This window comes from Cervus elaphus, chromosome 28 (genome assembly GCF_910594005.1).
Source record: "Cervus elaphus chromosome 28, mCerEla1.1, whole genome shotgun sequence".
In the NCBI taxonomy this organism is placed as follows: domain Eukaryota; kingdom Metazoa; phylum Chordata; class Mammalia; order Artiodactyla; family Cervidae; genus Cervus; species Cervus elaphus.
Window position 1 is genome coordinate 5,203,904 of NC_057842.1, and position 72,089 is coordinate 5,275,992.

The window sequence follows — 72,089 nt, forward strand, 5'->3', positions numbered from 1 at the left end:
TTAAGATCTTGAAGAAGGAGGACGGAGCTAGGAAGAACCTTATATATAGATTAAGGTCAGGGCAGAATTAAATGTCAATTCTAATGGGAAAAAAATAAAAGAAAGTCGATATTTTCAAGTACACGCATTTTCTTCTTTTTTTAATAAATGGGTACTAGGATCTCTTTTTTGTGACATGTACACACTGCTTTGTTTATTTGAGTGGCACTGTACCTTTGTTGCTGCACATGGGCTTTCTCTAGTTGCAGAGAGTGGGAGCTACTCTCTAGTTGTGGTGCATGAGCTTCTCATTGTGTGGCTTCTCTTGTGGAGCACAGGCTCTAGGGCACAGGCTTCAGTAGTTGAGGCACAAGGACTCTCTGGTTGTGGCTTGGGGACTTTTGTGCACAGGTTCAGTAGTTGTGGTGCATGGGCTCAGTTGCTCCGTGGCTTGTAGAATCTTTCCGTATCAGGGATAGAACCCTTGTCCCCTGTATTGACAGGTCAATTCTTACCCAGTGAGCCACAAGGAGGGTCCTCAAATACATTTTCAAGCAAAATTTTGTTTGAACAGTGGAAGCTTTTGGCAGACCTAGAGCTTGCTGGTTTAGGGCTATGAAGGAAAAACAAACAAATGCTTGAGTCACCAAATAAGAGGAAAGAAAGAATGTGACCCAGAAGAGAAAATACTACATGTACTGTGTGAGAGATGATAGGTTTTAGTTATTTATTTTACTTTCTATTCAGTAGACAACCAGAAGACATTGTGGAACTATTCACTGTTATTAAAAAACAACAACAACAACAAAAACAACAAAAAAAATCTCCCTCTTTTCATCCCTAACACCTATTCAATGTTCTGATTGCAAGATTCCAGAACAAATCCATTGACTATTTCATAGTTTCTGATAATTATTTTACCTAGTTCTTCCATTGATTATTGAATAGTTATGAGCCCCCCAACTACTAACTACCAAATGTAATACATTGTATATTACATTAAGGAGGCTATTAATAAGCTATTCCAAAATAAAAGACCTCAAGCTGACTGAACTTTCACTATGAACCCAAAGGCAAATATATATTAATTTATTGGGTCTAACTGTTACTGGGAAGCCAACTATTGCCAAAGTTTACTTCTCATTATTCTTCAGTCAATATTTATCTATATTCATACATTATAATGATATAAATACTGAGGATTGATATGTGAAGATAATAGCAAACTCAGGGAAAAGTTGAGAGAAAGTAGACAAAAGAAAAGTATATTCTGCTTTTAAAGAAGTGACAGCTATCTAAAAACTATTATCTTTAATCATAACACTTTCTTGTCATTGTTATTGTTGTAGTAGATATAGTTTAGCATAGTTACAGAAGTTCTCAAAGTGCTATGATTATAGTGCTTTGAATTTTCGAAATAAAAACATTAAGTACTTAATTCCTGGTACCTAGACTGCTTTGTGATATGAAAAGTTACCTTTCAGTTGACTCAAAGAAATGGAAAGTGCAGTCATTTCTGTGGCTTTGTGAAAGGCTGTATTACAATTCCATAATATTTTCTTTTTGAAAGGTATCCACTCTTAGAGGAACAAGATATGTTATACTCTTTTGTGTTGTTTCACAACTTGCTTGACATGATTTGTCAAATCTCAGAGGTCAACAGCCACCTACACTAATTTCCAAACACTTTCAGGAGATTTGAATATGCTATTTTTAAATAGATAGCATTTTATTTCTATTGAGTTTTTAAACTATTAATTAAATATATTTGCATTTAATAAACAGAGGTATCTAGCACAGTTACTATACTTACTAGAGCAATAGGCATATGTCAAAAACATGAACTCAAATCGAAGCTGCCCCTGAATCTGTTTCTAGGAAAAACTATCAGTGTGTTCTCAAATGATCAGTTCTGGAATGGACCAATGGTCAATTTAGAATAATGTAGAATTGAAGGTCTCCAAGGAACCCTACATATCAATTCAATCCTCAGCCACGTCACACAAATCATCCAGGGTTAACAGATGTTGGGAGGCTTGTAAGTGAGCTCTAGGCAAGGAGAGAATCATATTCCCAGTAGATGAAATTTCTCGCACATCAACTCTGCAACTCTTGTTACAATTTATATTGATTTATCTTTTTCCAATTAATATACTAGAAAATATAGATCAATGTAACATAGCTGAAATAATCATTCTCATGAGAAATTTCAGAACTTTTAACTCTTCTACCCCCTTACTCCCATCTCATACTCAAATAGTACAAATAAAAAGTAATGCAAAGATGAGATTTTTCTAGACACTGAACCACTGAGGAAAATAATTTACCATTTGTGAATGAACTGATCTATGGAGATTCACTAACAATTAAGAGAGGTATAGTTACAAATTATTTTTCATGTTAAGCAGACAAAGTTTTTGAAGAAAACTCAGAGAAAATTCTATTACAAACACCACTTTATATAACAGTTTATTACCTCAGAGTGTATTACCATAAGCAGCTTGTCTTTAACCTGAAATAATGTAGAATCAGGCTTCCCAAATGACACTAGTAGTAAAGAATCCACCTACCAATGCAGGAGACATAAGAGATGCAGTGGCTTTGATGTCTGGGTTGGAAATAACCCCTGTAGAAAGAAATGGCAATCTCTCCAGTATTCTTGCCTGAAAAATTCTATGAACAGAGGAGCCTGTTGGGCTCTAGTCCATGAGGTTGTAAAGAGTCCACATGACTGAGTGCATGCACACTTGTGTGTGTGTCCACACACACACACACACACACACACACACACACACACACACGCACACACGTAGAATTAGAGAAAACAAACCAAAAAAAAAGAACAAAAGAAAATCCAATCATGAAATAAAAACACCTGAAGTTTTGGGAAATGTAATGCCTTAAAAAACTGCAACCATTTTAAAGTCTAATTGAATGATTTATTTAATACCACAGCAGTCAAATCATAATTTTAGAATTAATATCACTTTGAAAATGGATACTAAGATATCACTTGTATTTTCTAACAATCATCAGTGAAATTTCAATATAAATGTACTAGAAATAAAGGAAGAGAGTGAATATTATTAATCTTTATTTTATTCATTTCTTACTTAAAAATATAGATACTTTAAATATGAGCTACTATAAATAATTCCATGCTTTTATTATTTTTCTTCTAGAAAATATGTGTATAGTCATAAGTACATTATTTTCAAAAACTGTACATGTCTGTATAAGATTGTAAAGTTCTGCCTCTATAATAAGTTTTAATACTTTTGAATATCTATTAAGTCAGTGCAAATGCTGGGAAATAAAACAGACAGACATAGTTCTAGTCCTTACAAGATTCAGTAATGTCTCTAGTTTTCCTAGAATAAGTCATTCAGAAGCAAAACATTGTTTTTTATGCACCCAGCTCTCAATTGAATGAAATGCCTCAGATTACCAGACAGACATATGGGGTGTACAGTGCTTAACTACCCATGAAATCTGTGTTCAACCCAATGTTTTGTACAAAAAGCAATTGCTTATGATGGTTAGGAAAAAATAAAATTAAGTTTGTAATATTCAATGCAATTTGGTTTTAAATAAAACTAAAAAGTTGTTTTGACCTATTTCTAAAAGAGAATATTATCGTAGAATGGGGAAATTCCATTATTGTAGAATTTTTAGGTGACACATTTTTTTCTAATAATCTCTTCTGTTAGTCCATAATATTAATATATCCCCTAGAGGAATTTTAAAACACCATGATTTGACAATGTTCAATTCCTAGCTATGAAGTCAAGAAATAGCAACGGTCATTGCTTGGCCTGGCCAAATACGAGCTTCAGAATCCAGGCAGCTATGATCCACACTCAGATATCTATGACTCCATGCAGACAGATGGGTTTCCCACGTTAACCTGAAGAATATGCATAAAGCCCCAAAGAGAAGAGGATGTTTACAGGAACATTGTGTGCATGCTCAGTCATGTCTGACTCTGTGAAACACTATGGACTGTAGCTCACTAGGCTCTTCTGTCCATGGGATTCTCCAGGCAAGAATACTGGAGTGGGTAGCCATTTTCTCCTCCTGAGGATCAAACTCACATCTCCTGTATCGGCAGGTAGATTCTTTACCACTGAGCCATCTGGGAAGCCCCTACAGATGTATTACTTTGTTGCTATAGAGTATTTCTGTAATTAAATAAATAGGTATTCACTATCTGTTATTTGTAAGACAAGACAATCTGCTATAGGCAATTGGAATAAATAATAGACCAATAAATGATCCCGAAATTAAGTGTGAGGAAATTCCTATATATAAATAAGGTGGACTGATAATATGCTAATCACAAAAGCAAAATAGAGTGCACATGAATTGATTCTAGAAACAATTGTATTGACCTAAGATGGCGGCCTCTTTTTACTGTATTTGTATTTGCTATGACTATATATAAACATAGACTTTTTTTTTAAGAACTGAACTGAATCACTTGCTATGTTTCTTGTTTCATTATGCCACAGTAATATGAAATCCTTTAGTCTTCTTAATTATAAGTCTAAAAAAATCAAAAGCAATCTTTAAGATAAACCAAATTGTCAGTTTAAACATTCTTTAACAAAATGTAGGCTTTGTAGAGGAAATACAGATAATTCAAATTTATGAAACCCTGGAATCTGATGTTCAGATAATTGAGTGTATCTGTTACATGCATATGTATGTGTTTGTGTGTGTGTTGGGGTAGGGCATGTTGACTATATATGGAAATGTGCACAATATTTCCAAAATTATATAGACCCGTTTATAATTTATCCAAAATACAAAAAAAAAAAGTTTTCCACCATATTACAAAGTATAAAAATCTTTGTAAATATTTTAAAAGTAAAAATCTTATAAGTATAAAAATCTATTATAAAAATTCTAAAATCTAAGGGTCAGTCCCAAGATGGCAAAGGAATAGGATGGGGAGACCACTTTCTCCCCCACAAATTCATCAAAAGATCATTTTAGTATTTGGCAACTTCCATAAAACAACTTCTGAACACTGGTGGAGGATATTAGGCACCCATAAAGGCAGCCCAATTTCTTCAAAAGGAGTCTTGAGACTACTGGAAAAGAAGGACCAAAAGTCAGAGGCAGATGGCTTAACTCGAGAACATTAAGATACCAGAGAACTCCTAACTCCAAGGAACATTAACAGACAAGAGCTCACCCAAAATTCTCCATTCCTACACTGAAATCAAGCTCCACCCAAGAGCCAACAAATTCCAGTGCATGTTCCAATGTAAGATGCATCATGCTACTTCCCCAGCCAGATTAAGAGACGGGATGCACAAAGCCATGCCAAACCCACAAACACCCCAAAACTCACTATTGGACACTTCGTTGCACTCCAGAGAGAAGAGATGCAGCTCTACCCACTGGAACACAGACACAATCTCCTCTAACCAGAAAACTACTCCACAATTGAAAGGAACCACGAAATTCTAGCCTACAGAATGGCCACAACAAACACAGCATCTAAACAAATGAAAAGGCAGAGAAATATTCAGGAGGTGAAGGGCCATGGTAAAAACACACCAAACAAAACCAAAGAGGAAGAGATAGGAAGTCTACTTGAAAAAGAATTCAGAGTAATGAGTAAAGATGATCCAAAATCTTGAAAACAAATTGGAGTTACAGATAAATAGATTAGAGGCAGGATTGAGAAGATACAAGAAATGTTTAACAAGGACCTAGAAGAAATAAAGAAGAGTCAATCAATAATGAACAATGCAATAACTGAGATTTAAAGCACTTTGGAGGGACACAAAAGTAGAATAACTGAGGCAGAAGAGAGGATAAGTGAGGTGGAAGATAGAATGGAGGAGATAAATGAATCAGAGAGGAAAAAAAAAGAAGAAGAATTAAGAAGAATTAAAATAAATGAGGACAACCTCAGAGACCTCTGGGACAATGTTAAATGCCCCAACATTAGACTCATAGGTGTCTCAGAAGAAGAATAAAAAAGAAAGGGTATAAGAAAACTCTAAAGGAGATAATAGTCAAAACTCCCCTAAAATGGGGAAGGAAAAAGCTTCCCAAGTCCAAGAAACCCAGAGAGTCCTAAACAGGATAAACCAAGGCAAACACCCCAAGATGCATGTTAATAGAAGGAACAAAAATTAAACACAAAGAGCAAATATTACAAGCAGCAAGGGAAAAGAAACAAATAACACACAAGGTAATTTCCAAAAGGATAGCAACTGATCATTCAGTAGAAACTCTTCAGGCCAGAAGGGAATGACAAGACATAATTAAAGTGATGAAGTGATGAAAGAGAAAAAAAATCAAATAAAAAACAAAACAAAAAACTACAACCAAGATTACTCAACACAGCAATTATCTCATTCAGATCTAAAGGAGAAATCAAAAGCTTTACCAACATGCATAAGCTAACAGAATTTAACATCACCAAACCAGTTCTTCAACAAATGCTGAAGAATTTTCTCTAGACAGGAAACACAGAAAACGTTTATGAAAATGAACCCAGAACAACAAAGTAAATGGTAATGGGATCATACTTCTCAATAATTACCTTAAATGTAAATGGGTTACATGCGCCAACCAAAAGACAAAAGACTGGTGGAATGGATACAAAAACAATACCTCTATATATGCTGTCTACAAGAGAGTGACCTCAAACCTAAGGACACATACAGACTGAAAGTGAGGGGCTGGAGAAAGATATTTCATGCAAATGGAGACCAAGAAACAGCAGGAGTAGTAGCAACGCTTATATCAGATAAAATAGACTTTGAAATAAAGACAGTGATAAGAGACAAAGACACTAAATAATGATCAAAGTGTCAATTCAAGAAGAAGATATAGCAATTATAACTACATATGCAACTAACATAGGAGCACATCAACACATGAGGCAAATGCCAACAAGATTGAAAGGGGAAATTAACAGTAACACAGTAATAGTGGGGGACTTTAATACCAGGATCATACCTATGGATAGATCAACCATACAGAAAATTAATAAGGAAACACAAGCTTTAAACGGTATAATGAATCAGTTAGACCTAAATGATATCTGTAGGGAATTCCACCCCAAAACAATGGATTTTTCTTTTTTTCTCAAGTGCACACAGAACATTCTCCAGGATAAATCATATCCTGGGCCATAAATCTAGCCTTAGTAAATTAAAAAAAAAAAAAAGTTAAATAATTTCAAACATCTATTCTGACCACAATGTGGTAAATTAGATGTCAACTACAGGAAAAACAAAAAACTATAAAAAACACAAACATATCTAAACTAAACAACACACTCCTGAATAGCCAACAGATCATAGAAGAAATCAAAAAGGAAATAAAATTAAAATATGAATAGGAACAAATGAAAATGAAAACATGACAACCCAAAATCTATGGGATTCAGTAAAAGTAGTGCTAAGAGGGAGGTTCATAGCAATGCAAGCATACCCTAAGACACAAGAGAAACATTAAAGAACCTAACTTTACACCTAAAGCAAGCAGACAAAGAAGAACAGAAGAACCTCAAAGTTAGTAGAAGGAACAAATCATAAAAGTCAGAGTAGAAATAAATGAAAAAGAAACAAAGGTGAATATAGCCAAGATCAACAAAGCTAAAAGCTGGTTCTTTGAGAAGATAAATAATTAGGCAGACCATTAGCATGCTTATCAAGGGTTAAAAAAAAGGAGAGGGATCAAATCAATAAAATTAGAAATAAAAGTGGAGAAATCACAACAGACAACACAAATACAAAACATCGTAAGAGACTATGAGCAATTTTATGCCAATAAATGGACAACTTGGAAGAAATGGACAAATTCCTAGAAAAGCATAACTTTCTAAAACTGAACCAAGAAGAAATATAAAATCTTAACAAACCCATCACAGGCACAGAAATAGAAATTGCAATAAAAAATCTAACAAAGAAAAGCCCAGGAGCAGATGGCTTCACAGGTGAATTCAACCAAAAATTTAAAGAAGAGCTAACACCTGTCCTACTCAAACCCTTCCAGAAAATTGCAGAGGAAGGCAAACTACCAAACTCATTCTATGAGGCCACAATCACCCTAATACCAAAACCAGACAAAGACACCACAAGAAAAGAAAGCTGCAGGCCAATATCACTGATGAACATAGATGCAAAAATCCTCAACAAAATTCTAGCAAACAGATTTCAACAACATATTAAAAAGATCATACATCGTGACCGAATAGGCTTTATTCCAGGGATCAAGGATTCTTCAATATTCACAAATCAATCATGCGGTACACTAAATTAACAAATTGAAAGATAAAAACCATATGATTATCTCAATAGATGCAGAGAAAGCCTTTGAAAAAATTCAACATCCGTTTCTGATAAAAACTCTCCAGAAAGCAGCCATGGAAGGAACATGCCTCTATATAATAAAAGCCATATACAAAACCCCACAGCAAACATTATCCTCAATGGTGTAAAATTGAAAACATTTCATCTAAAATCAGGAACAAGACAAGCGTGCCCACTCTCACCACTACTATTCAATGTAGTTTTGGAAGTGCTAGCCACAGCAATCAGAGAACAAAAAGAAATAAAAGGAATCCAGATTGGAAAATAAGAAGTAAAACTGTTACTTTTGGCAGATGACATGATCCTCTGCATAGAAAATCCTAAAGATACCACCAGAAAATTACTAGAGCTAATCAGTGAATATGAGTATTCAGGACTGATTTCCTTTAGGAAATTTACTCAGGAATATTCATTGGAAGGACTGATGCTGAGGCTGTAACTCCTATATTTTGGCCACCTGACACAAAGAACTGACTTATTGGAAAAGACCCTGATGCTGGGAAAGATTGAAGGCAGGAGGAGAAGGGGATGTCAGAGGATGAGATGGTTTCATGACATCACCAACTCGATGGACATAAGTTTGAGCAAGCTCTGGGAGTTGGTGATAGACAGGGAAACCAGAAGAGCTGCAGTCCATGGGGTCACAAAGAGTTGGACACGACTGAGTGACTGAACTGAACTGAACTGAACTGAATCAATGAATATAGTAAAGTTGCAGGATACAAAATTAGTATACAGAAATCCCTTTCATTCTTCTACAATAAGAGTGGGGAAAAACAAACAAACAAACAACAACAACAACAACAAAAACCAGAAAGACAAATTAAGGAAACAATCCCATATACTATTGCAAAAAAAAAAAAAAAAGGATAAGATACTTAGGAATAAGTTTATATACAGAAACATAAGACCTATATATAGCAAACTATAAAATCCTGATGAAAGAAATCAAAGATGACACAAATACATGGAGAAATGTACCACACTCATGAATTGGAAGAATCAAGATAGTGAAAATGAGTACACTATCCAAGTCAATCTATAGATTCAATGCAATCCCTATCAAGTTACAAATAGTATTTTTTCACAGAATTAGAACAAATAATTTCACAATTTGTATAGAAACACAAAAAACCTCGAATAGCTAAAGCAATCTTGAGAAAGAAGAATGGATCTGGAGGAATCAACCTTCCTGTCTTCAGACTATACTGCAAAGCTACAGTCATTAAGACAGTATGCTACTGGCACAAGGACAGAAATATAGATCAATGGAACAAAATGGAAAGCCCAAAGACTAATTCATACACCTCTGGATGCCTTATTTTTGACAAAGGAGGCAAAAATATGCAATGGAGAAAAGATAATCTCTTTAACAGTGGTGCTGGACAAACTGGTCAACCACATGTGAAAGAATGAAACTAGAACACTTTCTAACACCATACACAAAAATAAACTCAAAATGGATTAAAGATCTAAAAATAAGACCAGAAAATTTAAAACTCTTAGAGGCAGAACACTCTCTTACATAAATCACAGCAAAATCCTCTGTGACTCACCTCCCAGAGTAATGGAAATAAAAAACAAAAATAAACAAATGGGGCATTATTAAACTTAAAAGCTTTTGCATAAGGAAGGAGACTATAAGCAAGGTGAAAAGGCAGCCAAGAATGGGAGAAAACAATAACAAATGAAACAACTGACAAATAATTAATCTCCACAGTACACAAGCAGCACATGCAGCTCAATATCAGTAAAATGAATAACCCAATTAAAAAGCTGGTGAAAGAACTAAACAGACATTTCTCCAAATAAGACATACAGATGACTAATAAACACATGAAAAATGCTAAACATCAATAATTATGAGAGAAATGCAAATCAAAACCACAATGAGGTACCATCTGACATGGCTGCCATCAAAAAGTTTACAAAGAATAAATGCTGGATTTGGTGTGGAGAAAAGGGAACCTTCTTACACTGCTGGTGGGAATGCAAACTGGTACAGCCACTATGGAGAATAGTGAGGAGACTCCTTAAAAAACTGGAAATAGAACTGTCATACAACACAGTAATTCCACTGATGGGCACACATACCGAAGAATTCAGAATTGGAAGAGACACATGTACCCCAATGCTCATTGCAGCACTGTTTACAATAGCTATGACATGGAAGCAACCTAGATGTCCATTAGCAGATGAATGGATAAGGAAGTTGTGGTGCATATACACAATGCAATATTGCTCAGCTGTAAAAAAAAAAAAAAAAAAAAGAATACATTTGAATCAGTTCTAATGAGGTGGATGAAACTTGAGCCTATTATACAGACTGAAAGTGACAGTGAAAATCATTCATTTTTGTCTGACTCTTTGTAACCCAATGAACTATACAGTTCATAGAATTCTCTAGGACAGAATACTGGAATGGGTAGCCTTTTCCTTCTCCAGGGAATCTTCCCAACCCAGGGACTGAAGCCAGGTCTCCTGCATTACTGGTAGATTCTTTACCAGCTGAGCCACAAGGGATGCCCATGAATACTGGAACTAGTCCCTTCTCTAGTGGACCTTCCCAACCCAGGAATTGAACCAGGGTCTCCTGCATTACTGACAGATTCTTTATCAACTGAGCTATCAGGGAAGGCCTTATACAGAGTGAAGTAAGTCAGAAAGAGAAACACCAATAGACTATATTAATGCATATACATGGAATTTAGAAAGATGGTAATGACAACCTATATTCAGATAGCAAAAGAGACACAGAGGTAAAGAAAATACTTTTGGACTACATGGGAGAAGGTGAGGGTGGGATGTTTTGAGAGAATAGCTTTGAAACATGTATATTACCATATGTGAAACAGATGAACAGTACAAATTCAATGCGTGAAGCAGGACACTCAGAGTTGGTCCTCTGGGGATACCCAGAGGGATGGGTTGGGGTGGGCGGAGGGAGGGGGTTTCAGGATGGGAGGACACATGTGACCCTGGGGCTGATTCATGCCAATGTATGGCAACAATCACCACAATATTGTAAAGTCATTAGCCTCTAATTAAAATCAATCAATTAATTAAAAAATTCTAAAATCTATCAGCTTTAAAAAAAATTTAACACTTTATTAATGCAGTGTGTCTTATCATCTTAGATTAATAGAATATTAACAATTAATATTCCAGTGAGGTTTCTAAAATTCTACTAAGCACAAAAGCATGTATGAGTCATTTATTTCCTTACTAGCATTTTCAGGCTTTAACATCCAAGATTTCCATTTTATTGTACCATTACTGTGTATCACCTTAGAAAGTTTGTTTCCTTTTTGGGCTTGTGATTAATTTTTGCAGTACACATGCTTCACAAAGGAAACTCACTAACACTTAGCATAATGACAGTGTCACTAGCACATTTTGGCACAGTCAGGGAAGACAATCTTCCAGGAAAGTCATCAATGTCAGAACTAATATAGTTCTTAAAAAGTTTTTGTTAATTATTAGAATGTTTATTAATTTGAAACATCTCCGTGTCTCTCTAGCATGAGCTGAAATTATGAATTAAGGTGTGAATAATAATGACACTTCTTACCACAAAGGAATCTGGGGTCCAGCCTAAACTGCAATTTAGGGAGCCTGACCAAGATAAGTGGGGTGGAGTAGCCAGCACTAAGAAACCAAGGAAGCAAAGATAGTTTAACTAAAATGTTACATATTATATCTTAAAAAGAAATGCAAAGAAAAGAATCCAAATGTGAGGCATTAGAAACAGAATTTGAAGACATTTGATGCTGAGAGGTAAGCGGCTAGAGAGAGTCCTTCAGTTAATGTACTTGCTGCAAAACATGTAAGGCATTGAGTATGCACAAAAGTTGTATTTGACCATTTCGTATTTCTGAGGAATTACTTATTAGGAAAGGAAGCAGAAGGAAAGGAGAAATGAAAGAGAAGTGGGAGGAGCAGCTAGAGCAAATGGTGGAGACTACTGCCATACATGACAATACGAGCCACTGAAACTGAAGAGAAACTAAGTTAATCTACATAGAGTAGCTGGTATGAGTCAAGCAAAGTACCATGTTTTTTAAAACATTTTCCCCCAGTGAAATACATATCAGGTAATTTTTTTTTTTTAGACTAAATACCTGTGAAAAATGTCATGGTGATTTACCAATAGAATATCATATCTAGCTGCCTAATTTTACTACACAATCAATACTTTACAATGTACATTGAAAGCAATTAGGTAACAAAGGCACAATTCCATAACTCTGAACATTTACAATTTTAACTGCTCTGTGATTGGTGATGACAAAAATCTTTGCTGTATGGTATGTGTATCTTTCTAGCTTTCAAGCCAAGATGTGAATGCTTAAAGTCAAGAGATTACAAGGAATATTAAAACAAGGCCATTTTAATATAGTGTGATAAATTGTGCAGAAATGAAATCACTAGACAAAGGAAAGATTTATAAATATAGAAAAAGCAACAGTACTCCTTAGCCTTTTTCCAGAATGTTAATGACTAAAACATTGGGAACTGAGATTAACATCAATGGGCAATGCTTGTATAATTCAAGTGTTTTAAATCATTTTTATAAATATCATCACATTTTACATCATATATGTACACATTTTTGTTTCAGTTATGCACACCATATGGTTAAGCTATTTTTATAAAGGATACTTTTAAACTTTATTGATAAATTGAATTTTTTAAAAAATGGGCAATTTTAAAAAATGTTATTCAAAAAAATTTTTAAAAATGTTATTGGCTGTATAGTAACCCTGGGCTTCCCCAGTGGTTCAGTGGGTAAAGAATCCACCTGCAACACAGGAAACACAGGTGACATGGATTCCATCCCTGGGTCAGGAAGATCCTCTGGAGAAGGCAATTACAACCCACTCCAGTATTCTTGCCTGGAAAACCCCATGGAAAAAGGAACCTGGTGGATTACAGTCCAAGGGTTGCAAAGAGTTGGACACAACTAAGAATACATGCATGTTGATTTAATAGAAACCCAGTGGTTTTCCCTCCTCTTGAACTAGTTATTTATTAGACTGAAATGACCAAAATGAACCAGTATTTAGGGTGAGATGGTGAGGTGGTTAATAAAGTTGATGAGAACACCATCCAATGTGAAAATGATCTTCGTAGGATCTGCATTATCTTTTAGAAACAACTATATCTACAAACTCATAATGCAATTTCGGTATTTAATGTAGTTTCAGAAAGTGGATTATGCTTGCAAGTAGTTTTGTTTTCCTAAAATGAAATATAATAAAATAAAACACAACTATCTAAAATATATTTTACCTGATAGAGATTAGATTTGTTGCAATTATTATCCCCTTGAATATAAAACAAACTTCTATCCTGTTAGATATGTTTAATTTTTTCAGAACTATTATGAATGATCTCATATGAATATTACGAAAATAATATTATTTTTTATCATACTTACATGCAAATAATGGTTAGTAAAAAAAAATTATTGAGACACCTATGTGCTTAGTTTAGTTCAGTTGCTCAGTCGTGTCCGACTCACTGTGACCCCATGGGTTGCAGCACTCTAGGCCTCTCTGTCCATCACCAACTCCCAGAGTTTACTCAAACTCATGTTCATTGCAGAGAAGGCAATGGCACCCCACTCCAGTATTCTTGCCTGGAAAATCCCACGGATGGAGGAGCCTGGTAGGCTGCAGTTCATGGGGTTGCGAAGAGTCAGACATGACTGAGCAACTTCACTTTCACTTTTCACTTTCATGTATTGGAGAAGGAAATGGCAACCCACTCCAGTGTTCTTGCCTGGAGAATCCCAGGGACGGGGGAGCCTGGTAGGCTGCCATCTATGGGGTCGCACAGAGTCGGACACGACTGAAGTGACAGCAGCAGCAGCAGCAGCAGCATGTCCATTGAGTCGGTGATGCCATCTAACCATCTCATCCTCTGTCTTCCTCTTCCCCTCCCACCTTCAATCTTTCTCAGCATCAGGGTCTTTTCAAATGAGTCGGTTCTTGGCATCAGGTGGCCAAAGTATTGGAGCTTCAGCTTCAGCATCAGTCCTTCCAATCAATATTAAGGACTGATTTCCTTCACGATGGACTGGTTGGATCTTCTTGCAGTCCAAGGAACTCTCAAGAGTCTTCTCCAACACCACAGTTCAAAAGCATCAGTTCTGCAGTGCTCACTTTCTTTAAAGTCTAACTCTCACATCCATACATAACCACTGGAAAAACCATAGCCTTGCCTAGATGGACCTTTGTTGGCAAAGTAATGTCTCTTCTTTTTAATATGCTGTGTAAGTTGGTCATAACTTTTCTTCCAAGGAGCAAGCATCTTTTAATTTCATGGCTGCAGTCACCATCTGCAGTGATTTTGGAGCACCTCCCCCAAAATAAAGTCCACCACTGTTTCCACTGTTTCTCCATCTATTTGCCATGAAGTGATGGGACTGGATGCCATGATCTTTGTTTTCTGAATGTTGACATTTAAGCCTATGTGCTAGGGCTACTCTAAATACTTTTTTTTTTTTTTTTACAAAATTCACATGTATTATTTAATTTAATATTCATAAACTACCCCACTAGGTAAGTACCATAAACCTCTCCTCACAGATGAAAAAAGCAGAGACAGAGAAGGCTGAAATATTTCTCTTGAGATAACACATCTAGTGGTTCAAAGACAATATATAGCCAGAGCTTATATTCTTAAACTTTAATAAGTTGCATTGTGGTAACTGTTCTGAAGACTTGTAAACCAAAAGTTAAAAATTAATACTCAGTCATGAAATACACACTTTTATAGCAAATGCTGATTTCACTTCTAAGTATTTTACATATATTAGCCCATTTAATACCACCAAGTTAGAAGCACAGCATTTCAGATCCAGAACACACAACATCTCTGTTTTTTGTTTTGTTTTGTTTTTTGAAAAGAATACAGCAGACAGAAGAGAAGTAACACCAGTGAAATGCTAACATTTATATCCAAGGAATACTGATATTTTTGTATTATGTGTTTTACTGCACATATAACTTAGAGGGTTTTTAAATTATTATTAATATATAAATCAATATATTAGTTGCATGAAGGATGCAGTATACCTACATAAGAGATGTGAAAATGGAGGATGTGACTGATTAATTCATGAAACTTCATAAATACAATAACAGGAGAATCAGTACCTGAAATCCATGTGTTTAATCTCCAAATCCTAATGGTTTCTGATAGGAGAGTTGAGAAATACATGTGTGCATTCAACACTTTTTTCATAGCTATTTTTAAGGGTCTGTTGCATGTCTGAAACTCTGCCAGGCACTAAAATACAAAGATAAAAATACACTCCTCTGCTTGCAATTGGGGTAACCAATATGAACTCCAGGACATGCCTGCCCTGATGTTCCTTTCTGTTCAGTATTTGTCTTGAATAAAGCTGTCCTGGTTGGGGTGATGAATTGTATTGTCACTCTGCTTAAAGGTCCAGGAATTTAATCATGACAAAGATAAGAATTACTCTTAAATTTCTTAAATATTATCTGAAAGAATATGTAAGATGCCAAATGTGTGTGGAGTTTAACTCTGCGAAGGAGTTGCTTGATAGATGGCTGGAGGCTTGCAGGTGGGGTTGGGAGGAGTTGGGTGGTTACACTGTTTGACAGACACAGGGATGTGAGGCAGAAAGGCACATAGATCCTTAGATTTGGCATAGAGCAGAGACAGAGCTGAATGCAGGAAATGATGAAGGGCTCTGATTTCTGCATGGTTCTGGGAGTTGAGGTAAGGATGATAAAATGGAGACAGCCTTCTCTCCTGTCTAGTAAAATCAAAATACAAGTTGATTAAAGACACATTGGAAAGAAACTTAGAAAATATTTGTAGACTGTGATGGAGAGCCTTCCTAAGTTGTGATTACTGCTTAGAAAATATTTTGTCATGCTAATTCATCTGTGCTAAGAGGACCACTAGAAGCACTGAAAAACAAAAAGGAAGAGAGGTATTTCTTTCTTTTAATTTTGAATGTTTTTCTTCTGATACAGAGGTCTTATCACTTAATAATAAACAGGTAATAAAGAACCAAACTTCAGCAGGCGTGACTGTAAACAAGGAGGAATATAAAAAACAAACAGCAGAGCTGCAAATCAAAATAATTAAACATAAGAAATCATCCAGAGGGACTTTCCAAAGGCCCATCAAAAGGGAAAACCTGCTCACAGCTAGAAAAAGGAGGAAGGGTTATAAATAAGAATAAGTGAAAACGAAACTATCAACTAAATTGCAAGAAAATGAAAGACCAAAACTTGGCTAAAAGAATACTACTCCATTAAGAGGAAATTGTGTTAGGTATAAGATATATATATATATATACACACACACACACATATAAATGTGTGTGTGTGTGTGTGTGTGTGTGTGAGCAGCTTTGAGAACCTTTCTCCATCCTCCCTCTGTCTTCCCACAGCTGTCAGTCCTTTTCAGTGACCCCACATTTTCTTTAATTCCATCATCTTCTGTCTACAAAAGTGGATCTCAATGACACAACCACAATCAGAGTGCCATCAGAAGAAACACCTTTGTCACTACACTTAACATTTATCTCTCTTGCCCAGAGGCTTTGGAAGAAGAGATTTTTCCTTCTTTCTAGAACCTTCTTCTCCACAGCTCAAGGGGACCATAATCAGAGTCAGGATACTGGAAAGTCCACAGTTGTCAGAGGAACTGGCAGACACCAAAAGAAGGAACTATTTCAGCTTATTTGCGAGACACATGGATGAGAGAATCTTCACTGGAATATGCTAGTCTTTCTCCTGTTCACATAGTACTGGAAAGACTCACATGTAACAGAGATGATTTCCTGCATTCAACTTAATTTCTGAATTGACATATTTCTGTGTGTTCTATCCTGGTAGCTTCATTACTCATGAGGAAAGGAGACTGCCTGTCACTAGGTCTCTTGGGACTGAGTCCCTTGCCTGTTTCTCCTCAAGTGACTCTACACAAAGCAGCTAAATTTATCTCTTTTTTCCATGAAATCTGCTTGTGGCACTCATGATTAAAAGTCTCAAAAGTTAGCTAATTATTGTCTATATTATATAGTCCAGACTGTCACCACTTTGTCTTTCTGAGATATCTTTCCTGATTGCCAAGAAAAAAAAAAAAATTTCTATTGTCAGGATCCTATTCTTCTTTCCCATATATATTATCTCACATGCATGCTAAGTCACTTCGGTGGTTATCCGACTCTTTGCAACTATGGACTGTAACCCACCAGGCTTCTCTGTCGCTGGGATTCTCCAGGCAAGAATACTGGAATGGGTTGCCATGACCTCCTCCAGGGGATCTTCCCAACCCAGGTCTTATGCATTGCAGGTGGATTCTTTATCAGCTGAGCCACAAGGGAAGCCCATGAATACTGGAGTGGATAGACTATCCCTTCTCAACCCAGGAATCGAACTGGGGTCTCCTGCATTACAGGCAGATTCTTTACCAGCTGAGCTACCAGGAAAAAACATTTTTCTTTCATACTCAGCACTTAATGGGATCCAAGAGCTAAGTTATTAGTTATTATTTTAATGAGTACATGCATCAATGAGTAAACGAAAACATCTGGCCTTGACTGGGACTCAGGTCTGCATCCAGCCCTCAGTCTTTTCCTATCTCTGATTCCTCCTAGTGTAACTGTACTCAAAAGAGAATTGCCAAAGAAAGTTGTAATATGCTCCCTCAAACCCTGGCTCCATTCTTTATCTCATGAATATTATACTTGAATATTATATTATTTGTCTTTGCTGGGCCTGTTTTCCAACCTACAAAATAAATGATTTCCTTACAGAAGAGTTATAAGTATTAAATATGTTTAATATGGACTTAAACTCTTGATAACTTAAGTAAATATGCCAATTTCTAAGACACCAGTGTTGATTATTTTGTTATGACTCTAAAATGGTTGATTCTGATGTGAATTATGTGGCATGCTCATCAATCGCTGTCTCATGTAGAATGGAAGAAGTAGCAAGCTTACTTCTGTCACTAGGCTGAGCACATTTTCATATCATGTTAATTTTGAGAGAGTGAACAGCAGCCTTGACAGGAATCTTTTCTCTCTGGTGTGGTTAGGCATGGCCACTCATGATGATATATGCAGGTGGAGTATAATTTCCAGGCTGGTCAAGATTTCAGCAAATTCCCTAGACATTAGCTCTTTTCTAACTTCTTCTATATAAGTTTTGCAGTCACATATCCTAAAGTCATCTCCTAAGTGAGGTTCTCAATTGGGCTTGGAAGATGGCAATGACTTAGAACCACCTGTTTCAATAGGAGGAAAATGGAGTCTTGAATTAGTCATTAAAGAACACAGATGGTTTGGATAGATTGAATTTTAAGGTCAGAAAACCTCTGAAATGAATTGTCCCATTCTATTAGAAAACAACAACATCTGTGGGAAGTTAGGTAACACTCTATTCTGTGGCTTTAGCATTTCTTTTTTTACTTTGAAGAAATGCATGATGACCAATTGTAGTGAAGATAGACAGTACAAAGGGTCAAGTTGCACAAATTGAAATGAACAATGCAGACAAGTATAAACAGAGTCATGCATTAAACTTTTTCCTTTCTTTGAATATCTCTCTGTTGTTATTTATATTTTTTCTTTTTCTTTACACATGTGTCATTAGTTATTCCCTACTTTTAAAGAGTAAACATTTCTAAGGATGTCTGCCATTTCAGTAAATTTAAATTCCTGTTGTAAGATTTAATAACACATTTTCTGAGTCATAGTGATATCAGATTTTTATGTTTCCTTCAAATACTGTCTTGAAAATGTAGAAATATTAAAAATACATATACAAGTACCATACTTTTAAAACTTAACCTTCTTCTTAATATTTTGTTTTCTTCTAGAAGTGATGATATTTGCCTTTATTTTTAATATGAATTCATTTATTCAACATGCATTTTAATCAAGAAATCAGGAAATGCAAAGGTGAATAAAATATAGGCTCTGAGAATAAAGTGGCTGGCCACAGTTAAGAAAATATTTGTTTTTTAAAGTATACATTTCTTATTGATACTTTTCTTTCTTAACCTGGAATATTTATAAATACTGAAAATATAGTAAGAATTTTCTATCTTTTTTAATGCTTAAAAAGTGGGAGCAAGGGAATTATTTGTCTTGAATTTAAAATTAAAGCTATTTTGAATGACAAGTTATAGCTTTAGTGATAAAAATTCAAAAAGACTATCATGGTCTCTTGTCTTTTTTTCATATATCTTCAAGTTTTGGTGCTTATTGGTTATATTACAAACCTAGCAGTTAATTGCTAAGGCACAAAGGCTATGGCTTAATCTACTTTTCATCATTCCATTGATGACATGAAGAACGTCCCTGTATTAAAATGATTTTGTATCTTTTATGGTAGTTGTCTCAAATTGTTATATAAGCTGATATTAATTTTAAGTAGGTCTTTCTCAAATAAGTAGAAATCAGTTTTATTTCTCCCTATTTTGTTATCTCTTATATTCTTTTGTCATTATTCTTTATGAAATCATTAAAAAACAATTTTAATATCTATTGTTCCTTTTTGCCATTTTCAAAGAAATTATAATGCTCAATGCTATAATTATAAACTTTCATTAAACCTAACACATTTTAGGTGTTTGTGGCTGCTAATCATATCCTTTTAAATTCTGTCACATGACTATTAATTTCAAATTCTTAGTTGGTTCTCTATAGCAACAAGTCTATATTTTTTGGCTTGGATTGGGCTCTCTATTGTAGAAATTTAAGCTTGCCTATATAATTTAGAAATCATCTATTTAATATATATTCTAAAGCACTTATGCTGTAGAAAGGATGTTAAGTAGATTATTACAATCAATAATTGAAACTTTAAAATTTATGGTCACTTCCACTAAATTCTGAAAGTTGTCTCAAACCCTAGTTCAAACAAATGGCTATTAAAGTATTACCAGTATTGCCAAACACTATATCTGGGGTGGTAATAGACATGATGACAATCTCTGTCATCAGGTTGTATTACTTACTTAGATGACAACACTATACATTTTTATTACATTGCACATGGTATACAATGAACTGCAAAAGTTTATCACAAATACCTGTGATTGCTCTGTAATCTCTGAGAAAGCCTTGTTGTTTTTGTTGTTGTTGAGTAGCTTGTTGTTGAGTTGCTAAGTCATGTCTGACTCTTTTGCAACCCCATCGACTGTAGCCCTGCAGGCTCCTCTGTTCTTGAAATTTTCCAGGCAAGAATATTGGAGTGGTTTCCATTTCTTTCTCCAGGAGGTCTTCCTGACCCAGGGATCAAGCCTGCATCTCCTGTACTGACAGGCAGATTCTTTACTGCAGAGCCATCAGAGAAGCCCAAGAAAGTCTTATATAGTCAAAAAAATTCTGACTGTAATCTTTGTCCAAGCCAGTTTAAAAAGCGACATTCTTCATTTAAAATATGTAAGTATTCTGACACACTTCTAAATTGAGTTGTGATGTAAGTCTAGAACAGATAGAATGTGGAGGTTTTACATGGACAAGGAATTACAAAAAGCATTCCAGGCAAGCAGAGAAACAGGAGCTTAGAAGCAGGAGGGGCAAAATGTGATTACAGGGCAATAAGAACTGAAGCCAAGAGTGGAATGAAGGAAAAATAGAGGGATGAAGTCATTACAGTAGGAATGGATTATACTGAAACATTTAAGAAGAGGGGTGGCATTGTGAAAGGACCTGTGCATTGTCTCATAGTGGGCAGGTATGATGGGTAGGTAAGGCATTTCAGGTTATGTCCCAATAGCAATTTGGATTGAACTTGGGAAGCGCCATGTAAGAGTGACTGATGAGGGTGATTTGTCTGTTTTCAGAAACAATAAATCTTAGTAACTGCTTAAACAAAGGCAGGAGAAGAGAGATGCATCAAAGCAACTGTCAGGTTTCCAGCCTGCTTAAACAAGAGTTTAACAATGATACACAGACAGATACAACAAAGGTCCATCTAGTCAAAGCTTTGGTTTTTCCAGTAGTCATGTATGGATGTGAGAGTGTGAACTGTAAAGAAACCTGAGCACCGAAGAACGGATGCTTTTGAAATGAGGTGTTGGAGAAGACTCTTGAGAGTCCTTTGGACTCCAAAGAGATCAAACCAGTCAGTTCTAAAAGAAATCAGTCCTGAATATTCATTGGAAGGACTGATGCTGAAACTCTGATACTTTGGCCACCTGAAGTGAAGAACTGGAAAAGATTCTGATGCTGGAAAAGATTTAAGGTGGGAGGAGAGGGGGATGACAGAGGATGAAATGATTGGATGACATCACCAAATTGATGGACATGAGTATGAGCAAGTTCTGGGAGTAGGTGAAGAACAGGGAAGCCTGGAGTGTTACAGTCGATAGTGTCTCAAAGAGTCAGACGCAACTGAGTGTCTGAACTGAACTGAACACATAGATGAAGGTATTAGGAAATTATTTTATTTGGACTCTGGGAATAAATGGAGGTGAATTAAATACACACTTTTTAAAAAGATACTTGCATTCTCCAATTTTCATCTGTGGCAATTTTTCTGTCCCTCTGTCTTCCAATCAGGTAATATTAATTATCTTTCATAAAAATAGCTGCTGCTGATATGTATTGCTAAGTGATGTGTATGTATTGACTTGATTTGTCCCTGTAACATACTATATGATAGTTCCTAAATTACCCTAAATTATTGTTACAAAATTTTACAAATGAGGAAAATGAAGTATAAAGAAAAAAGTACTGTGACCAAGGTCACAAACTCATATGATCTGGTGGTGATGGTTTAGTTGCTAAGTTGTGCCCGACTCTTGCAACCCCATGAACAGTAGCCTGCTGGACTCTTTTGTCCATGGGATTCTCCAGGCAAGAATACTGGAGTGCGTTGCCATTTCCTTCTCCAGGGGATCTTCCTGATGCAGGAATTGAACCCGGGTCTCCTGAATTACAGGCAGCTTCTTCACCAACTGAGCAATGAGGGAAGCTGCACAAAATTTTATAAATGAGGAAAATGAAGTATAAAGAAAAAAGTACTGTGACCAAGGTCACAAACTCATGAGATCTAGGGAGAGTTTTTGAACACCAGTGGTTTCTGCTCTTATCTACTGGTATCTGTGTCTTCCTTTCTCCCAAAGAGCCAGTTCAGTGTAACCAATTTGCATGAACTTTACCTTTATTTGCATACACCTTTTTTTTTTTTTCAAAATTCACATCCTCTTCATTTTCTACTCATCCTGCTACAGCAGCAGTTTTACAACTGATCTCTTATCTACACTCTTATTAGTTTAGTAAATCTTCTATTTGGGAAAACTGACCATGCTCTACTGTCATGTTTAAAGACTTTCAGTGGTGTGTAACGTGCAGGTGAGTAGGTGAAGGGGATTAAAGGTACAGATCCTCAGCTATAGGGATGTAATATTAAAGAATATGGTCAATATGTCATAATAAATTTGCATGGGTACAAATGGTTACTAGACTTATTATGGTGATCATTTCAAATATTAAGTCATGATGTAGCATAGCTGAAGCTAGCATAACTATATATCAACTATATTTCAATTAAAACAAAGCTTTCAGTCATATCTAATAACCTTTGATATGAAGTCAGAATAAATATGGAAGGTAAGGTCATTTACAATCTGATGAATGAATTATATCTGACTTCATTTCTCCAAACTCCCATGAGTAAATCTGTTCTCCAATCAGAGTCTCACCACAACCCTGAGCTCTGCCTTATTTTTCATGCCTCTTGGCTTTTGTATATACTATTTCAGCTGAACAGGAAATTTCCATAGTCAACAGAAAACCCCTTTCATGCTTGTAGATCACGTGTTTCAGCCAACAGCTGCATGGGTCTGATTTTGTTTTTGTTTATAACGTACACTTGGATTCCTTGTTACCATGCTATGCATGTGCAATTGAATGTCCTGCACCATTTCAGCAGTGAGATCTTACACAGCTTTAAGATCTTACACAACTCACGCAATGTGTCCCGACTTTACATTTTTTCAGTCAAGCCAGAATAATCTGCTCACATCCCCGAACTCTTTTCCACCTTTGTGGTTTCCATCTTTGTAAGTAAAATATGACTCTTGAGTCAGAGAGTTTTATAATTCTCCGGTCCCTCCTTCCTGATTAAAATATCTAAACCTCTAATCTTCAGACCTTTTTGCTTGCTGTGTAGCAATAAGTAATGATGTGCTTAATAAGATGAATAAATCCAAAATATTGTGTGTTAGAAGTATGCTGTTTCCTCCAGTTTGGATGTCTGCTTAATTCATCTAAAATGTGGAGCTCCTATCCAAGGCCATTGAGGAGGTAAGGTGTGCTTAGTCATTCTGCTCTGTTGCAGTGGGTGTTGTGCAGGGCAACTTTGAATGTAGTTTAATGACAGGAAGTCAGCAGGTAATAATCTGCTTTTAGATAAAGCAAGCTCAAGAGTTAATGAAAGAGAAAACACACATTGAATGAAATATTTTTTTTTTTATTACTTGGAGGCTAATTACTTCACAACATTTCAGTGGGTTTTGTCATACATTGATATGAATCAGCCATAGAGTTACACGTATTCCCCATCCCGATCCCCCCTCCCACCTCCCACCTCCCACCTCCCACTCCCCGAATGAAATATTTGTTAACATAAGAATAAATTGAATAAAAGGATAAACACAAATAAATTTAATTTGCTAGTTAAATTCATCAGTTTTTCTTTTTTGTCCCAGAACATTCCGTATGATTTTTAAAAAATTTTACCTAGTTAGAAGTGGCAAGCAGCCTGATTCATGAGATGTAAAGCTGCTCAGCCATGTGTGACTCTTTGCCATCCCCTGGGCTGTAGCTTCTAGGCAAGAGTCCCGGAGTGGGTTGCCATTTCCTCCTCCAGCAGATTTTCCCGACCCAGGGATTGAACTCAGGTCTCCCACATTGCAGGAGGACACTTTACCTTCTGAGCCACCAGGGAATTAGAACAAATTGACAAAAAAAATAACTATTTAAAATTTTTCAAATGTTTACAAGACAGAGCTTCCCTGGTGGTTTAGATTGTGTGTTTACAATAGATGAAGATAAATGTGAAATAGCTGCATCCAACAATTTTCTTTTACATGTAGTGTGAGAAGATTATTGTTGGTTAGTCGCCAAGTCGTGTCTGACTTTTGTGACGCCCTGGACAGTAGTCCACTAGGTCCCTCTGTCCATAGGATTTTCCAGGCAAGAATATTGGAGTCAGTTGCCATTTCCTTCTCCAGGGGATCTTCCTGACCCAGGGATTGGCCCATGTCTCCTATATTGGCAGGCAAATTATTTACCACTGAGCCACTGAGGAAGACCCAAGAAGAAACATTGGCCAGAATGGAAAAAAAAAAAAAAAAAGAGCTGCATTCAAATTTGAATCTCTGGAGAGCTAAGGAGAGAATGTTAAAATTTATCAGATTCTTTGAGCCTATATAATTTACAAAATTTGGAACAGCAGGGGATTGAATTTTTTTTTTTTTTTTAAGATCATGACTTTAATGGAAATAGACAAAAATGAGCAATTACAATAAAAACGAGGGGAAAGACATGAAGGTAATTAACATGGAAGTAAAACCTACTTAACAGATATATCCAGACAACAATTTTTAAAAACATTCCTATGTATGCTTAACAGAAGAAAAAAATTTTATTTAACACGAATGAACGATCATTTTCCAGTGAGAGAAAGGAATAAGAACCCTGTTTCAGGATCCCGAGTAGCCCTCTGGAGCAGCTGCACGTGATGGATGAAGTCAGCAGCTCAGAAGCTGTGATCTGTTTCCTGATACCTCTGAACCATAGCTGCTTTTTGTTCTTTTCTTTCTCACTGATTATCTCAAAGATCACTTTTACCACCTTTTCTAATGCATGTGCTGTGTCCCTCTTGTATTTTTGTACTAACTCTAGTTTTTTGTCCTCTGTCACGTATTCAGAATTCAGCAATTCCCAGACTGATGGCCTGTGGCCTTTAAACCGCCCCACTATCACTTCTACCCGCTCATCCTCAAGCCCTCGTCTAGTGGTCTCATCGATGAACTGGGATTCCTCTTCATCCTTGAGCACTGGGAACAGAGCCCAGCCGGTCTTCTCATCTCGACCGCTCCTCTCCTGCAGTTCCTGGTAAAAAATATGGAACGCTTCACGAATTTGCGTGTCATCCTTGCGCAGGGGCCATGCTAATCTTCTCTGTATCGTTCCAATTTTAGTATATGTGCTGCCGAAGCGAGCACAGGGGATTGAATTTTATGTCACTTTACGAGAATAATTGTTATGGCATAATTAAATTATCATTCACATTCATAGCATCATTATAAGTAAATTTTGTTTTGTAATTTATCGTTTTCACACAATGGTTAGTCACCAAGAAGAGAAGCCTAATCAAATTAATAGTTTACTAAAGATCATTGACACCCTGGAAAGAGGGACAGTCAGGTATAAGGTAATAGGAAGTAAAGTTGGCCCAGGGACCTCTGCATCCATTGGAAGAGGATCATAGCCCTCCAGGCTCCTCTGTCCATGGGGATTCTTCAGGCAAGAATACTAGAGTGGGTTGCCATTTCCTCTTCCAGGGGATCTGCTAGACCCAGGGATCAAACCCAGGTTTCCCACATTGCAGGTGGATTCTTTACTGTCTGAGCCACCAGTGAAGCATATGTCACCTATATGCACTTTAAAAATTGATTTGTAAGATTATGGGCCACTAAGGAGATTTTTATTTTTAATGTCTGTCAAGAAATGTTAAAAATAAGATAGAGAACACACACACTACACATACACACACCAAAATCAATCTATTTTGGTCAGAAGACGATTGTAGCCTATCTTTCCGTTTACAACTATCAGAATTCTATTGATTGCAACCAACGCATGAAAAATAAACTGATGCCTTGTCAGAATTGAAAAGAATGGCTTGGTCATATCCCAGAGGCAGGTCTGACCATGGAAGAGAGATAGAGCCACCACTAGTGTGAAATGAAAGAAATATTATTGATATCTACTGTTTTTCTTTTTATCATATTACTATTCCAAACATAGTACTCTTCTTTGAACTATTCCTATATTATTTTACGTGCTATATTTTAATGAAAATTTCCTTTTTTTCCCCTGACATCTCAGGTGTACTTCCTCAGTATACAGAACAACATTGAAAAGTGTTTGCCCTGTCTTCCATTATATAAATGTGCACACTTAAATTACATACATACATGTTCTTATAACCAATAATATTAATAATTTTAGCCCAAGGTTGCTATGCATAAATATGTATTAGGTAGCTACAATATTGTAAAAGGGCCTTATGACTTTTTTTTATGGCCTTTATATCTTGTAGGTTCCGTTTGCCTGGGAAGCAGGCTCTGATAAGGAGATGCTTGTGCTGGAGGTTTATTAGGGACTGATTGTGTTATCAACCTCTTCAGAAGGGAAGCAGGATGAAACAAAAGGAAAAAGTTGAACCATTATGTGATCTCAGTTGAAGCCCCTGCAAAAATATGGGAAATTATGAAGCTGGGGTAAGCCATCAGAATCATACACACTTGGGCTAGAAGACTGGGTCAGTACATCTATGATAACTCTGTACAGCCTTGGAAAGGAAGTAGTGTTGACAAAATAAACCCTTCAGTGAATGAGAGACTGAGGCAGCCCTGCCAGCCCCATGGGGAGCTAATAGCTGAGACCTTTTTGTAGCAGTGATCACAGCCACAGTAGAAGTCTGATTTTTATTCCAGAAAGAGGATCTGGGAAACATAGTGAACACCATACCAATTCTTCCAAAATTATTTATGGCAAATGCTAAGGTGATAAAAATCAACTTCTAAGTTATATATGTATTTATATATATCATATATATATATAATGAAATAAGTAAAAATTTATGTATTCATATATATTATATAAATATATATACTATAATATAAAATTAAATTGAAATATTTTAAAATATTGAAAATAAAAAATAAATAAGTACAATATTTTAAATAAAAAATATATATATTATAAAAAGTTTCACCTTATTTGCAATCTTCAGTGAACATACCTGTTACCCATATTATATAATTCTAGTAGTTCAATAATTTTGAATTTATATACCAGATTGTTTATATTAATAAAATACTTAAAATAAATGCTCTAAGTCTCTTTTGTTTAATAGGACCCTTGCAAAATATTGCTAATTTTTAGAAATCACAATTCTCTTCCTTTGTAGTAATCAGCTAGTTGATCTTTAATAAGCTCCTAGTAAGAACAAATTTACATGTATTCCAGGTACAACAATATCTCCAGGTTATAAATATGGATTTGTGTTTGAGCCAATATCCACACATCTGTTAATTCTTGCAGCCTTAAAGATAGACTTAGAATTTGTATTGGAATGATTTTAGTTTTCCTTGCCAATCAAATGTCCTGAATTTAAAAGGTTTAATCCCACATTCAAATAATCACACTTTCTTAGAAAAGGAATTGCCTACACATGCAAACTTGTACTGTCAATAAATTATGAATGATTGCTAAAATATCCTCACCAGGTATATCATAAGTGGGATGATATCATAAGTGGGATGTGATGTTAAGTTTATTATATTGATTAGTCCCAGATTATTCTTTTTGGAAGTCAGTTTCTTCCAGGAGTAAGTTACTGGAAGATGCATAAACAATATTAAGTCAAAGTCTGAGTGAGCCTTAAATGGATTGTTTTACATTCTCAGAGCATCCATCAGAAAGAAAACAGTTTTAGAAAACCAGCATGATTGTGTCAGGAAGATGGGACTAAATTGGCCAAGGCAAGGTTTATACAGTGTTTTTAGCTGTTTTCATTATTGATTGTATAACATTGATTACATTAACTGTGCAGAACCCAAATTTGCTTATTAAGGTTGCTAAAATAACAGACTGACACTGGCAGAATTTATTTTTATTTTGCTCTCTTAGGTAGGTTTTATTTCTCATTATTTTGGGACAATCTTAAAAAATCAAAACTTAATTTTCTCCCATATTAAAGTCCAGATTAAGTTCTATATTTTAACTTTTTATGTATTCATTTTGTTGCTCAGTAATTTAGAAAAACCCAGACACTAATATCTTATAATCGAGTATATTATTTTCCAAGAAAATAATGAGTAGCATAGTGGCATGTTTGTTTCTAAACAATATCCAACAGTACAGATATTAACAATTCAATAATTTTTGAAATACTCCTCTTTTATTTATATATTTCTTTTTTTTTTTCTAAAAAGACAGTACATGTTTAAATATTACATTAGGAGTAAAGCAATTTCAGACAAAACTGTCCATGCTATTGACATCTGTCTTTCATCCTGTGCAGAATTCCAGCCAGAAAATTGTAACATTAATTGATCCATCAACAGTTTTTGAAATGATGAGAAAAAAATATAATTTGGTTAAAAGTAAATAAACCTGTGTTAGCTTCAGCAGCTCATAAATGGCAACCCAGTCCAATAGTCTTGCCTGGAAACTTCCATGGACAGAGGAACGTGATGGGCTAGAGTTCATGGGGTCTCAGAGTCAGACATGACTGAGCACACAAATATACAAATAAAGTAGATCTGTGATATTTCTGCACCATAGGAATCTTAAATTATTTCAGGAAAGCAGGCAGGTAGGCAGGGCTATTCTTAGAGTAGACCATAACCTAATTTTTCATGGCATAAATCTAAGCTGCATTGTTAAGTTCTCGATGATCTGCTACTATACTATTAGTTGAACTTAAGCTCCTTCCTCTTTCCAAAATAGGTCATAACATAAATATGTCCTTTAAATTGTGGATATTTTATTGCCATAAGCTTAAAATTCAGTTAAGATATTTCATTCGCACAAAATAAAACACATAGTTCTGTCAATTTTTCCTTTGTTAGATATTTTAATTAATTCATTAGTCAATATAAAATAATTTCACAAAGGTAGCCCATTTTTTCAGGTACTGGTGGAAATATTTGGCAGTTAAATTTCCCTAGCAGGCACACTAAGCAGTTATAAGACAGATAACCCTTGAGATGTGTTTTCTAAGGCTGAGGAAACTGGCTTGATTTAAAGGAAAAAAAAAAAAGTTCCAGGTCAAATGATCTTTTCAAAGCTTTAGGTTGTAAAACTCTAGGGGGTCTGAATCAAGGATTACTAATTCTTATGTGAACCTGATGATACTCCTCCAGAAAAATCTTGTTTTTAAGTTTTTATAAAACTGTTTCCATTAAAAAAAAAACTGTTTCCATGGAATCTAAGTGTTCCAGTAAATGTTAATAAGTTTCTCAGAAAGAGTTAATCGGGCTTACAGGTAACTACCCCAGTCAGGTATTTAGGGTTGAGGCCACCAATTCAAGTTCCTAACTCTTGTAATTCAGTGTCCAAACTGTTTGCCCACCAAACACTTCCCCTGAAAGAGAAACATGGGGCACTGAGGACGTATTTCCCTTCAAGCTAGAGAATGACCTTATCTCTGAATCATCAAAACCCCAGTCATGGTCCTTGAAATGTGCGCAATCCTATCCTTATATCCAGCCAGGTCTCTGAAAAGCTACATTCTGGAAATTAACTATCAGTCTTCAGCATGACTATCATTATTGCTTTTATAATTATTTTATTAAGTTTTAAATGACTTTCATAAAATTAAGATAACTGAGTTACTCATACATTTTAGGAAGTCTCTTCAATGGCAATTATAATACTTAATGTCCCCAGTGTATGGCCACAAATGGCAATTTTTTATTAGAATTTAACTTGAAAAAAAAAAGATTTTTCTTCAAAAATTGCTGTACATTTTTTGTTCATTTATTTATCAAAGAGGTATTGACTGACTACTGTGGGGGCCACAATCTGTGCTGGATGCTAGGTATTTAGTAGTGCTCTTAGAGAGTTCACTGTCAAGACAGTGAGAAAAACTGAGGCTATGAAGGGATATAAGAGCCTTGAGGCCTGCTCTTTGGGAGAATTAGGAAGAGGTCTCCATAGGAAAAGTTGACATTTGACGTGGTGCTCAATAATGAATACAATGGGCTTCCCTGGTGGCTCAGACAGTGACGAATCTGCCTGCAATGCAGGAGACTGAGATTCAGTCCCTGGCTGGGAAAGATCAACTGGAGAAGAGAATGGCAACCCACTCCAGTAGTCCTCCCTAGAGATTCCCATGGACAGAGGAGCCTGGTGGGCTACAGTCCATTGGCTTATAAAGAGTCAGACATGACTGAGTAACTAACTTGCACTTTTTCAATAATGAATAAACATTTGTAAGCAGAAGAACAGGCTTAGGGGTAGAAATCTTAAGTTTTGGCAAAAGGGGAGTAGCTTACTGTACTTTTTTCCTCGGCTGTCTTTAAAATTCTTTATCATTGATTTTTATAATTTTAATATAGTGTTTCTTAGAAAAAATCTTTTTGCACTGAGGTAGTTAGGTATTCTCTTAGCTTCATGGGCTTATATATCGACTTCCTTCCTAGGTTTGGAAAGTTCTCAGCTATTATTTCTTTAAATAAGCTCATTGCTTCCTTCTCTCTCTCTTTTCCTTCTGTAATGCCCATTATTCTAATATTGCCTTTCCTAATAGAGTTGGGTGGTTCTCAAGGAATTTCTTCATTTATAAAAAGAACCAAGTTCTCTTTCCTCTTCTCCCTGTATCATTTCTAGATTTCTACCTTCAAGCTAATTAATTCTCTTTTCCATATGGTCAGCTCTATTTTCAATGTTTTCTAATGTATCCTTCATCTTGTGTATTGGGATCTTCAGCTTCAGAATTTGTTTGGTTCTTTTTCAAAGTTTTACTTTCTTTGGTAAAGTATTCCTTCTGCTCATTAATTTTATCCTTGAGCTCATTAAAATATCTTTCTGAGCTTTCTTGTAACTCTTGTAATTCTTGTAACTCTTTGACTTTCTTCATGATAGCCATTTTGAATTCTCTATGAGATCACAATCTTCTGCGACTTTAATTTTGACTTCTGGGAAATCATCTTTTCCTTTTTGTGATACCATGTCACTATGATTTGTGTGTGATGCTTAACTAGTTGCTCCTCCTCCTGTGCATCTGAAACAGTGACCACCTTTCTTTTAGGTATTGCTTTTTAAACTTTGACTCCCACAATTCAACAGGGTGATAATTAGAGGCCTTTCTTTTTTCAGTAGGTTGGACAATAGCACAACATTTTTGTGTCTCTGCCTTGCACTTTCTCTGATTCTATTGGAGAATCAACACAATCCACCCTCTATCACCTCAACCAGAGGTGTCTCTGGTTCTGACATCAGGTGTCAGAGGTGTCTCTATCTGACATCATCACTGCTTATGCCTTCAGGATTCCTGGTATCTTGCTATCACTGGTATCCCTGTTGTCACCGGCATCATCACTGGGTGTTCTGAAATGGTGGGGCCTCCATTGTGTTCAGCATTTCCTGGGTTCAGAGCCTCACCACCACAACCAGGAGCCCAGTCACAGGTGCGACCCCAGGGAGAAGGACCAGGCTTGGGTCTTGCTGCTGCCGCTGCCCAGATTCTCATGGCCTTTGGTGCTGGAGCCTGGGAGCCAGAATCATGTGTGCCTTCTGCCTTCTGATATCAAGTCTTTTGGGGCCGGAGGCTCAGTTGTTGCAGCCAGGGGCCAGGTTCAATGTCCACTGGGCACTGCCTCCTTTGTATTTTCCATGCCACCCATCTTCAGATGAGCAGGTGTGTGGTCTCTGCAGCACCCTGCTTCCTTGGGCAAAGTTGTTTCTTTTTACTGGCTGTAGGTGGAAGAAGAGAGAAGCTGCTCTCCACTACTTTGTTAAGGAGAAAAGTGTCCTGGGCTGTGAGATGGAACTGGAGAAGGAGACTGAAACAAAACGGTACTCCTGCCTCAAGCCTATTTGTTTCGTATCTCCATTGGAATAAGAATGTTAATGATACAAAAACATTTGTGTGCAATGAATAAGAAGCTATTAATTTAATTTATGCAAATAGAGTTAGGGATATGATGCTTAAATCTGTTCACTATTTCACAGATTCTACTTTACAACTTTACTGGTACCTGTTTAAATATCTCCTTTCCTATAATCCTGTGAAAGCTGGACATGGCATGAAAATTATATTTAGTTTCAAAGAAAGCATCTCATCTTTTCTGTGGTCCTAACTCACTTCACATAGAATGCTCAAGGCTAAATTTATACCTCGTCCATTAATTGTGAAAGCAATCTCATTAAGACCAGAACCTTTCTCTTAAACTTGAAAGACTGTTAGAATTTTATAAAAGTTCTCTAATTCAAGTTAGTACTACAAAAGTTCCATTAAATTAAACCATTTTTAAAAATGTACATTGATACTGATAAGCAATGTGGTCATTCATCTTCTTAACCACCCCCCCGCCCAAAAAAAAAGTTTTGACGTGAATATTCCTATACAGGATTTTTTATGAGAGAAATAATAGAAGAAATAATAGAAGATTTTAAAGGGAATATTTGATTAAACAGTAGTGAGAGAAGAAATTAAAATCTTTAAGCTCTATTGTGTACAAATGAGAAGCAATTGTTTCAACACTTCAAAACATCCTTCGTAAAAAATTCTATCTAATTGTCCAAATTGTCCATTCTCTAAAAATACACACACAGTGTAGAAGAGACTTTCTATCACACAAGGAGATTACCGGTGATATCGAAGACGAGAGTGACTTTTGACTTCACCTTGAAGAACATCACAAGACTGTACCATATTTTTGTTGTTGTTGTTTTCATTTTTTAAAATTAAAAAATCTTGTTTCTTAGAGATATAATGAACATCAACTGGGTAAGAATGAGATTAAATGATTCCAAAACATGGAGACTCTTTTAAGTGAGGACACACATACACAGAAACAAAGGAAGAGAAGGACTCTCCATTCTTTCCTTATCTCCAAATGTAGAAAAATATCACTGGCAAGTTTTCTACAGAAATTTCTTTCTATTTTTTAAAATTTTATTTTAATTAATTAATTTATTTACTTTTGGCCTCAGCAGGGAGGATCTTAATTCCCTGACCAGAAAGTGAATCTGTGTACCGTGCATTGGAAGCACAGAGTCTTAACCACTGGCTGGCCAGGGAAGTCCCTCTCTACAGAATTCTATTGGGGTCAGGCTTCTATAACAATGAGCTTGCTTTATTTTGTTTTGATTTTTTCAAAAAATGAAGAGCTGTTAACACAAATAAATAAATCAGAAGGAAAATGCACACAGGCAAATACACCTTTATGTAAGTAATAAAGGAATACCAAGAGTTCTTCGCACTTGAAACCATTTCTGAAAAGAATAGCAGGTATTTTTCTAGCCTTAATGAAGTTGGTTAGATTATATTTTCTACTACTCTAGTAGTTTGAGTGTCTAACATTCTGACTGTCCACCCATATGTTAAGATATTGTCAGAGACACAACTAGTGGCAACTTAATGAAAATGGTTATATAACAAAAATTATACACTCTATCTTGCCTTTCAAATATTTTTGTAAATGAAAGAAGCACACTATCTGGGAAAAAATTGAAACATTAAAAATTAAATAAGTAAATTCTTGCTTTCAGTTACTCATGTTGATTATAACAATGTAATATTGCCCATTTCAAGCTAGATGCAAATATATACATTTTTATTAAAGTAATGCAGAATAACTGAAAGAGCATTCCCCTAGGGTCAAGGATGATGAGTGCTTTTTCCAGTGTAAGATTTTAGGTACTTGTCCATGCTCTGAATCTCAGTTTCCTCATGCCTAAATGAGTTCAGTATAGAAGAATAAACTCTATAATTTTTATTCAAGAAGTAAAATGATGTGACTAAAGGGGTGAGAGCCACATGACTGGCATGACCTCTTCTCTCTTTACTCACTTTCTGTAGGCTTAGACTGGCATTGTTGCTGCATTTTTAGAAGATGTAATACCACAGAGGAGTGGCTTTCAATTCTGTCTGTCTAAAAATTCTCTTTTGCTCTTAAAAATTATTGAAGACCCCAAAGGTCTTTTATTTCTGTGAATTACATTACACTGTGTTCAAGTTTAGTAATCAGCAGTGCAAAGTGTCCCGGTCCAATTGCGAACTTGGCTGGACAAGCCTCTCCTCTTATCAGTGTTAAAGGAACTCAGTTGGAGCTTCAGGGAAAAAGAGCTAATTTTGTTACTAGTACCTTTAGATTAAGCCCTGTGACCTCAGCTGCTATTCTACTTTTTTCCAGCATTTGCAACATTTTTTCTGGGTTATTTTCTAGTCAGGTCTTTGCTATCTTCTCAGAACAGATCAATAAGATATCATTTCTTCTGTCTCTCTTAGGTAACTCATCTCTACTCCCTCCTGCAGAAGGAGGCTGCAAGTTTTTGTTCTGGCAATTTGAAAAAAATTAACAATGTTGGTTTTAAATGAGTATTCCCTTTAAGTTCTAGAAATTGTAAATTGCAAAAAATTACAATTTGACAATTACAGAGCTGTGGCAACACCCTAGCCTGACTTTTTATTTTTTTAATAGTTACGGTTATTCTGTCATCCTCAAATTTTAGATTTAGAAATGTTTTTCAGTCTTGTAGGAAGCTTAAAGTCACTATGTTTCCTGAAATAGTCAAATTTTATTCTGGAAATTATTGCTTTGTTGTGATTTGTCTACCTGACCGTGTAGTCAATTATTTAATATGTCTTCCTTGGTCACAGATTTATAGACCCTCTTGGTCACTACTGACTCAGAATTCCCTTCTTCCAGAATTTCCCTATCCAATCCTCTCTTTGAAATTTTATTAAAGAGTGCAGCACATACGTGTATTATGTAGTTCTTCTTTTCACTCATGGTTGCTATGGAAACAAGCCTTGGTTGTATTCAATGGATTTGATGAGATTAGAAAATACAAAGACTGTCATCATGGCTACATTAAAATAATAATCAATTTTCCATTCTACAGAATGCACACTAATGAATATAATATGGTGTGAAATAATTTCTCTGTTGTGACAGGGTATTTTGCAATTATATATATCAAGGGAGGCTGAGTACTTCTCAGGAGCAACTTTATATCACAGAAAATAATCATGCATGGATGACTATTGTTCCACCTAGAATGACAACAATTACATACATATGTGATACTTTACTAATACACATAATAAAAAAGAAAGGAAAATGCATTGCAAACTTTATGTTAGTTTTGGAACTATTGATGCATAGGTAAGAGCTGATCTGAATCTTGAAGACAGGTGTGTGTAATTCTCCTCTCCCACATGAGTTTTGATGAGGGTGTTACTGTTTTCAATGAATACTGAAAATCAATTTTTTTGCATTCATTTTATATTCTAAATTATATAATTGATATTCAAATTTTCCCAGTAGGAAATTTAGTCTAGCAGTAAGTTTTGCATACCAGTAGTGATAATTGTAAGTATGCTTGAAGTAAAATTGGAAAAGACAAATACATTAAAATTATTTAGATCTAAAAAAGCACAGAGCATCATGCAATATTATAAAAAGCATCATACGATGTTATAAATTCCACATGCAATTTCATGAACAGGATATTCTTCAATGAAAATGCTCAATAATAACTTCTGGATACTATGTTACTTTAACATTAATATTTATGTTAATGAAAATGCAGGCCATCAGTATATCATTGAAGAGACATTCATAACATTAAAGAGTGATGTTCTTAGTGAAAATGCTAATGTTACATTTTAAAATCTAAATTCTGCTATTTTGGATAAGATATATGAATCAATTAAAATTATAAAACAAAATGCATTTAAGAAAGCTTTTTTTTTAAGATAATAAAGATATTCCTGAAAAGACTATATAACATGAAAGAGACAGACTTTAACTAAAATTAAAAAAAAAAAAAAACTATTTAAAAAAATAAACACTTTGGGAAGAAAACTGTATTATAAAGTTGCACCATACAGAAATATATGCTATATGCTGTATTATGTTACAAAATCATATATCATATTGCAATTTTAAGAATTTATTTGCAGATGATATCCCTCTAATGGCAGAAAATGTATAGGAACTAAAGAGTCTCTTGATGAAGGTGAAAGATGAGAGTGAAAAAGCTGACTTAAAACACAACATTCAATAAACTAGGATCATGGCATCTGGTCCCATCACTACATGGCAAAAAGATGGGGAAAATGTGGAAACAGTGACAGATTTTATTTTCTTGGGAGCCAAAATCACTGTAGAGAGTGATTGCAACCATGACATTCAAAGACACTTGCTCCTTGGAAGAAAAGCTATGACAAACTTAGACAGCTTATTAAAAAGTAGAGATATCACTTTGCTGACAAAGGTCCATGTCATCAAAGCTACAGCTTCTCCAATGGTAATGTACAGATGTGAAAGTTGAACCACAAAGCAACAAAGATTTGATGATTTTGAATTGAGGTGCTGGAGAGGATTCTTGGAAGTCCCTTGGACAGCAAGGGGAACAAACCAGTCAATCCTAAAGGAAAATAATCCTGAATATCCTTGGAGGGACTCCTAAAGGAAAATAATCCTGAATATCCTTGGAGGGACTGATGCTGAAATTGAAGCCCCAATACTTTGGCCATCTGATGCAAACAAATGACTCATTGGAAAAGACTGTGATGTGGGGAAAGATTGAGGGCAAGAGGAGAAATGGGGGACAGACTCTCCTCTTTCACTTTCATCAAGAGGCTCTTTAGTTCTTCTTCTCTTTTTGCCAAACAGGTGATGTCATCTACATGTCTGAGATTATTGCTATTTCTCCTGGCAATCTTGATTTCAGCTCGCTTCATTCAGCCTGGCATTTTGCATGGTGTACTCTGCATATAAGTTAAATAATCTGGGTGACAATATACAGCCTTGATATACTCCTTTCCTGATTTGCAACCAGTCTGTTGTCCCATGTCCAGTTCTAACTATTCTTCTTGACCTGAATGCAGATTTCTCAGGAGGAAGATAAGGTGGTCTGGTATTCCCATTTCTTGAAGAATTTTCCACAGGTTGTTATGACCTACACAGTCAAAGGCTTTGGCACAGTCAATGAAGAAGAAGTAGATATTTCTCTGGAACTCTCTTGCTTTTTCAATGATCTAACGGATGCTGGAAATTTGATCTTTGGTTCCTCTGCCTTTGATAAATCCAGCTTGAACATCCAGAAGTTCATGTTTCATGTACTGTGGAGGTCTGGCTTAGAGAATTTTGAGCATTACTTTGCTAGCGTGTGAGATGAGTGCAATTGTGCAGTAGTTGTACATTCTTTGGCATTGCCTTTCTTTAGGATTGGAATGAAGATGACCTTTTCTAGTCCTGGGGCCACTGCTGAGTTTTCCAAATTTGCTGGCATATTGAGTGTAGCACTTTCAAAGCATCATCTTTTAGGATTTGAAATAGTTCAACAGGAGTTCCATCACCTCCACTAGCTTTGCTTGTAGTGATGCTTCCTAAGGCCCACTTGACTTGACATCCAGCATGTCTTGCTCTAGGTGTCTGATTACACATCATGGTTATCTGGGTCATGAAGATCTTTTTTTTGTGTGTAGTTCTTCTGTGTATTCTTGCCACATCTCCCTAATATCTTCTCCTTCTGTTAGGTCCATATCATTTCTCTCCTTTATTGAGCCCACTGTTGCATGAAATGTTCCCTTGGTGTATCTAATTTGCTTGAAGAGATGGCAAATAGATGGGGAAACAGTGGAAACTGTGACAGACTTTATCTTGGGGGGCTCAACAATCACTTCAGATGGTGGCTGCAGCTGAGAAATTAAAAGACACTTATTCCTTGGAAGAAAAATTATGACCAACCTATACAGCATATTAAAAGCAGAGCTATTTCTTTGCCGACAAAGGTCCATCTAGTCAAAGGTATGGTTTTTCCTGTAGTCATGTATGGATGTGAGAGTTGGACTATAAATAAAGCAGAGCACAGAAGAATTGATGCTTTTGAACTGTGGTGTTGGAGAAGACTCTTGAGAGTCCCTTGGACTGCAAGGAGATCCAACCAGTCCATCATCAAGGAAATTAGTCTAGAATATTCATTGGAAGGACTGATGTTGAAGCTGAAACTCCAATACTTTGGCCACCTGATGCAAAGAACTGACTCATTGGAAAAGACCCTGATGCTGGGAAAGAGTGAGGGCAGGATGAGAAGGGGATGGCAGAGGATGAGATGTTTGGATGTCATCACCGGCTCAATGTAGATGAGTTTGAGCAAGCTCCAGGAGTTGGTGATGGACAGGGAGGCAAGCGTGTTGCAGTCCATGGGGTCACAATGAGTCGGACACGACTGAACGACTGAACTGAACTGAACTGAAGGAAGGATATAAAAACTGCCGTAAGTGTGGTGTGTTACATTGATTGATTTGCGGATATTAAAGAATCCTTGCATTCCTGGGATAAAGCCCACTTGGTCATGGTGTATGATTTTTTTAATATGTTGTTGGATTCCATCAGCAGATGAATGGATAAGGAAGCTGTGGTACATATACACCATGGAATATCACTCAGCCATTAAAAAGAATTCATTTGAATCAGTTCTAATGAGATGGATGAAGCTGGAGCCCATTATACAGAATGAAGTAAGCCAGAAAGATAAAGAACATTACAGCATACTAACACATATATATGGAATTTAGAAAGATGGTAACGATAACCCTATATGCAAAACAGAAAAAAGAGACACAGAAGTACAGAACAGACTTTTGAACTCTGTGGGAGAAGGTGAGGGTGGGATGTTGCGAAAGAACAGCATGTATATTATCTATGGTGAAACAGATCACCAGCCCAGGTGGGATGCATGAGACAAGTGCTTGGGCCTGGTGCACTGGGAAGACCCAGAGGAATCGGGTGGAGAGGGAGGTGGGAGGGGGCATCGGGATGGGGAATACGTGTAACTCCATGGCTGATTCATATCAATGTATGACAAAACCCACTGAAATGTTGTGAAGTAATTAGCCTCCAACTAAAAAAAAAAAAAAAGAATTCAATAAAAAAAAAAAAAAAAAAAAAAAACCTGCCGTAAGTCCCGCCTTGGGTGGGCTCTGTACCCCTCTCAGTGTCTATGTTGAGAGCTCTGTACTTCCCTTCCTTTAGTAAATACTGTTCACTTGCTACTGTGGGCGTTCGACTGTTCAGGGATGCCATTCTTTGGCTCTGTGGACAAGGACTCCGATTCCTGTTTCAAAAGTAAGAAATCAGCATATCCACTGCTGGAAACTTGGCATTATAGGACATGTGTGCAAACTTTATGGTCTTTTTACTTTGCTTCCTCACCTCCCCCCATCTCTGATCTATAAAAGAACCTGTCATCCAGACACCAATAACATGGTCGTTTTGAGGCCTTACCCCACCATCGTCTCAGTCAGCTGCTTTCTGAATAAAGTTGTTTTCCTTGCCTCAACGGCTTGTCTCTCAGAGTCATTGGCCTGTCATGTGGCAAACAGAGAGAGCTTGGACTCAGTAACACAAACACTCTAGATTTACAGATTTATAGATTTTTAGACTATACATAATTCTCGTGTTTAAACATTCCAAAATGATGTGTGAAATATTTCAATGAAAAAAATAATAAAACACTCCTTTTTTTTAGTCTCAATTGTTATACTTGCACATGTTTTGTTATTTGTTGTAATGTTTCTGAAACAGAGACACCTTAAAAAAAATGATATGTAACTCCTAATACTGTGTTACTTTGAGTCTACTTAAAGGAAAAGAAAATAAGTCTAAATAGTAACTCAAACATCCTTACATATCATATTTTCTCTACTTATACTCTTATAGAAACACTTTGATATAGTTTTACTATAACATATTTATGGATCTAAAACCCAGTAGGAAATTCAACTTAAATTATAAAATAGACACATAAACATTTTTATAAAAGTAGTATAAAATTGATGAAAGAGTACATAATTAAATTAAAAATGCACTACTTATATGTGAGATGTTCTGTTCTCTATCCACAAAAATATACAAGCTGGTAAAACTATCATTGATGTTCAGTTTTTTAAATTAAAATATGCTTTTCTTCATTAAAAAAATTCTTTTTGTATTTTAAACTTATAGTCTATGAAAATTGAAATGATAAATTAATATCTTTCATGAGGTGAAAAGTTGTAATTTATTTTTGAATTTCAATACATAAAATTGTTACTAAGACCAAGCTTGCTCTGCTCGCCACAGGATAGGCCAAGGAATCCAAGAAACTAGGTGTTGAGGCAAGGAAGTGACCTCAGTCAGGGAGCTGGCAGACTGAGAAGACTGCAGACTAGTGCCTCAAAATATCCATTTTATTGAGGTCTGGATGCCAGGTTCTCTTACAGATCATAGAGGAAAAGCAATGAGGAACTAAAGTCAAAAGGCAAAACAGAGAGGGAGATGCTGTGGGGAAGTAAAGTGAAAGGGTCTTCAGTTTTGTAGAACATCTCTAAGGGAATGTCCAGCCTTCAGAAGCGGTGCGTTACCTATTCACAGGTTGGCAGGGACACTACCTCTCCATGTGCCGAACAAAGGCACTTTAGTTTATAGTCAAGCAGAGGGGCAGGGTCCTCCAGGCAAGCTATTGAGTATGATTATAACAATAAAAGCAAGGCAAAGAAAGAGTTTCCAACATGGAGTCAGAATTGGCTTCCCCCTTGAAACAAAATTGCAGCATTTATTGTATGTATAGTACACTAAGCAGATAATAAGAATAACATATTTTCACTACCTTTATAACAAATGAATAAATGGATACTGGACAGTTAATGGGTCACTAACAGACATCTTTGAAGAGAATTACACAGGTCAAGGCAACAAAGGAAAGCTTTAAAAAGTTCATGTACATTGTAGGATATTTATAGGAACATTTGAGATAAACTTATTATATTTGGAGGACAGACTGTGAAAAAAGCTGTCAATTTAGTGAATGTTGTTATCCATGTAAGTTTTCAGTTTGCCTAAAGATGAAGAATTTTGGTTAGTACAAATTGAAATTGTAATGATCAGGGGAGATTGTGTGGGACTTTCAATCCAATGAGAAAGAATACATATGTTATTCTACAGTGGTAAAAAATGAACAATTAAGGTCTTAAACCAGAAAGTAGTATGATTGCTGCTGTGCTTTAGAATGAACGTTCTTAAGAGAAAGAGTCATCGTGTTTTTGAGTCTTTCCTCCCATTAATTTACATATAATTATTTCCGAGAGTAGATGGCCCTTCTCCAAGAGAGCAGTCTGTGGTGGGAGCTCTCCCTCTGCCTGTGGTCTCTCTTTGGCCAGGGCATACCTTCTTGCTGACTGTGTCTCCCAAAAAAACAGAAGCCCAGGACCAGATGGCTTCACAGGATAATTCTATCAAACATTCAGAGAGCAGTAAATGCCTATCTTTCAAAAATTCTTTCAAAAAATTGCAGAGGAAGGGACAAGCTCAGTCTATGAGGCCACCATCATTCTGATACTAAAGCCAGATGAAAACAACACAAATAAAGAAAGGTACAGTCAATATCACTGATGAACATAGATGCAAAAATCCTCAACAAAATTTTAACAAACAGAATTCAACAACACATCAAAAAGCTCATACACAATGATCAAGTTGGGTTTATTCCAGGGAGGCAAGGATTCTTCAATATATTCAAATCAGTGTGATACACCATGTTAACAAAGCGAAAGATAAAAGCCATATGATAATCTCAGTATGTGCAGAAAAAGCCTTTGACAAAATCAGCACACATTTATGATTCAAACTTCAAAAAATGGGGATAGAAAAAAAACAAAAACAAAAAATGGGGATAGAAGGAACCTAGCACAACATAGTAAAGGTCATATATGATAAGCCTACAGCAAACATTATTCTCAATAGTGAAAAACTGAAAGAGTTCCCCCTAAATCAGGAACAAGGCAAAGGTGTTCACTTTCACCATTATTACTAAAAATAGTTCTGGAAGTCTTAGCTACAGAAATCAGAGAAGAAAGAGAAATAAAAATAATTCAGATCATAAAATAAGTAAAATTCTCACTGTTTGCAGATGATATGATACTATACATAGAAAACCCTAGAGATGCTATCAGAATATTACTAGAGCTAATCAGTGAATTTAGCAAAGTTGCAGGATATAAAATCAATACACAGAAATAACTTGCATTTCTACATAATAACAATGAAAAATCAGGAACAGAAATTAAGGAATCAATCCCATTCATCATCACAAAAGAAATAAGTAAATATCTAGGAATAAACTTACCTAAGGAGACAAAAGAACTGTACACAGAAAATTATAAGACACTGATGAAAAATATCAAAGATGACATAAACAGATGGAGAGATATTTCATGTTCCTGGGTAGGAAGAATCAATATTTTGAAAATGATTATACTTCCAAATGCCATCTATAGATTCAATGTGATCCCTGTCAAATTACCAACGGCATTTTTCAGAGAACTAGAACAAAAAATTTCACAATTCATATGTAAACACAAAAGACCCCGAAGAGCCAAAGCAGATTTGAGAAAGAAGAAGGGAGCTGGAGGAATCAACCTTCCTGTCTTCAAATTATACTACAAAGCTACAGTCATCAAGACAGTATGGTACTGGCACAATAACAGAAATATAGATCAATGGAGCAAGATAGAAAGTCCAGAAATAAATCCATGTACCTATGGGTACTTTATCTTTTTTTTTTGGGGGGGGGTACTTTATCTTTGACAAAGGAGGCAAGAATATACAATGGGACAAAGACAGACTCTTCAATAAATGGTGCTGGGAAAACTGCACAGGTATATGTAAAAGAATGAAACTAGAACACTTCCTAACACCAAAGATAAACTCAAAATGGATTAAAGACATAAATGTAAGGCCAGAAACTATAAAAGTCTTAGAAGAACATAGGCAGAACACTCAATGACATAAATCAAAGCAAGATCCTCTATGACCCACCTCCTAAAGTAATGGAAACAAAAACAAAAGTAAACAATTGGGGCCTGATTAACTTAAAAGCTTTTTCACAGCAAAGGAGACTATAAGCAAGGTGAAAAGACAACCCTCAGAATGGAAGAAAATAATAGCAAGTGAAACAATGGACAAAGGATTAATTTCCAAAATATACAAGCAACTCATACAACTCAATACAAGAAAAACAAACAACCCAATGAAAGAGTGGGGAAAAGATCTAAATAGACATCTCTCCAAAGAAGACACACAGATGGCTAACAAACACATAAAAAGATGCTCAACATCATTCATTATTAGAGAAATGCATATCAAAACTATAATGAGATCTCACCTCACAACAGTGAGAATGGCCATCATCAAAAAGTCTGCAACAATAAATGCTAGAGAGGGTGTGGAGAAAAGGGAATGCGCTGTTAGTAGGAATGTAAATTGGTACCATCACTACAGAAGATGGTATGGAGATTTCTTTAAAAAACTGGGAATCAAACCACCATATGACCCAGCAATTCCACTCCTAGGCATATACACTGAGGAAACCAAAATTGAAAAAGACATATGCATCCCATTTTTCATTGCAGCACTATTTACAATAGCTAGAACATGAAAAGCAACACTGATGTCCATTGACAGATGAATGGATAAGGAAGTTGTGGTACATACACACAATGGAATACGACTCAGCCATGAAAAGGAACACATTTGAGTCAGTTCTAATGAGGTAGATGAACCTAGAACCTATTATACAGAGTGAAGTAAGTCAGAAAGGGAAAGATAAATATTGTATTGTAATGCATATATATGGAATATAGAAAAATGGTACTGACGAATTTATTTACAGGGCAGCAATGGAGAAACAAGCATAGAGAATAGACTTACGGACATGGGGAGAGAGGGGGAGAGGGTGAGATGTATGGAAAGAGTAACATGGAAACTTACATTACCATATGTAAAATAGATAGCCAATAGGAATTTGCTGTATGTCTCAGGAAACAAACAGGGGCTCTGTATCAACCTAAGGGGGGGGATGGGGAGGGGGGTGGGAGTGACGTTCCAAAGGGAGGGGATATATATATACCTATGGCTGATTCATGTTGAGGTTTGACAGAAAACAACAAAATTCTGTAAAGTAATTATCCTTCAATTTAAAAAAAAAAATGTAGAGACATCACTTTGCTGACAAAGCCATATAGTCACAGTTATGGCTTTTCCATTAGCCATGTACAGGTATGCGATGGACTTTAAAGAAGGATTAGTGATGAATGAAGAATCGATACTTTTGTGTTGTGGTGTTGGAAAAGACTCTTGAGAGTCCCTTGGGCAGTAAGGAGACCAAATCAGTCAATCCTAAGTGAAAGCAACACTGAATAGTCATTGGAAAAACTGATGCTGAATCTCCAATACTTTGGCCACCTGATGTGAAAAGCCAACTCATTGGAGAAGACTGTGATGCTGGGAAAGACTGAAGGCAAGAGAAGAAGGGGGCAACAGAGGATGAGATGTTTGGAGGGCATCAATGACTCAATGGACATGAATTTGAGCAAGCTTTGGGAGATGGTGAAGGACAGGGAATCCTGGCATGCTGCAGTTCATGGGGTCACAAAGAGTCGGACCTAACTTAGTGACTGAACAACAACAACAGCAATAATAGAATTTGTAAAAGCATATGATTGTCAAAGGAAAGACTATAGAAAGAAATAAATATGGGATTCAAACTTAGGACATCAAAGAGGCAGCAAAGAGAGAAAAATAGAAAAGGAACACATTATGAAGAAAGACAAAAGAGTGGCAATTTTCTTCACAAAAATGAAGAGTCACAAATATCTGTTTCACAAATTTTGCCTTGCATATTACAAGTAAGTCCAAGACTGCTCCACCTTTAAATTATATCTGCACATTTTTCTCTATTGTACCAGATTAACTTATTCCATTTTATTTCCCAAACAGCTCTTCAGAATCTATAGTTCAAGAGATGACTGCTACTTGATTTTCCATTACTTTTGTTGAGTAAGTTATAGCTATGAAAATAACATTTGAAAACAAAATTGAAATGTAAATTAACATTTAGCATAATGCATTTTGACTATACATTTTCTTATAGCATAAGCATAAAGGCTGTGTTTCTATTTAAAAATTGTACACAAATTTGGAATAATTTTCCACTCTTCAATTGATTAGTAAGATATAGGCTCACTTTCAATATGAATAAGAATACACAGTGACTAAGACTATCAATTCACTTTTAAAAGTAAGTAAATGTGAATGCTTTGCTTAAGTGACTTAATTATTACATATTTACTTTTAAATGTCTATTTAATTTATATAACCTATTAATGTTCAATTCCTCAATTTCTGTTGAAAATTTGTTATGGAATATTGTTACTAATGTTTAGCACCTTAAAATCTTATGATTTTATAATTTATGTAATTACCAAGCATCAGAGTTTATTTAAATGTTCATATTATTATGCTAATCAATTGTGTGTATAAGTTGCATGAGCTACTTGCAGTTGTACATGTGTACATGTGTACTGTGCTCTTTGTGTGGGATAAAGTTTTAGGCAATGATAGGTACTGACCATTTCTTAATCTCCATTTCACATAATTGTGTTTTAAGAATTCGATTAAATACATTTTTAGTACCACCAGAAAACATAATAAAGAAAATCTCATTTCTATTTTTCAAAAATATTAGCTCTATCAGTTACTATTGGAGAAGGGAATGGCAATCCATTCAAGTATTCTTGCCTGGAGAATCCCATGGACAGAGAAGCCTGGCAGGCTACAGTCCACGGGGTCACAAAGAGTCCAACATAACTGAGTAACTAACACACGCATCAGTTACTATGCTTTATGTCTCTGCCTAAATATCTTGACAAGAGTAATACTGAAAGTTTTATATGCTAATAAGAATGTCATTTACATTTATAGCCTGAGTTTAAGTAAATCTCATGTAATTTTATTGTATATTAACTAGAGTTCCCCTTTTATATGTTAATTAAATTCCAGCTTCTAAGTTACCTAAGATGAAATTAATTTATAATAATTATATCACACAAATAAATCTATAAGTATTAAACCAAAGCAAAGACACTCAAAATATTTTATAAGTTTAATTAAAAATAGCAGAGCTAAGTAAATTACTTCTCTCTAAAAATAAAATTGTGTAACAGATAAAAAAAAAAAAAATAGATTACCCCAAAGCCGCATACTTAAACAAAGCTTGAGTCAAATGTAGAATGCCAGATTTCTCAACCCTTTCTTCTACATAATTATAATCCTAAATGCATTCCATGTATGGTAGAACACTGACAGAAATAAATTTTTCACGTTTGTATTTGGTTAAATGGAAAATTATAATGGTTTCATATTTAGTCTAAGAAGATTTATTTATTATCTACTAAATATTTAGCTTTAATTGTTTCATATGTCACATGACACTTAGCTCCAAAGTAACATCAAGAAACACATTTTTAATATAATTCAATTAGGAAAAATGCAGGTATAAGAATGACAAAAAATATTTGAAAATTTATACAAAGGTGAATTCTATAAGTATATATGATTGCAAACATCAATTTATTGCAATAGTAAAGTAATCTTTTCATGAAAAAATATATCTTCTTAGTAGTATAGCATAGATATCATTGGGGAAAAATGGTTACATGCTTTTGGAGAAAACTAATAAAATAATTTTCATGTCTTAATTTACAAGATTATATTCTGTCATCTCTTGAAAGCCATAAACTTGGATTTAGCCTTATCTTTCTCATCAATGTGATAAAACATTGATCATTTCTGTTTTCAGTAAGGGGAGATAGAACTGAGTGGATAGTAGTACATTTAGCCCTTTATTATTTTCTAATATCACTCATGCTTCATCATATGTCTTAAAAAAAAACTTCATTTAAATTTCTGATGCTGTCAGTAAATAAAGTAACAAATTCCTAAAGGAATTATCAAATCTTTTCTTTTCTGAAGTTTTTCTAATAAGTAAAGCCAACTGACTTTATATGTAAAAACAAGTTCATTTTTCTGATAATAAAACTATTAACTGAGTGCAGATTTTTGTCCCATCCTTCCATCTTGTGGCTGGTCTCAGTCCTGTGATCCAGCTCTGGCTGGATATCTCTGGAGTCTACTCATGGCATTTCCTGCTTTCTCATGGATTCTCTGCAGTCTTTGTCCAAGTTTGATTTCATTCTGTGGATTGAAATGTATGATCCATATATATACTGCTGAAAAACTGTCTTTAAATTTATACTTTCTTCCTTTATGATATGATTATAAATATAAAGTATATTTTCTTTTTAAAAATACTTTCTGGTTGATTACATTTAAATGTAAGCTAAAATCCCAGTTTCTCTGAAAGAGCAAGGGGAGTTCTTTGAAGGGAAGAGGGTCTGATCAGGACTGCTGGAAAGCTGAGCCTGCTGCAGCTTGTTGAAGGAGTAGTAAATGCAGAGCCTCCAGGGCATGCACACTTGCAAAAGTCGTGATGCCAGACTGAAGGGTCCACCTTCTAGCAGCTTAGTGAGGCTGAACTGGCTCTCTGGGGACCAGGAGGACCAGCTAGGCAGCACCTAACCATGACTGTGAGTGGTTAGGATTCAACCAGGGGAAGGGTCCTTGTGAGTGGCTCTGGGACTTTCTTGAAAGAAAAAGAAAAAAAAAAAAAAGGGGGGGGACAGTAGACTCTAGATTTGGGGGTAAGTTTGATATGGAGATATGTCTGCTCCTAATTTGAAGTTCTACAAATTATTCACAGACATAAATGCTCAATGAAAAGGAGGAAACACTCACCTTGATAAAGATCAAAACAAACTTAGTGGCCTTTTAAGCGTATTTGTATGTGACTTGATGTTAAACTGTGGCTTTCTTTTATTTTTAGCGGAGATTCCCTGAAAATAATTAATTACCCTAAGGCATCTGGACATGGTTGTTGGCTTTGTAATGGAGATGGCTATGAGGGTGTGAAGGGCTTTGTAATGGAGATGGCTATGGGGATGTGAAGGGGTTAAAACCAAAGAGATTCTAGGAACTGAAAGTCAGGAAAGTCTTGGGAGCCTGTTTTCTCTGCACCACAAGTCCTTTACACCAGGAGGGAGGGATGGTGCTCCATCTACCCCTTAGGTCAAAGTGGGGAGAAGAGAGATGGAGGGGATTGCTCGCAGTTTTGTAAGTGTCTTCTGGAATTTTTATAAAAGGATGGGTGGGTGTTTAATTCACACTCCAAAATCTAAAGAGTAAGAGACAGTGGCTGAAACTACCACCATGCAGCAAAATGGAAAAAAAAAAAAAAAAAAAAAATTAAGCTTAGATAGAAGCTGCACCTCCACCCAGAAATTGTTCAGTTGAGTGTATTTTATCTGGACCCAATATGGACCTTGATAAAAGGATAAAAAGCAGAAGAAACAGCCTTGGACTGCCATAGGTTCTGGTCAAGAGGTACATTGGGGGCTCAGGGGAGACCTCAGCAGAGAGTGCAGCCAGCCTCTCTGTGGAGGTCACCAATTGCCAAAGGGGTTCTCAAGCCATTTTAAGAATTGCTGATGACAAACTCAGTCTTGGAGGGTGGTTATGCCTGAGGAAATATGCCTGAATGAGTTAGCTTTGGCCAGTCACACTCAGAAAATACCTCTCAGATGTGATCTTAAGAATTCTTTCTGTACATTGTTCTTCCACCTTTCTAAGTTTAGAAGGGTCACGCGTGCATGTACAAAGTAAGTTGCTTCAGTTATGTCTGACTCTTTGCGACCCCATGGACTGTAGCCCACCAGGCTCCTCTGTCCATGGGATTCTCCAGGCCAGAATATTGAAGGTGGTTGCCATGCCCTTGGGCCAGAGGTCAGCTAATACCATCTATTAATAAATAATAAAATAAGCCAGCCAAGAACCTCTCTCCCACCCACCATAGATATCTTCCCTGTGGGAAGCCTGAGCAGTGAAGAGGAGAACTTGATTTCGAATGGAGTCTGAATTTTTATTATAGTACAAATTTGGGTATGAATATTAATGAATTAACACATTGTGGTCAGTAAATTTAACTGCAGGGTGTTTTGTTATTTGAGAATGACAGGGAATGTCTATTTCATCCAGGTGGATGGGTGGTGGGGAGTGGGTGCAGGCAGCCTCGAAAGAGAAATTTCTATTACATTGAAAAACCCTATCTGATATTCTGTTTGTTTCACAGGCCTATTAACTTTGTTCCAGGCACCATGACCTTCTTCACAGCACATGTAAAATTACCTACCTTGAAATATTCTTTTGCTTTGTGATTTAAAACTCTAGAAGACTGATGGATCAGTCAGAATTTAGTCAAGAAACAGAAGCCACTCTGTGTTCAGATATGAAAGGTTTCAATTGAGAGGCTTGAGGCTTCTACAATTACGGGAGTGATGGGGGAGTGAAGATCTGCATCCCAGCTGTGTCAGATGGGGTTTTAGGAGCCCCTAGAAACCACTGTGACTCCCAGGATCCATAGAGTGTGACTCTGTGTGATTTTGGGCTGTGACACCAATGGAAATAATTATAAAACAGCAGCATTTTAGAATCATTACAAAATCTTGCCCACACCTCTGCCTGTGGCTGCAAGAATGAGCCTACTTCTTCCAGTCTGCCTTTCAGACCATGCACAGCGTCTCTCACTGAGAGAAAACACAGGACCCATAAGGTGGAAAAATCTGAGACGTAGTTCTTTAAATGGTTGCCATAGTCCCAAGTTCCAAACAGACAACGCGATACAACTAATTTGGCACTTTATTATTCATAACTTTTTCCTTTTCACCTTTTTTATAGTGGCATATTTTACTATCTTACTCCTATTAATCTCTTGTTATATGTTCTAGTTTTGTTCAGAAAAGTAGTTTATGTTTGTGTGTTTATTCCTGAGATCCTGAGAGCTTTGGCCTCTTTAGTCTCTGTTAGGCTTTCAACACATGGAATGGGAAGACACAGCTTCTCCCCAGAATATTTTTCTTATCCTTCACATTTATATGCACATAAGAAACACTCAAGAATTCATTTAAAGAGTGAGTCCACGGGGAGATTGGTTTAAGATGGTTGAGTAGAAGGATGCATCCTTCAAAGGAAAGTTATGACCAACCTAGATAGCATATTAAAAAGCAGAGACATTACTTTGCCAACAAAGGTCCATCTGGTCAAGGTTATGGTTTTTCCAGTGGTCATGTATAGATGTGAGAGTTGGACTATAAAGAAAGCTGAGCACTGAAGAATTGATGCTTTGAACTATGGTGTTGGAGAAGACTCTTGAGAGTCCCTTGGACTGCAAGGAGATCCAACCAGTCCATCCTAAAGGAGATCAGTCCTGGGTGTTCATTGGAAGGACTGATGTTGAAGCTGAGACTCCAATACTTTGGCCACCTCATGCGAAAAGTTGGCTCATTGGAAAAGACCCTTATGCTGGGAAGGATTGAGGGCAGGAAGAGAAGGGGACGACAGAGGATGAGACAGTTAGATGGCATCACGGGCTCAATGGATATGAGTTTGAGTAAACTCCAGGAGTTGGTGATGGACAGGGAGGCCTGGCATGCAGTGGTTCATGGGGTCACAAAGAGTTGGACATGACTGAGTTACTAAACTGAACTGAACTGAACTACGTATATGCAGTGTAATATTACTCAGCCATTAAAAGAATTTAATAATGCCATTTGAGCAACATGGATGGATCTATTGATTGTTATACTGAGTGATGTAGATTAGACAAAAGATGAATGTCATATGACATCCCTTACATGTGGAATTTAAAATGAAATTATATAAATGAATTTACCAAACAGAAACAGACTCACAGACTTAGAGCAAAAACTTAGCTTGCTTGGGGAAACAGAGGGGGAAAGGATAGTTAGGGAATTTGGGATGAACATGTACACACTGTTATATTTAATGGATAACCCACAAGGACCTACTATATAGCACATGGAATTCTACTCAATATTATATGGAAGTCTGAATGGGAGGAGAGCTTGAGGAACACTGGATACAAGTATATGTATGGCTGAATCCCTTCATTGTTCACTTGAAACTCTCACAACATTGTCAATAAGCTACATTCCAATAGAAAAAGTTAAAAAATACACGTTTTCAGTTATAAAATAGAAGTCATATTGCTACTTCTTCAGAAGTAGGGGGGAAAAAAAGAGTGAGTCCATAAGTGAATAAATATATAAAAAAATATATGTGCATTTTTAAACATGGACAGAAAACAATATTTGCCTTTGGGACAGCAGAGTGTAGTAGGTAAAGGATGAGTCCGAGAAGATATTAGAGGAGGTTTGTGCAGCATCCACAAACTGAAATGTTGGGATCATAAATGCACACAGGGAGTGCCTCTTCCTGGGCCACTCAAAATAGTGTCCACTTTCAAACAATGATCGAGTTTAAGAAAAATAATCAATTATATCTGCATATAGGGAAGATATCACTGTATTTCATTATGTTTAAGCACATATGAATTGTGATTTTCCTTGAGGATGCTATACTCCAAATAATCCAGACAGTGCTCTGACCACCTCTTCAAACTATCACAGCCACGTTAGAAAGAATAAAATGCAGATTTGAGGAGTCACATAGGGTGGGAAGAAATCTCCAGAGTCAAATAGGCAGACTGGACAAGAAAATATATTCAAAGGAGAGTAGTCCCAGTGGTGTTTAAGGACCAACTGGATGTATGTGCCTGGTCTTTTGTGAAGTAAGGTTATAGACAAGCTCCCAGTAGCCCCAAGGCCTCCCTAACTCTCAGCTGGGTGTTTGTGGGGAGAGTAGAGACTGAGAACCCAGAGGCTTAGTGGTATGTCTAGCCCATCTCCCACCTCTTGTCAATGTGTTCCAGTTGAGCCTGACCTGAATTACTATTTTCTTCATATATGCAAGTCTTTTCATTCTCAAATATACTTGATCTCTGAAGGTTAAAAACACAAAGTATAATTGTAAATAAAACAAATGTCAAAGGAAAGCATGCAATACCATTAAATGTATCTGAATGTTAAGTTCAACACGTTATGGTGGTGTGAAGTGCACATTTACAAATGAAAAGAAAATAACTCAGCTATTTGGGGGATCAAAATAAATCTGGATGATCTATTACATATTTAAAACTAGTGGACATTTATTGTACAAAGCCTTTTCAAAGGAACAAAATGTCAGGGCATGACATATAATTCTAGTTAAGGATTATAAGCTTCCACCATCACCAAAGGTGAAATGGTTTAACAGTTTTAACATTTAAACAAGGCTATTTGAGCTTACAACAAAATCATCTTGACATGAAGTTTTCAGTTAACAAGTGACGATTTTGATCTGTCTAGAAACTGATTAATTAAAACAGATAAGTTCAGAGAATTAAAAATAAGATAACATGTCAGTAGGAGTCTCTAACTTTTGTCATATAGGTTACATCACAAGTTGGCTTCTCTTTGCCCCTCTACTCAACAATTTTTACTTGATTGTCACATTTTCACTTTATGCCTTTTTATTTTATTTATTTATTTTTTTTTTTTTCTTATTTTTTTTTAAATTTTTTTATTAGTTGGAGGCTAATTACTTCACAACATTTCAGTGGGTTTTGTCATACATTGATATGAATCAGTCATAGATTTACACTTATTCCCCGTCCCGATCCCCCCTCCCACCTCCCTCTCCACCCGATTCCTCTGGGTCTTCCCAGTGCACCAGGCCCGAGCACTTGTCTCATGCATCCCACCTGGGCTGGTGATCTGTTTCACCATAGATAGTATACATGCTGTTCTTTTGAAATATCCCACCCTCACCTTCTCCCACAGAGTTCAAAAGTCTGTTCTGTATTTCTGTGTCTCTTTTTCTGTTTTGCATATAGGGTTATCGTTACCATCTTTCTAGATTCCATATATATGTGTTAGTATGCTGTAATGTTCTTTATCTTTCTGGCTTACTTCATTCTGTATAATGGGCTCCAGTTTCATCCATCTCATTAGGACTGGTTCAAATGAATTCTTTTTGACGGCTGAGTAATATTCCATGGTGTATATGTACCACAGCTTCCTTATCCATTCATCTGCTGATGGGCATCTAGGTTGCTTCCATGTCCTGGCTATTATAAACAGTGCTGCGATGAACATTGGGGTGCACGTGTCTCTTTCAGATCTGGTTTCCTCAGTGTGTATGCCCAGAAGTGGGATTACTTTATGCCTTTTTAAAATCAGATTACTTTCTGAAACTTAGATTCAGGTAAATATCTCCAAAGCCATGTGATAGTAAGGTCTTCATTCATTCATCACTACTCTTCTGTACAGCTATTAACAAACTAGGAAATTTCTGCATTTTCCTTAGATGAGATACAGTGTATGCAGAATACTTTCTTAGTAAATACCTGGGATGGAAGGCATGTTTTATGGCTCCAAGGCTTTTTAATAAAGAGGACAAAAGATAGTTTGTGTAAGATGAGAAGACCCATTTCTGTGCTTCTTCAGAAAGGATGGAGTATCACCAAAAAGAATGAAGAGTGCAAGGACCCAGAGAAATGCACAGGATACTTCCCAAATGATGAACATCCAAAATCCAGGTCAAAATGGTGGTAAGATTTTCTTTACTCTTAATCCTAAAGGAAATCAACCCTGAATATTTATTGGAAGGACTGCTGCTAAAGGTGAAGCTCCAATATTTTGGCCATCTGATGAGTCATTGGAAAAGATAAGTCATTGGAAAAGACCTTGATGCTGGGCAAGATAGAAGGCAAAAGGAGAAGGGGTGCAGATCACATGGTTAGCATCATAGACTCAATGGACATGAATCTGAGCAAACTCTGGGAGGTATTTGTGGACAGAGGTGCCTGGCATGCTATAGTCCATGGATTTTCAAAGAGTTGGACATACTTAGCAACTGAACAGTAACAACAAGATTTTTCTATTTGATGTTTGTGAGGTTTCAATGAAAGCCTTCCCTTCTTTCTGAAACTTTTTGTAAACCATCCATTTAAAGACTTGAACCAGAATGTTGAGTTTTTATCTAGTTAAACAAGAGATTCTTATGATTGAATAGTGTTTTGGCTTCTTTGTTCTTCTAATCTCCATTCTCTATTTCTATTTTTCTTTTTTTTTTTTTTTTTGTAATCTATGCTATTGAATTTTGCATTTTTATCTCTTTCCTTATCTTCCAGGAAATGTGGTGAGAGAGATGCTGAGCTAAAGAGCACGTATACAGAAGCTGGACTTTCTGAAACAGAATCATAACAAAGGCTAAGAAAATAACTTACCCTAATTTACAGATAGGAAATACATGCTCTTATCCAAAGCTATATGCACTGTCCCTGATAAATATTTTTTCTATAGTGCTTTAATTTTTGAAAGCGTAAAAATCATTGTAAAATGATTCCACATATTTGCATTCAACTATAACATCTTTAAAATTCAAGGTTAAAAACAGTAAGATAAAAATTAAATTGTTGTTTAGTTGCTAAGTTGTGTTCGACTCTTTTGTGACCCCATGGACTGTAACCCACAAGGCTCCTCTATCCATGTGATTTCCCAGACAATACTGGAGTGGGTTGCCATTTCCTCTCCAGAGGAACTTACTGACCCAGAAATTGAACACATGTCTTCTGCATTGGCAAGGAGACTCTTTACCCCTGAACCACCAGGAAAGCCCAGAAATTAAGTAACTCTCATTTATTTATTAAAAAAATAATATTCCCCAGGCACCGAAGTTTAAACGATGGCCAAATGACATATTGACAATTTTATGTGTGCTATATCATATATAATACATCATTTTGTATATACACAGTACTTGTAGAATCTTATATTTTTATAAAGTTTAATAATTTTGGCTTTCATAATAACATCACATCTGAAATAAAATTCCACCCCATGATCATCTTTACGAAGAAGGAGTTAAAGGATAGAAAACCTTGGATGTAAAAAGTGAAGGCATTCCTATTCTTCAGTTTGTGTCTCTAAATAAATTGAAGGACTTGAATGACTTCTGTAACTGAGCTTACTTAACTGACTGAGACTCAAGCCCAAGTTTCCCAGCATCTAGACTTGTCCTTAGTCAGGATCCTTCTTAAAACAACGACAACACTGAGCTACATTATCCTGTTAACTAATCTCCTTTTAAATTCTAAGTGGTCAAACATTGTATTTTGGGCCAAACTCTATTAAAGATTTTAAGAAAGCAGATTCCATGCTGGGGATCATAGTTTGAGGGTACTTCATTATCCTTTGAGTAAACTTTTTAAAAATTAAGCTATTTTCTGATTTTTTTAAAAATAATTTTGCTGGAGATGGTTGGAAATACATAAAGATGAAATAACTACAAGCCCAGAAGCTACATAAACTATAGAGATTTACTGAATATTTCAACAGTCAGCAAATGATCTTACAAATGAAAGAGGAACATATTTAGGTGAGAGCTCCTAGGTTCAACATTTGGCCGGTTCCGTTGCCTATTTTAAATAACAACCAAAAGGGGAATGGAAAATGAAACTAGGTAAGATAAAATGAAGTTGATATGCCAGGCCCAGGGGCCTTCTTCTACTTCTTTTTATGCAATGATTTTAATTAAATAAGATGCTGCCTGCAAGCCAATTTCTGCAAATAAATAATGCAGTCAAATTTTAGAAATATTTTTACTTCCCTGACTATATCTATTTGTCTTATTGTTTGTGTAATTGTTCTTGATGTCTTGATACTTAGGATGACAAGCTTTTTATTTTTTGCTTTAAAAAAAAATTGAAGTATGGGTAAAATTCAATGAAGTATGTCTATGAAACATATGTTTAGGGGAAAATAAATTCATGTTGATTATTCTAATATATCCTATACACACAGATTGCATAACATAAGCACATCTTATTTTATATATGATATTTAATGAGACCAAGAATAAAAAAATAAAAATTTAAAGGAATATCAAAGTATGTTTTTTATTATGCAACATTTTGTCTATATCTCCACTAGAAGAGATACAGATTTTTGAAATTTTAAGTGTAAATACAGGTGAAAAAAAAAAAAGACCACAAGGAAAATGACAAGTAACTAAAAAATAATCAATAGACTAAAGCACTATTTGCATAAAATGGAGAATTATTTCATTTAATATTTCATTTAAGTATTTCAGAGTTCTCCATATATCTCAGCATGCGTAGATAGTTACTCTGAAAAAGAGTTCTTTCATCAAATATGCATATACAGAGCTTTCTATATTAAATGACAATGAATAATTTTCTATACTGCAGTGCTTAGAAGAACATTTAATACATTTATATGCTGCCTTTCCTATTGCAAAATATAGTACAGAGTTCCTTAAAATTATTTTGATTCTAAAGTGATCCCTGGCTTTGTTCAAATTTATTTGTTGGTACATAGAACACCACACAGAACCAGTGTTCCCTAGAATACATTTGGGAAATAGTAGGTCAGGGTTAAATTTGAACTTCTTTGTATGCATAAAAGGGACTCCTACCTACCTCTTTTTATTTTGCTTATATATTTCTTGCCGGGGTCTGGTCACACCAAACTTTATAGTTGTTCAACATATCACACTTTCCTTTTTCTTTTACTTAGAATGCTTGAATTTCTCATAGTGGTCTAGGGCATTCCAAAATATATAATTAAATTCCAATTCACACATAATATCTTGATCATATCCTGATGTATCTGCATTTTTCTGGGGGAAAAAAAAAAGTCATTACCTTGTGTGTCTCATTCTCCTAGATTTGACTGTGGAATTAAGAACTGGATTAGTCACTTTTGTAACCCATACCATCTAACGGGAATTCCAAGAACATTGACATTAATAAATGTAAATAATTAAGCAAACAGTTGAAATCAAATTCCACATTTAATGTATATTTCTTATCTGTCGGGCTTCCCCTGTGGCTCAGCTGGTAAAGAATCCATCCACCTGCAATGAGGGAGACCTGGGTTCGATCCCTGGGTTGGGAAGATCTCCTGGAGAAGGGAACAGCTAACAACAGGAAGGTGGGAGGAGAAGAGGACAGCAGAGGATGAGATGGTTGGATGGCAACACCGACTAAATAGACATGAGTTTGAGTAAATTCCAGGAGTTAGTGATGGACAGGGAAGCCTGGTATGCTTCAATCCATGGGGTCCCAAAGAGTCAGACACGACTGAGTGACTTTCACTCTCACTTTCTTATGTGTCAGGCGCAGGAAGTATTAAAAGATGAATGATACTTCTATCTGAGGATAATTTTAGTATCAGTTAGATAAGATTGCTTTAATTGTTTGGATATTAGGATGATTAGATGAGTGAATTCAGAGCACTGAGAACATTTCTTAGCTTATTATTTACGCATTATTAGCGTCTGTTACAGTGGAGTAGATGAGCGCTAGGACCCCTCTGTCATGGTTCACAACCCTAAAGTAGGAAGCTGGCTTGCAGAGCCACAGACTGTGTGGCGCAGAACGTGCCAAGTTCAGTGAAAAGTTTTAAAATGAGTGGATATAGGCGACGGAGTAATAAACTGCAGCAAAAAGAATTGGTTTGGAATTTTAGAATTTAATGCCAGAAGAAGAAATACAAAGAGAAAAGAAAATAGTGGTTGGTGACTTGAAATTTACACATGGATATTTTTACTCTTGAAGAAGAGAAGTAAAAAGTGTATACTCCTAGCATCACATGAAAAGTATCCATCCGTTTTCATATTTAATCCATGTTTCAAGCTTCAGCAATGTTCTAGTTTATATTTTCATTAAATCAGTACTTATTGAAAGAGTGACTGCTTCAGTGTAAACAGCTGAAACTGAAAATAAAACAATTAAAATGTTAATTTAAGAATGCTACACCAAGTACATCAGTTGTTCCTTAAATAATAAGAATAATCAAAAAGTACTAAAATATCAGGGGTTTTCCTAAACTATATAACAAATGCAAGACTTGGGGAAGCCTTGATCCCAGGAAAATAAGGTAAACATATATGTAAAACATAAATCTAAGAAAATGTCTTTATTCTTCTATTTTCTCTTTTTAGAATGATATTGCTATATGATTATATCTTCAATGTCATTTTCTCCTAGATATGTAGGATGCATTGATATTTTTTGGTAAGAAATCTTTTACAGGAGAAAAAAAATGAAAGAGAATAGAAAATTTTTGCAATATTTTTATTATCTTTTATAACTAACATCGATTTAATAACTTGGAGATCTACAAAATAATTTTATCATGATGGAAAAATATTTTATGTTAAAAAGAATCTCTTGTATAAAATGTTAACTAATAACTTTAGTTTTGTTTTTTTTTTTGCCTTTTATATTTTATCCTCTTAGTTGAAAACTATAAGGGATATTATGCCTCTTAAACTTCTAATAAAAAATAAATAAATAAATGAGTGGGGACAGAAGAGTCTAAAATCACCTCAGTAAAGTGATAATCATCATTTGACCTCCTGCTTTTGTACTTTCTTCAAATACAAGCAGAATTACAACATACTGGGACTCTGAAAAACCAAAAGTAAGTGAGTCTTGTTCAAATCTAATTAATCCACAGTTTGTCTCAGGAAACTTCTAGCCATATTCATTTTCTGAACCATCTTTGCACTTTCTGGTTCTTCTTATATCTCACCTTTAATATTTGACATATCTGTGAAATTGAAGAGATGTTCAAACTCTTTTGTGATTAAGGGCAATTTCAAAGCTAAATACATTTCTCATTCTATAGAAGATGAAGCTATGGTAAGACACAAAAAAGCAAGAAGTGGGATTACTACTGTATTATATAATACGTTATTATATTTTATTACTCTATATTTTTGTATTTTATAACTTCTATGTTAAAAGTCAAATAAAAAATACAACTAAGATTCTTGTTAGCAAATAGAATCCCAAGATATCATTACTTTCATTTTAAGAATAAGAACAAGCTAAAAAATACACAACCTCACAGAAATAAATGAATTAATAATTGCTTCATCTCTGGCAGAAAGCAGGAGGAAAAATGTGCAGTATAACTGGGTAAGGACAAACCGACTAAACTTCTAACAAATTTCCACCATGTCCCCTCCATGCAGGGCCTGTGGTGGGTCAGAAAGGTGAGCCTCCCCTGCCATAAAGTGGGTTGACCCCAATCACAAGATTTTCCCCTGGGCCTGAAAATGTAACAAGGCTGGAATCATGAAAGTTGAGAAAGCTTCTGTCAAGGCAACCTAGGTCTTAGTGGAGTCCAGTGATATAGTCTTACAAAGGCAAGGATCAGGCCAGGGAGTTAAGATAATTTCTACCAGGAAGCTTGGACTTTCAGGGAGTTCACTGCAACAGGCCTCCAAACTCGGGGGGTAGGAGCAGCTCAGTTTTCTCACGGGGGTGTGGAAGCCCTGGCAGGACTGGAAAGCAGTAGGAATTCTCCAGTAATCCAAAAAGTCATCAGCCAGGCTCCAGAGCAGAGGGAAGTGTCTCCAAGTTTGGAAAGCTGGAAACTGTCTGAAAAGCTAAAAATGTCTTGGGGGGTTTTGTCTTGTTAGATGGCATGCTGCAGTCCATGGGGTTTCAGTCAGACACAACTTAGCAAATGAACAACAACAAATTGGAACAAATCTCAGACCTACAATTCTTATGTGTTAGATTGACTAAAGTCTCATAAAACTAGAAATCTGACAGAAAACAAATGAAATTTCCTGAGGGAAAATTTACTGCTACCATATTTGCTATTTTTTCATGCACAATATCCAACATATAATAATAATAATAATATGACTCATGTGAAGATGCAATAAAATGAAATGTGACCTATAGTCAATAGAAGGAAGACATTTTCATTTTCAACAGCTCTGTTTTGGGCTCAGTTACTACAATGATCAAAAGATGATGCTGTTTAGTAGCTAAGCCATACCTGACACTGCAACCCTGTGGACTGTAGCCCACCAGGCTCCTCTGTCCATGGAATTTTCCAAGCAAGAATACTGGAGGGGGTTGTCATTTCCTTCCACAAAATGATCAAAGAGGTACTATTAAATAACTATGAATACTATATTAAAAGTCTAAAAAATGGACAGAATGTGTGACTAGGAAAAGAATGACAATAGAAGTTGAAACTATAAAATAAATTATGATAGAAATAAAATACTATAATTTAAATGAAGAGTGTATTTTAAAGGGCTTAAAAGGTTAATAACAGTGAAAAAATCAGTGAATTTGAAGGTGTTCAATAACTTTTCAAATAGTCACAAAGGAAAAGTAAGGAAAATAAAAGATCTTAACAAATGATATCTGTAGAATAACAGATGTTTTACATATAATTATAGCCAGAGGAGGAGAAGAAAGAGAACAGAGTTATCTGAAGAAGTATGTCATAGTAATTTTCTAACATTGATGAAAGGCATAGAGCCACAGTTACAAACAATTCAACAAATTACAGGTATGATAAATTCATAGGATACATATAATAGATACATTATAATCAAACTGCTATAAACTTGAGAAAAAGAGACCATTTTAAAAACAGTAGGTTGAGAATACATTAGGTGATCAATGATACAAATGATGGTTGACTTCACATTAAAAATATCATGACTTTTAGAAAACACTAAAACAAAATATTTAAAATGGTGGAGAAAACCATTGGGTAAGAATTCTATATCTATATCTTTCAAGAAGAAAGAAGAAAATATTTGTTTAGAAAAAAATTTTTTAGAAAAAAAGAGCTGAGTTATTTAACCTTAGCATATTTACTAAATGAGAATTACTAAAATAAGTTCTTCACACTGAGGGAAACAGAGAAATTAAGGAAAAAATTAAAAGCCCTAGAAGATAAATATTTGAATAAATATAAAAGACATTTTAATTCCACACATAGAGCACACAAAAATACAAAAAAATATATTATATGAAAGACGGTTAATTTAGAGTCAACATAACAATGTATTGTAGGATTTACATCATATGGAAAGTAAAATATATGGTAACATTATGACTGACCAGGCACTGAGCAACAATATGAAACAGAGAAGTAAGAATAGAAAATTAATCTATATGGTATTAGAAATCAGAAAGTTAATTGGGAAGAAAAGAGATTAATTAGAAATATGAGCAAGGGAATTTTCTGCTATGAAGGAAATATTTTTATCTGTGTTTGTGTGTTATGTGGGAATATGCAGTCATTAAAATCCATCAAACTGAAACCTTTGGTCTTACAGTTTAGTATATATAAATTAAAAGAGAATAAAAGATAAATATTGGATTCATCCAAGTTTAATATGTTCATCATATTTATTTCCTTATTTCTACTTTAGTTACAAAAGTTTAAATTAGCTATGAAATTTTAAAAAATGCAAACATCTCATGAAGTTCAATATTAGAAAATTAAACAACCCAATCAAAAAATGGGCAGAAGACCTAAACAGACATTTCTCCATAGAAGACCTATAGATGGCTAATAAACACATGGAAAGGTGCTCAGTATCACTCATTAGTAGAGAAATGCACATCAAAACTTTAATGGGGTATCACCTTATACCGATCATAATAGCCATCATCAAAAAGTCTATAAACAATAAATGCTGGAGAAGATGTGAAGAAAATTGAACCCTCTGGCACTATTGGTGGGAATGTAAATTGACAGAGCCACTATGGATATTCCTTAAAAAACTAGGACTAAAATTGCCATATGATCCAACAGTCTCACTACTGGGTCTATGCCCTGAGAAACCAATAATTCAAAAAGACACACATATTCAAAAAGATACAATAAACAGGACATGGAAGCAACCTAGATGTCCATTGACAGATGAAAGGATAAAGAAGTTTATACAATGGAATATATACAGTATTCCTCAGCCAGTAAAAAAAACAGATTTGAGTCAATTGGGCTGAGGTAGATAAATCTAAAGTTTCTTATACAAGGTGAAGTAAGTTAGAAAGAGCAAAACAAATATTACATATTAATGCAAATGTATGGAATCTAGAAAAATGGTATTGATGAACCTATTTGCAAGATAGGAATAGAGATGCAGACATAGAGAACACACTTGTGGACACAGTGAGGGAAGGAGAGGGTGGGGTTATGAGAAAGTAGCATTGAGAGATACATATTACCATATGTAAAATAGATAGCTAGTGGGAACTGCTGTTTAACATAGGCAGTCAGCCCAGTGCTCTCTTGACAACCTAGGGCGATAATGGGTTGAAAGAGAGGGAGGCTCAAGAGCAAGGGGACACATGTGTACTTATGGCTGACTCACATTGTTGTATGACAGAAGCCAGCGAAACCTTGCGAAGTAACTATCCTCCAATTAAAAGTAAATTAAAATTAAATAAATGCTTTCTTGATTTTCTAAATTGTCTGCAAGCAATCTACATCATCAGAAAATGGAAATATGTGCAATTTAAAACAAATATATGTATGAAATAATAGCACTGACAATAAAAATAATTATTATGTCCTAATAAGATTTTTCAGTTTACATTCATTATTCAGTAATTATGAACTAAAAATCTTAGATTTCACCTTTTACTTTCCTTCGCTCATTTTACTTTCACTTTGCTATTCTTATGATTACATGTTTCCTCATACTTTTTTACTTTCCCTTTCCTTTGCTTGATTTTCAATATTTGGGCTGCAGGTATTTTAGCTACCTTATGGCTATCTTCAACCAATTCTGAATTTGGGCTTTTTAAAATAATTCTGCTGCTCCTTTGTCAATCAGAATTCTCATACATCAAAATTTTCATCCAAAACCTAACTTTGATATGTTTTGAAGAAAGAAACTATCTTTTTAAGCAATGGATCACCACCAGGTAACTAGCCACTAATAACACAGTCAGGTGGGCACTCAAGCCTTCTCAGACATTTGCTTTGCACAGGTCCAAAGACACACACACAAAGAGGCAGACAAATCACTTCTCTACATATGTTTAAAAATAAGAACAGCTCCTTAGATAAGCAGATTGCATGACTCTTAATCTAACATACTATTTTGTTCAAAACTCCTTTCTTTTTCCGATTTTTTTCTGAATTTTCTGATTTTTTTTCTGAATTTCTGATATACATTTGTTTAGCTGTTAGAGCTAAGTTTCTGTGTCCCTTTGCAAAATTTATTTTGCTTTAACACATGGCTTAATCACTTTAGTTTCAACACTTCAACTAAAAAAATGCAGTGTTCATTTTCTTTATTTTTTTTTAGCAATTTTTATTTTCATTTGGTAAGTTTCTATTTCTTTAATAATATAGCATGCATTTTCATCCCCATGGCTTTTCTCTAAAAATCATCATAATATCTAACTTTGACTTTTATGACTACTTTAAATCACTCATCATTTTTTCACTTAATTCGGAACCCCTTCTGTAGGTTGCAACCAAAACAGTTTTCAGAGACCTCACAGCGACCACGATGTGGCTTTTCATTCCACAGAAGTCTTTCTAATAAATTGACTTTGTTGTTGTTTGCTGTTTTGTGCTGTTGCTCAGTCGTGTCTGACTCTGCAACCACATGGAAAGTAGCCCACCAGGCTCTTCTGTCCATACAATTTTCCAGGCAAGAATACTGGAATGAGTTGCCATTTCCTACTACAAGGGATCATCCAGACCCAAGGATCAAACCTGATACTTTGATTACCTCCTGGTAATCAAAAGGTTTTGATTTGCAGTTTTGAGAATACTTCTTGGCATTGATTAAAATAACCCAGGCACAGTTGTGGCTCTAGACTTCAAGTTATAATATTGATTTTTATTTAAAATATTGGCTTTAGGCATATTGGGTCAGAGACCTAATACATGTCTGGTTTATATGAGGGATGCAATTATGAAAATGGGATGCATAAAAATTTGGTTTAGGAAACTTTCAGTAGAAAAATAGTCTCCAACAATACATAGATGAGGCTGTAAAAAAAAAAAAATAAAAAAAAAAAAAGTGAAAAGGTTGGTTAGTGCTCAAAGTTAAATGGTCAAAGGAAGAAGAAGAAATTGTTGCTTATATTTGTTATATCTATTGTACCTAGTGAGCACCATGTGTTTTTTTTTTGTTTGTTTGTTTGTTTGTTTCCAGGGATAAATGATTGAGATCAATTCAGTTCAGTCGCTCAGTCACGTCTGATTCTTTGCGACCCCAGGGACTGTACTTAAAAGATTGAGATAAATTAAATTAAACTTCAGTGGCACTAATGGTAAAGAATCTGCCTGCCAATGCAGGATACATAAGGTTTGCGGGTTCAATGCCTGAGTTGCAAAGATGCCTGGAAACCCCATAGACAGAGGAGCATGGCGGGCTACAGTTCACAGGGTCACAAAGAGTTGTATATGACTGAAGTGACTTAGCACAGAAGAGAAGCAAATGTATTACTTCAGTTCGGGTTCAGTGGCTCAGTCGTATCTGACTCCTTGTGAGCTCATGGACTACAGCATGCTAGGCTTGCCTGTCCATCACCAACTCCTGGAGTTTACTCAAACTCATGTTCATTGAGTCGGTGATGTCATCCAACCATCTCATCCATTGTCGAACACTTCGCTTCCCGCCTTCAATCTTTCCCAGCATCAAGGTCTTTTCCAATGAGTCAATGGCCAACGTATTGGAGTTTCAGCTTCAGGATCAGTCCTTCCAATGGATATTCAGGACTGATTTCCATTAGGATTGACTGGTTGGGTCTCTTGGCAATCCAAGGGAATCTCAAGAGTCTACTCCAACACTACAGTTCAAAAGCATAAATTCTTCAGTGCTCAGCTTTCTTTATAGTCCAACTCTCATATCCATACATGACTCCAGGAAAAACTATAGCTTTTTTCCTTTGTTGGACCTTTGTTGGCAAAGTAAAATCTCTGCCTTTTAATATACTGTCTAGGTTGGTCATAGATTTTCTTCCAAGGAGCAAGCTTCTTTTAATTTCATGGCTGCAGTCACCATCTGTACAGTGATTTTGGAGCCCCCCAAAATAAGTCTCTCATTGTTTCTATTGTTTCCCCATCTATTTGCCAGGAAGTGATTGGACTGAATGCCATGATCTTAGTTTTCTGAATGTTGAGTTTTAAGCCAGCTTTTTCACTCTCTTTTTTCACTTTCATCAAGAGGCTCTTTAGTTCTTCTTCGCTTTCTGCCATAAGGGTGGAAACATCTGCATATCTGAGGTTATGGATATTTCTCCCAGCAATCATGATTCCAGCTTGTGCTTCATCCAGGCTGGCATTTCACATGATGTACTCTGCATCTAGGTTAAATAAGCAGGGTGACAATATATAGCCTTGATGTACTCCTTTCCTGATCTGGAAAAGTCTGTTGTTCCATGTCCAGTTCTAACTGTTGCTCCTTAACCTGCATAAAGGTTTCTCAGGAGGCAGGTTAGGTGGTCTGCTATTCCCATCTTTTGAAGAATTTTCCATAGTTTATTGTGATCTACACAGTCAAAGACTTTGGCATATTCGGTAGAGCAGAAGTAGATATTTTCCTGGAACTCTTGCTTTTTTCAATGACCCAACAAATCTAGGATCTCTGGTTCCTCTGCCTTTTCTAAATCTAGCTTGAACATCTTGAAGTTCATGGTTCACCCGCTATTGAAGTCTGGTTTGGAGAATTTTGAGCATTACTTCAATAGGGTGTGAGACAAGTGCAATTGTACAGTAGTTGGAACATTCTTTGGCATTGCCTTTCTTTGGGTTTGGAATGAAAACTGAACTTTTCCAGTCTTCTGGCCACTGCTGAGCTTTCCAAATTTGAGTGGAGTGCAACACTTTCACAGCATCATCTTTTAAGATTTGAAATAGCTCAACTAGAACTTCATCACCTCCACTAGCTTCGTTTGTAGTGATGCTTCCTAAGGCTCACTTCATTTTGCATTTCAAGATGTCTTTCTCTAGGTGAGTAATGCCACCATCACGGTTATCTGGGTCATGAAGATCTTTTTTTGTGTAGTTCTTCTGTGTATTGTTGCCACCTTGTATTAATATCTTCTGTTTCTGTAAGGTCCATACTATTTCTGTCCTTTATTGTGCCCATCTTTGCATGAATTGTTCCCTTTGTATTACTAATTTTCTCCAAGAGATCTCTAGTCTTTCCCATTTTGTTGTTTTCCTCTATTTCTTTGTATTGATCAATGAGGAAGGTTTTCTTATCTTGTCTTGCTATTCTTTGGAACTCTGCATTCAAATAGATATATCTTTCCTTTTCTCCTTTGCTTTTCACTTCTCTCCTTTTCTCAGCTGTTTGTAAGTTCTCCTCAGACAACCGTGTTTTGTTTGTTTGTTTGTTTTGTTTTTCTTTTTGCATTTCTTTTTCTTGGGGATTGTCTTGATCACTGCCTTCTGTACAATGTCAGGAACCTCCATCCATAGTTCTTCAGGCACTTTGTCTATAAGATTTAATCCCTTGAATCTTTTTGGAACTTCCACTGTATAATCATAAGGGATTTGATATAGGTCATACATGAATGGTTTAGTGGTTTTCCCTACCTTCTTCAATTTAAGTCTGAATTTGGCAATAAGGTGTTCATGGTCTGTGCCACAGTTAGGTCCTAGCCTTGGTTTTGCTGACTGTTTAGAGCTTCTCCACCTTTGGCTGCAAAGAATCTAATCAGTCTGACTTAAGTATCTTTTTTGGTGGAATAAAACATTCTCCTCTCGACAGTAGTTCAGCAGTGAGTTCTAATTTTGGAGTTCTCATGGGAGAAGATGAACACAAATCTTATTCTGCCATTGTGTACACCTGTGGCAAATCAAATCCCAGAGACAGCTCTTCCCTCCTTGTTCAATGGTAAAGAATCCCCCTTTCATTTTCTTTCTCTAGGAGGTAACCAGCATGAGCCTGCCTGCCAGAAGAATATGAAAAAGCAGAGCAACTCAGTTAAGGGAAAGTGCTAAGACTCATAATTAAAGCATCTTTATTATTAAAGTTGATTAACTTTTAATAATTGTAATAAAATCCTGGGTTGCTTGTGTATATTCTTTTTCTGAATACAGAAGGAGGGAAATACTGTAACTGCTGGAGTGCCTTACATTTAGCCTTTCATAAAGACAGCTTTCAGAGCTATTGAAATCTAAACAGCCTTTTCACTTTTATAATATCCATACACTTATATCATGTTCAATATGTTTATTTGAGATTATTTTCTCAACTATGTCAAGATTCTGTAAATTTCATGGACTTGTTACTCTGCTAGAATACAGAATACATTTGGAAATGTTTTTGACCCAGATAATAATAACAATAAATTATCTACTAAGTGTGCTTATTGTGAGCCAAGGGCTGTAAGAAATGCTCAGCTTACAACTCCTTTAACCATCTGAAAAAAAAAAATCCATTCTGTTTTTTTTTTTTTTTTTTTTTTATGACCATATTATGCATGTTTTAAAATGATATTTAAATAGCCTAAAACAATTACCAATTACCAAATGGGTAGTAAGCAATAGGGCTTGGATCATTAAAAGAGATGCACCTGAATTTGAAAAGTGTGTTCTTTCTAGTCTACCAGAGGTGAGAAGTCTAGTCCTTGTGTGCTGCTATGCCTGCTGAGTCCAGATGGGACATAAATTTGTGTTCTCATGTTCTAAAATACAGAGTCTTAAATGAGTATGATCACATAGTTTTGCGTTTTGTGACTGGTTTATTTCACTTAGCATCATATACTTCACTTAGCATCATATACTTCAGTTTAATCTATATCACTGTTTGTTTCATAACAAGTAAGTTGTTTCATGGGGCTTCCCTGATAGCTCAGTTGGTAAAGAATCTACCTGCAAGGCAGAAAACCCTGGTTTGATTCCTGGGTCAGAAAGATCACCTGGAGAAGATCACTCCAGTATTCTGGCCTGGAGAATTGCATGGAATTTACAGTTCATGGGGTCACAAAGAGTCGGACACAACTGAGCGACATTCACTTCACTTATGTTCTTTTATGGGCTTCCCCAGTGTCTAAGTTGGTAAAGAGTCTGTCTGTAATGCAGGAGACCAGGGTTCAGTGCCTGGGTCAGGAAGATCCCCTGGAGAAAGGCATGACAAACCACTCCAGTATTCTTCCCTGGAGAATTCCATGGACAGGGAAGCCTGGTGGGCTACAGTCCTTGGGCCACAAAGAGTCAGACACGACTGAGTAACTTATACTTCTATTTTCACATGTTGTTTTATAATGAGTATGTGCATCAGGAAGGAGGACCACATGGTGATGATGATATGAGTATGTGCATGCTCAGTCCCTCAGTCATGTCTGACTCTTTGTGATCCCATGAACTGTAACCCACCAGGCTCCTCTGCTCATGGAATTTTCCAGGCAATAATACTGGAGTGGGTTGCCATTTCCTACTCCAAGGGATCTTCCCTACCCAGGGATCAAACCCTCATTTCTTGTGTCTCCTGCATTAGCAGGCAAATTATTTACCACTGCGCCCCACCTGGTGCTGATGCAGCTGGTCTATAAGTGAACCTTGTAAGGGCAAAAGCACAGATAGATGGTTTCTCAGAGGTCACTGCCATTTATTTGAATTGATATGTGGGATAAAACCTATTGAAAATACTTCCTCTCTACTAAAGTGCCTTTATAACCAAAATGTATACCCTCTTTACTACTAGTAGGATGAGTGAGCAGAAAGTGCCCATTGCTTTTGTTGTCCTTCAATTCCCTAGAAATTTCCAATTCTAATAATGCCTTTGGCCTTGGAAGAATCTTGGTCTTCCTTAAATTTCTCAGATAAATGTGTCCTAAAATATCTCCTATGATACTTGTTGAAAAGTTTCCTCTCATCCTGAAAGCTGAGAAGAGGGGAATAGTTTCCAAACCGCTGCTACATATCAAAGAGCAAGACTTTTGAGTTCCACTGAATTATTTTCCAGTGTTTTAGAAAATATCAGCCAAATTCTTTTCCAGAATAAAAAACAAACAAACAAACAAACAAACAAACAAAAAACAAAAACACCTGCCATCAGCTTCCTGTAATAGAGGGAGCAACTTTAAATCCCATGGGTGGTGTAGGGATTCCTACTGTGGTTTGATTCCCATGGAATACCTCTGTTTGTGTCCTGTTTCAGCTTGCATCTGCTCAAGGAGCTTGCCAAAATGCCAACTGAGAAGGACCTGTGATCTCAGCTTCATCGGTACTCCCCATTTTATTCCAGTTCAGTTCAGTCTCTCAGTCGTGTCCGACTCTTTGCGACCCCATGAATCTCAACAAGCCAGGCCTCCCTGTCCATCACCAACTCCCGGAGTTTACTCAAACTCATGTCCATCGAGTCGGTGATGACATCCAACCATCTCATCCTCTGTCGTCCCCTTCTCCTCCTGCCCCAAATCCCTCCCAGCATCAGGGTCTTTTCCAATGAGTCAACTCTTTGCATCAGGTGGCCAAAGTATTGGAGTTTCAGCTTCAGCATCAGTCCTTCCAATGAACACCCAGGACTGATCTCCTTTAGGATGGACTGGTTGGATCTCCTGGCAGTCCAAGGGACTCTCAGGAGTCTTCTCCAACACCGCAGTTCAAAAGCATCAGTTTTTTGGCGCTCAGCTTTCTTCATGGTCCAACTCTCACATCCATACGTGATCACTGGAAAAATGATAGCCTTGAACAGATGGACCTTTGTTGGCAAAATAATGTCTCTGCTTTTTGATATGCTATCTAGGTTGGTCATAACTTTCCTTCCAAGGAGTAAGCGTCTTTTAATTTCATGGCTGCAATCACCATCTGCAGTGATTTTGGAGCCCCAAAAAATAAACTCTGACACTGTTTCCACTGTCTCCCCATCTATTTCCCATGAGGTGATGGGACCAGATGACATGATCTTAGTTTTCTGAATGTTGAGCTTTAAGCCAACTTTTTAACTCTCCTCTTTCACTTTCATCAAGAGGCTCTTTAGTTCCTCTTCACTTCCTGCCATAACGATGGTGTCATCTGCATATCTGAGGTTATTGATATTTCTCCCGGCAATCTTAATTCCACCTTGTGCTTCATCCAGCCCAGCGTTTCTCATGATGTACTCTGTATATAAGTTAAATAAGTAGGGTGACAATATACAGCCTTGACGTACTCCTTTTCCTATTTGGAACCAGTCTGTTGTTTCATGTCCAGTTCTAACTGTTGCTTCCTGACCTGCATACAGGTTTCTCAAGAGGCACGTCAGGTAGTCCGGCAGCTACTTGTTTTGGGAAGCAGTATAAGGCCATGACTTTACAGGATCTGTTCCGCTTTTTAACCCCAACCTCTCTAATATATGATAAAGACAATAAATGCAAAAATCCATCTATACTTTTTTTAGTACCTTTTTAAATGGCCTGCTGTGACAGTTCTATACCTCATGGCAATGAGCTCTGCCAATGACATTCTCTGACTTGGAGAATGTGAATGTGATACAAACAGAGTTAACAGGGAAGAAGAGACTCAAAGGATGTCTGCTGTTAAAAACAATGGTTCCCAGAGCTGTACTAACTCTGAAACTAATGTGTTACTCCTTGATTGTTGAGTTTTCTTTTTTTTGTCATTGTTACTTTCTTAATGTCTTTTTAATATCTCCCTATTAACTAGAATAAACCTGAATTAATCTTGATTTCTTGGAGCTTGAAAAAGTCTAATACTCAACTATTCATGCTTGAGGATCAAGACTTAATAAGTTTGGCAGATTCTGGTGCTATTAAGGCCATGGGCTCTACTCTATTGATGACTGGCCTGGCCATAGTAGGTCAGAACTGGCCCCGAATTAATTCACCTTCATATTTGTTCATGGTGCCTGTACTTAAGAGCTATGCTATTTCATATTTAATTCTCCAGAAGAAATTTCAAACACTTATTTTAATTATTCTTATCATAGTCCCCCAGCAGCTTTTTTAAAAAGTGCATGCTTATCCAATCAAAAACAATTATTGAGAATTTCTAAACTTACCTTTGTATCCCTACTTATTTGCTTAGAGGAAAAGTGGCCATCCACCTCCAAACTATGTCCCCTAACCACTATGCCCTTAACCCATATGTGTGCTTTGGATATTAGGGAATTTTCCCTCTCCAGTGCATCCTTTCAGAAACCTCAAGAATATTGCATTTTTTCTATATTACAACCTTATCTTTTCTTTCTTTTTTATATTTGTTTTCCATGCTTTCAACTCTGTCATTCATCTCTCACCCCATTGACATTTCAGAAGTTTCAGCTTCCTTTCCATTTTTCCATTATTTATCTCCATGTGTCTTATACCACTTTACTAAGTCATGATTCCTACATTTGTGAGGGGTTAACAATGTCTGAATTTTCTCCTTCATATGGATTGGTGAAAAAGGGAGATGGTACTAAATATGGAGGTGTTCTGAAAATGTAAAAATTTTTGTGAGTTTTTTATATTACCTATAGAACTATCTCACTTTCATTTTTATACAATCAGAAACAAATTACTAAATGGTGAATTTCCCTCAGACATAAAGGCCACTGCATTTAAAAACAGGTCCTTCATTTATATTTACTCAGTCACACTCCATTTCTAAGAATATCATCCTTTTTCACCTGTATAAAATGCATTTCTTTTGAACCTATACTCAGTTTGTTAAAATACAAAGGTAAATAGAAACTCTGAATATTAGTCGTCATAATAATGAAATCATCCACCTCCAAATTTTGATGAGCAAACCAGCATGTTCAGTTTTCCATTAAGATAGAAGAATAGCCATCTCACTCAAATATTTTTATTTATACTATCGAATTAATATCGCTGTCACAGTGACCTTTACAACCTACTTAAACTTAAAGTCATCTGTAAACATCATCTACCAAAATGTTTCCCAGAGCTATGTTCTGTGCTTACCAATTGACTTTTCTGCCCATTTAGATCTAGTATAATCAAAGTTTATAAGATGCTTCTTCCTTTAGGGGGGAAAAGCCTCTCAATCATCTTGTATTATTAGCTGAAACATAAACTGTAGCATTTACCTGGATATAAAGCACTTGGATAAAGAAGATATATACTTTAATGGGGATTCTGGACACCAAAGATTGACTGCTAAATACTCC

The 72,089-nt window shown here is 35.9% G+C and overlaps 1 long non-coding RNA gene and 1 other non-coding gene across 2 annotated transcripts; one reads left to right on the plus strand and one right to left on the minus strand.

Moving 5' to 3' along the window:
- Positions 1-14,756: 14,756 nt before the first annotated feature.
- On the plus strand, positions 14,757-37,124 carry LOC122685294. The gene is made up of 3 exons (XR_006338344.1): positions 14,757-14,798; positions 25,240-25,245; positions 36,923-37,124. It is a non-coding gene; the product is annotated as an uncharacterized LOC122685294 (long non-coding RNA).
- On the minus strand, positions 25,456-25,562 carry LOC122685645. Its single transcript, XR_006338495.1, has one exon. It is a non-coding gene; the product is annotated as a U6 spliceosomal RNA (small nuclear RNA).
- Positions 37,125-72,089: the final 34,965 nt, after the last annotated feature.